Source organism: Tetrao urogallus (genome assembly GCF_951394365.1).
Source record: "Tetrao urogallus genome assembly, chromosome: 7".
Taxonomy (NCBI): Eukaryota; Metazoa; Chordata; class Aves; order Galliformes; family Phasianidae; genus Tetrao; species Tetrao urogallus.
The window spans coordinates 41,915,768-41,981,914 of NC_136820.1; the positions used below are offsets into that span (position 1 = coordinate 41,915,768).

The window sequence follows — 66,147 nt, forward strand, 5'->3', positions numbered from 1 at the left end:
ACAAAAATCTGACTCTGGACAATCTTCTGATAGAACAGACACAAGTTTCAAAACTTCTTTGCTAATTCCACAACATGTGTGTTGCCTTATACCCAAAATACAAATTTCTGTCATTCCACAAAAGGAATAACAATGACAATTTCCAAGAATGTTTCTACACAAAATGTTAACACTAATTTGTTAATTGGTTTTCCCAGGAATCTCAGCTGCAGCAGACTAATGAATCATTTGCTGAAAGAACTGAACGCTGGGTTTCAGTGTCTGGCATCTCTTGTATCAGCTGCTGAGGCAGTTCTGCTGATGGACAGTCTGCAAGACAGCTCCTCTACATAAGGGTCTGCTGTCCAGTTTACTGCTGAAGTATCTGAAGAGCCCTGAGATTTTGAAATTTCACTCAGAAACTGTATTTAATGACTATTTTCTTAGCAGGGAGTCATTCATTACGAAGTGCAGTAACTTCTAAAGAAGTAAGGATTTTCCAAAGACTAGAAATAACAGTAAGACATCAAATTCTGTAATAGAGGGGAAAAGGTATTGAGATTGTTATTTTGGAATCCCTGATGGCTCTGAAGAAAGAACAGTCCTAGTTAGCAGGTGTCAACAACCAGGAGACCAAAGAGGAACCTCAGACTAGTCTCGGGAATCACACAATCACAGAATGGGTTGGGTTGAAGGAGACCTCAAAGATCATCTAGTTCCCAGCCCTTGCAATGTGCAGTTCCTCATTTCCAAGATGTTTGACCTGTGGGTCTGCCCCAGAGGCTGAGAGGTATGGGCACAGGAAGGTTCCCCTCCACAGCAGCTGTTTTTGGAGTGGATACAATCTGACATTTCAGTTCACCTGTCATGTACAGATCAAATTCAATCCAAAGGAGGTACAATTTTCTTTTACAGTGAAAATACTTCCACTGCTTGCTGATACGCCATCCTACGAAAAGTCTTTATTTCTACATTAATATTTCCCTCTACTCTCAGCACGCAGGTCATAACTCTGCTCAGTACAGCACGTAGTGTTTCTTCTTAATGGTATCACAGAGGTGATAATCAGATCTTTGTTATTAACATTTTTGCAAATGGATTTTAAAAATACGAATGCTCTCTTCAGCTTTGTCTCAGAAGTGTCCTTGGTTCTGCTTATAGCTGATTATTTTGGGTGGCCTAAGACTGTGCAGGAGTCTTACTTAGCACGCTCAGTCCCTTTTAATATATACCACTAAAATTACAGCACATATAAAGACAGCAGAAAAAGAAACCTAATTTATTCTCATTCTCATCCCAAAGCCAGCTCGTGAACTCTGTTTTTCTGTGGCAGCATGCATGGGCTCACAGGAATCTCACTGAAATAAATATTCTACATGTCTTGGGAGGCGATAAGGCTGCCCTGCCCCGTCTCTTGGCACATCCTACACCCGTTCGTGGGTTCGTGCTTTTACCTGTGCCCGCTGCCGGCACTCCGTGCGCCTGGGACAGCCACGAGGGCTGCTCTCTACGAGCAGAAGGGCTCCTCTGGCAGCAGGAGGCTGGCAGAGAGCGGGAACGCTGCCAGGAGCCCCAGGGAGCACCTGAAGGGCGCCGGGGGGACGTCCCGTCGAAGGGCAGCGGCTCGCACTTCTGGGAGGGAGCGGGAGCGGCGAGAAGAGGGAGGAGGAGAAAAGCGGAGGAGAGGGGTTGAGGAGTAAGCGGGAGGAAAGCGAGCCGGAGTGCAGAGGAGGAGCTGAACGCAGCGAGGCTGCGGGCAGCGCACAGTCGGGCCGGGAGCTGCCAGCCGGAGCGGGCGGCCGGCGGGGGCAGGCGCGGGAGCCGCCTACAGCCGCAGGGCGGCGGCCGCCCGAGGGGCAGGGGCTCGGCCGGGCGCCCCTCGGGCCCTATGGTGCGGCGGCGGGACCCGGCTGCTGCTCGCCGCCTTCCGAGGGGGCCCGCGGAGCGGCGCGGGGCAGCGCGGCCCGCCGGCACTCGGCTGGCATGAGGAACCTGCCGATCCTCCTCCTCCTCTCCCTCAGCTGGAACCTGCGGCGGGTAAGTCGGCGGGCGCTCAGGCGGAGCGGAGCAGAGCAGGTGCGGGAGAGCGCCTCGTGAGAGGGAGTGCGGGCGCCGCGGACGGAGCCGAAGGCGCTGCTCTGCCCCGCCGGGACCGAGGTGTTTCTCGGGCGCTGCTGTAAAAATCAGCCCGAGTATGAAAACCTTTAAGGTGCCTTCTGTTCATATCTGCGTTTTTAAGCATTGATCCGTCTAATCCCTGCTTACAAACAACCTGCTGTTGGGAAAGCAGGGCGATACACTTAGGTGACCGGCCCTGAACGAGTGCCCTCGGCATTCCTTCTGGGGTCCTGGATGTAACAGGGCGCTGTCAGGCTGGAGCTCCCCATCTCCTCAGCCTGGAGAGGTACGTCTGGAGGGCTGTGTGCTGGGGCAGCTGTACGGTTTGGCACACGTTCTGTGTTTGAAAAGTGATGTTGCATTGCCTTCAAGTGCAACCAAATTGATGTTCTCAAAGTAATCTTCACTATAGATCACCGATAGCGGGAAGCCTGCACTTACTCCACAAGTGCCGGAGGTCGAAGATTTGCAAGTTTTCTTCATCTCAGTAGCTGATTTGATTTGCTCTTCAACTATTTAACGTTTCTGTGCAGTGGAACTCACCCTCCTCAGACTTGCTAATCATAACACTTTTTGATGCGTAAGAGATCTACTGAATGTTTGCAATCGGGAAAGCATTTTCTTTTTCTTTCCAAAATCTGTTACGTGAAAGGAAAATCTAGATAAGTCACTACGTTTACTCAAGGCTTCATTAGAAATAGGAGCTATTTGGAGAGCAGACAGTACATAGCAAAGTGATATCTTCAGTTTAACTCTGAACTTCCTGTGATAACTGCTGGAAATCCTAATTTAAGAATCTGGACTCCCTAGAAGAAATCTACTTGAAAGTGTAGAATAAAAATAGTCATAATATGATAAAAGGAGGTAAGACTCTGATGTGAAATGATTAGTTTGGAGGAGAAGAGACATTCACATGAGTTTTATAGCAGCCCCTGCTGTGCTTATGGCCACCACACTGCATTCTAAATAGCTGTGCACCTGGCTACCAGGAGGTAGGACAACAGGTTCTCAGTCCTAACTCTGGCTCCAAGGTTCTTGGATCTACAATCACATATTAATTAATTATTGCCATTATGAAAAGTTGTGTGTGATGAACCATAGGCTATTACCAGACTCTGCTATTGTCTCCTAGAAAAAGGAGGAAAGATACCTCGCTTTTACTGTGGGGATATGTGTCTTTTCTTTCTACTGGATGACTGAAGTACACGTACCAATGTTTTATTTCATTATGATCTCTGAGAATCCAACTGATATCAGCACAGTTTCCGGTGCCTTTTTTCTGTCTCCCATCTCCATCCCTGTCTCTTCCCATCAACATAAATAAGCAGAGCCAGAGCCATAAGTGAATGAAGAGAATACAATTTTAAAAATAGGATTTTAAAAGGAAGGCTTTTTTTCCTGTGTAGCACTTGCTTGAATCAAACAATCATGCTCTGAGACCTTCAGAGATAAAGTATACATGGTGGAAAAAGGAAGAAGAAAATCAAAATTTACCATGTCAAAGATAATACAGGCTGACCAGTTTTCATGTTCTGTCACTCATATTAAAACTTTCAGCTTCCTGACTTAATAGAAGAGCATATGCTTAAAGAAAGATGGGGGGGAGGGGAGGAAGCAGCAAATGTGTTATTTTCCTGCTTCAGTTTAACCAATTGCTTCTCTGGAAAAAGGGAAGCAACAGCATTAGTGAATTCACTAGATAGTTAAGTATTTTTGTGTAAATGACAATTGGCTTTGGAATGCTACATGGAGAATCATTAAATGCTCTGGTGCATTACTTCAATATTTTGTTCTGAGAAGTCCTTATGTGAGAAGCCAAAATGGGCACTGACTGTGTGTGTAAAATGCCCAGCACATACTTGGTAAAAATAGCATCAGTTCAGGTTGTGGTTTTCACTATCAGTAGTTGCACCCTTCATAAAGCATTTTGATTTGTGTTTCAAGACCCTGGCTTCTTTGTTAATTTGACACAGGTGATTGGTGTCCATCCAGAATGCAGATTTCAGCTGGAGATTCACAAGGAGGAAACAAAATGCATGGAACTTTTAAAGCATGCAAAACCAGTGGACTACAAAGGTAAGAAAAGATGAACTATAATGTAGAGAAAACTGGAGTATCACATTTTTCTCTTTACCTTTTTTGCTCGCTCAGTTACGGTTGCCACATTTCTCTGTATTGTGCATATAATTTCTATGTATTCTGGATCACATGCAGCTTTAGCCTTCAAATTGCAACTGGAGTTAGCATATGGTGAGAATTGTGCCAGGCTGGGCATGCACTGGGTGTGATGCTAGATGAGAGAAAGTGTATGCTCGTGCTATGTTGCACGGGCAGAGGAGCTGCGTGCTGGTGGTGACAGGGAAGAACAAGGAACTGAGAACTGAGGAAAAGCTAAAAGCCTTGGTACAAAAGTCTCTCTCTGGAACTTGTTAAAAGTAAAATACTAGTGGTAGAATCACTGGGTTTAGCAGGCAGAAGATGATGTAGGCAAAAGATAACATTCACCCCAAGAAGACCACAGTCATGCAAAGGAAAAATTGGACAATAGTGTGACATTCAGAAAATTAATATCCTATGTTACTGTAGTGCTTTTACTTTCTTTGCAAATATACCCAATGGTAATTTGAAATTGAAAGGAAGAATTTATCTTTTATGTATTTTTTTTATGTTTGCATTTTATTTGAAAGGCAGAACTTTGTTAAAAATTTGAGCTTTATAGGAAAGTTGGAAGTCAGTATTGAATTTCTGTGTTGCTTTTGTTTGCTTGTTTTGTTTTTTAAACTAGCAAAAGTATAAGTGTTTTATAATTAGTTATCTTTTGTAAACAGTATGCCAGAACACGTGAGCAGGGTGAAGTTCTTCTTGGAATGCTTTATTTGCATGCATTACATGCCCAATGCTCTTCTGGTAACATGTAAAATATTGAAGGGAAGGGTGGGTTTTCAGCAAGGTGCCGGAAAAGAAGTGGGAGACTTTAGGTCTAAGAGCAACTGCATGCTTTTAAGTCCAAAAGAAGATCTTGATTTTTGCAAAGTGGTGATGCATCATTAAATTTCTGTTGTCAAACGCTTTTCAGGTGGTTGTAAGTATGTAGTTTCAAATTAGTTTGATTGAATTGGTCATTGATGTCCTGCCTTTTTCTCTTGTAGTCCAGGTGCATGTCATCTCAGAATAACTGGGCTCCTTGGAAGATTGCAGCTCTTGTAGTGCAGTAGTTTTCCCTTGGTACTGTTAGATGATACGTGGTGTATTTGTTTTTTCACAATCTGTTTTGAATTCTGTCTGAAGATGGTACCTTAAGGATCTGCCACCAGCAATGTCCTATGAGCATAAACACCAATCTCAAATCAGGATCCCTTCTCCACTCCACTTTTTGATTTGGGAGAATAAATTCCTCAGTGTATGCTCTAATACCAATTTATATACAATAAAATAATTATAAGGATCATCAGTAGTTTGTGTTTTAGTACAAGCTATTTTTGATTAATCTAGATCAGTAATTAAAACTATTATAATAAAAATACATCATTTACATTTTATTTATATGAGTGATAAGATAGACGGCTGTTACACAAATAATGTGAGTGTGAAGCCAGATGGATAAATAATTATTGGCCTGCTTAATGAATGAAATGATGAATTAATAAACACATTATTAGCTATTATAAGGCTTTGAAAGTCAGGCTTTCTTGAAGATCTGTTTTTGTGATCCAGATACTAGGCTGCTCCAAGGGAATCCTTGTCATACACAACAGTTTTATTTTGGGCTTCCCAGGGGAAGAAGTTTTTTCTGGCAATGTTTCTGCCAGAGTGGGGAAGATGGGGGCTTCCTGACAGCAAACTGCTGTGTAAGATCTTTGTATCTTGGAAGACTGTATGTCTGATGCTGTTGATTCAGCCCTGCAGGTAGAGATAATACAGTAGTGGAAGGATTTATACATTTAATTGAATGCCTGGCTTAAACAAATGGAATATTCCACTTCAGAGGAGATTGGAACGTAGCCCCAATGGTAACAAGCCCTTAGAAACTGTATGTTTGATATAATAGAACATACCCTGTGCTTCATGTTATAGATATCTTCACTACGAACTTGACCAGAAGAGTCTATGTCAGAAACATCCATTTCCTAAAATATTAATTCTCTCTGTGTCCTTATTTTCCTAATAAACTCTGTATTCATGGAGAGATGTAAGGAATATTAAAACAGAGACATGCTGATTGTTGCAGTGATGCTCTGACTGCTGATAAAGAAGAGTTACTAATGAAAATTGGCAAGCTGGAACTGGTCCAAGCTCTAACTCTGCCCCCAAAACTTGTATTGCACTTGAAATCGATTCATTACAATAAATCCACAAAACCCACTTCGGTTTTTCCTGAATGAGAAAGATAACTGTACAGTCCTTGTCACACTTTTCTGACATCAGTAAATGCTACCTGCCTCACAAAAGTTGCAGTGAAACCCAAGGTTCTCTCTAGGATTTGGAAACGAAGGCTCAGTGGGAGGCTTGAGCCCCAGTTCAAATTATCAATTATTAAAATGTTTCTTTTAACTTTCGGAACAGCTGGGTGGCCTTCACAGCTCTGTGTAATACGCTCCAGAATTTGACCAGCATATACCACTAATGAATTTTGGAACTGCTGAGTTTTATGGGACAGGCAGTTTTTTCTTTGGTCTGGACAGTAATTACATTAGGAATACTGTATATATGTTGACTATTCTCAACTGTGTGGTAGGGACACATTGAGGAAAGATTTAATGATAATGGGTATTTTTTTTACATCATAAAATGATGTTATAGTCATCTACCTTATGACATGCAGTAGAATTTAACTGAGTAAATCATTAGCTATGAAGTCCACAAAGACCTTGCTTCATGGTTTAAGAAGGCATCAGTGGGTTTTGCATGGAAACACTGTATAAATGCTCTGTAAATATCCTTTGAACAATGTTAATGATACATTAAAAGCACATAACTTTCTACTTCGCACCCTTTGGGGGAATTTCAGGCATTAGCCTCTCTTCTGTTAGTGGAGAGCATTGCACTCCTTGTAGGGGAAAAAAGCCACTCTCCAGAGGTCTGTGTTGGGGCCTTTGCCTGTGTGGTGATCTCTAGCAAATCTAGTTGTTTATTCAATAAAGACAGCCTCCATCCTCATTTGTTTATTCCCAAGGTACAGATGCACCTAAGCTGGAAGCCTGAGAGGTGGGGTGAGGTTTTTTGTCATCTTGTTTTCAGAGGGCAGGTGATTTCCATTCTAAATTGCTCAGAAGTTGCAGACCTTGAGGTCTGTATGAGAAAACAGTATTTCATCTTTTACCTTCTACCCATGGCTTGTGTTTTCACAATAAAATAGAAAGCTCCTATTATATAAATTGTACACATGTAAAAATTGGCTGATTGCAAATTTTGGCATTTCCTCTGTATTTAGAATTTTACCTTACAGAACAATTGATTCATTTCTGTTCCTTTAAGTGAAAAGTGAAGTCTTAGAATCCAAATGTTAAAACTAAATCAACAGACTTTGTAACAGGATTCTAGAACAAGAAGAATATATATATATATATTATTATTATTATAATTATTATAATATATATATATTTTAATTCATTTTGGACTGAATAGGTATATAATTAAATGAGTCTTTTTGGATCTTGCTCTCCAAAATGCATTTTTGTGAGACCTGTCTGCCAGACAACATATCTACTTTAAATATGACATCTTAACACTGAGGAAAGAATACAGGTGGAAAGAGAAATGGCTTTGGAAAAAGAAGTTAGACCCTAATATAATCACTGGAATTACAGTCAGTAGAATTTCACGCGGTGATTCCAACACCAAATTTCTCTGAAAGCTCTTCAGAACGGTGGGGTAAATATTCTAATGGACCAAAAGCTAGTTTGTCTAACTAACCTCTGCTATTAAGGTTATTTCTCCAGTAAGGAAGGGTGTCTGTTTTGCATTCCAGACTCACACGCACACGTATAGAACTCTAGGCAGGGGGGTTGGAACTACATGATCCTTGAGGTCCCTTCCAACCTGGGTGATTCTGTGATTCTGTGACTGACTGTGAGTGTAACTATGCCAACCTGAAGATCGCTCTCTTCTCTTGCTTATGTTGGAGATTTACACAAAGCTGGATGAGGTCTTTCTCCTGATGGGTCCCCTCTTTCTTAATCCTTGCAGTCTTTTCAGGGTCCTCTGTCAGTTCCTGTTTGTTTTTGCACTTGTTTGCTCTGTAAGGTGTGTTCTGTAGAATCATGGACTGGCATAGATAGGAATGGACCTTAAAGATCCTCAAGCTCCAAACCTGCTGCTGTGGGCAAGGCTGTCAGCTCAGTAGTCAGGGCTATGTTTTGGTTAGACTGCTTAGATTTATCTGAGGTAGCATTAAATATAGAATTTAATGATAACTGGACCATGGAACTTCTTTCACACAGCACCAGTGGGTTGTTAAGGAACACTTTGGCTTTTTCAGATCTGAATTGCTGCCTTTCTTGCTGTAGTACAAGCATGCTGCTTTTTGGTTCACACAATTTTAAAAAATATTTAAGGAGCTGAGGGGTCTGCTTTGAATGTTTGGTTACTCATGGTTTTAATTAGTTGAGCTGTCATTGTTAATGGAACCGTGTAAAACTGTCTATAGTGAAAGTTATACTTAATTATTTCAGAGCAGAAAATAGCTGGCTAGTCTTATGAGGAGCCGGACCATAGGTGAGAAAGTACTTTGAATGAAAGAAGGTATGGGAAGTGCAGTTTCCTACTGAAAACTAACTAATGTGTAATAAATAGCAAAAATCAAGAAAATATCCTGGTCAGCCTCATTCCAAATTCCACATCATGGAGTTACTAAGAGTGACAGTAAGAAATGTATTTTTCAAAGAAAGGAGGCATTGAGTGGCCACAGGTATATTCCGCAATTTTGAAGGTCTAAAATTCCTGTGCCCCCAAAAGGTAAGTAGAAAGTGAGCAATGGATATTAATAATTGGAGCCTGAAAAAATAAGCTGTACATCTGTAAGAGAATTAATTTTGCTGTCTGGAAGATTCTTAAAGAAACATCTGCCCTGTGTAGTTTTGAATTTGAGTCCTGGTAGAGACATCTTTTGCCATGGCAGGCATCCATGTCATCCATGAAGAAGCAATTCTGAATACCAAAGCTCTAAAAAATTACTGGTTAATACAACAAATAGCTCGTAGATGAGAATCTCTTCAATACTTTACTTTTAATATTTTCTGGTGAATTCTCTATGAAAACAAGATTGATATTTAATGGTATTAGCAGCTTTGACCAAATTATACCATAATTGACTATATGATAATTATTTTATTTTATTATATATACAGAATATTAAAAATTTTTGTGTAGTGAGATGGGAATGCAGTCTACTTACACAAAACATATGCTGTTGTAAGTAATTGGAAAGTGAGATATACTTTGTAGAAAGTTTGAATGGAAAAACTTGCATATTTCATTACATTACTCTAAGAATATATGAATTACCTCAAAAAATAAAATCGACCTGTTGATTTTTGGTTTTCTGGTGGGCAGCTGTTCTTCAGAAAGGAAATAATGTTCTTTTAAATGTTTTGTTAAGTGAAAACTTGAGTAATCCTCCAGGAAGCATCGAGAACACAATTTTTAACACTCCTACTAATAGGACTGGCTTTTAAAAATCTGTAAATAGCAAACATCTTAGGTCAATAGGAGATTAAAATCTATTGTTTTGATGTTTATTTTTATTAGTTCAATCTGGTATAGTGTGTGTAAACTTCCAAAATTCTGCTTGCTGTGCGTGATTCCTTTCTGTTGATCAGTAATTTAAAAAGTTTGTATTTCCATTTCCTCTGTTTCTGACTAATCAGAGCTTGTATACACTGTGCACAGTTTCACAAGAGTGTTTTGTTAAAGACAGGCGTATTGGAGGTGCTCCTGGACAGCGTTGCAGCCTATCTTCTCACATACACAGGAGCATGTTTCTGCCAGCTCGTGGACCTGTTCCACCCATAGGCATGGAGCAGAGCAGAGTGCAGGCATCAGGCACCTCTTGGGAGGCATCGGGCCGTGGGTGGGAGTAATGATCAAACCTGATGCAGGGAAAAAGGGTTAGAAAGCCCTAGAATGGCCAGGTAGGGCCACAGCAGTGAGTCAGGGCCCAGGTGGAAGCAGGCATGGGCATGGCTGTGGGGAGGCTGAAGATGTGCACCAGCAGCACAGCTGAAGACCCAGGCCTGAGCTGGGATGGGACCATGGTCAGAAGACTGGGACATCCCCAGCTGAGGCTGCACAGGAACACTGTGATGTATTCAGGATCCGGGCAAAGGTACATGGAAGATAATTTTAGCAAAGTAACTTCAAACAGCAAAGGCTTTTGCCACTGTCTTCTTCCTGCTACCTCTTTGAGCTGTTCTGTGTCTTTTTTGCTTCCAATTTGCTAGCTCATTGTTTCTGGACCCCCTCCTTTTCCTTTCTTTCTTATTACTCGTATTAAAATGTAGAAAGAATTTCATTCCGTATATGTTCATAAATTCCCATGTAGCCTAAATTACACGCAGTGGTGTTCAGACCTACAGTCTGGAAAACATTGCCCATAAGAGGTGAGGTTGCTTCTGCTTTGTCAAGTTAAGTACAAAAATCAAAATGTTTCCCTGCTTGAAAAACAAACCATAGAGTAGTTGACAACTTCCTGGCGGATTTTCAAAGGAATTTCACTTTGTTTCATGTATCATGAACATTTAGTTTAAAAAAATGTTAAACCTCTCTCTGAATTGGCAATTTTAAAATCCAAATGCAAAGTGCCACCTAGTGGTTATTATATGTGTGTGTGTATATATATATATATATATATATATATATATATGCAGCATTTTCAAGTGGTAACCCAGTGTTATACTGTAAGAGGTGAAGAAGCATGTTTATAAGCAAGCTTATTTCTCAGAGACCAAGTGTCAGGTAGAAGGATGATGAATATGCCTATATGGAAACTACAAAAAATGAGAAACAAAATTTAGGTTATAGTCTTTTAAAATTCCTTTCATTATGAGGTATCTGCAGGTATATCACAAGCATTACAGACCAAACATTCAAATCAAGTAAATTATATGTTTTCCACTAGGTAAGAATATTAGCATATGACCCTCTGACAATATTGCATGTATCTCAGTGTTGACTGTAAAATGAGACAACAGTAAAGAGCAGTATCTGCTTGAAGTCCTGCAAATCCCATCTAGGTCTCCGTTTTGAATTTCCAAGATTGGCAGGAAACTAATTGCAGTTTTCAGTCGTGCATGATGAAACTTACGCTGTACTGTGAGGGAAAGCTGACATGGAAAAGGCAGGCTTACGGAAGTTTATGGACTTGTTCAACAAGTCCATAACAAAACAGTTTTGGTAAAAAAAATGATATATGACTGCAATATTGTTAAAAGTATGTAGTCATTGGAGTGGGAATGGGAAAAGGTGAGCTGAGAGCCCAGAAATGTGAGTATTGTTTCGCAGTTACTCTTCCAGAAGCCTAGCAATACAGTGTGCAATAACAGGCACATTTCAGCTGTTAGCTGTAGACCAGTTTTCAGAATCACACTGTAGTTGTTCAGTGAATATAAATGCTCCTAGGACATCTTAGCAGTTTCCTCAGATTTCCTGTACAATAGTAAATACACTTATAGGTATATGTAAATTGAGGCGTGATGCTCATAGAATTCTGATGACAAACACTCAAACTTCTCTCTGATGATTGTTGATACATTTGAGAGTGTTCTTCTGTAGAAATGCATCTTTTGTGCTATTTCATCTGCTTGATTGAAGGAGTACAAAAAACTATCGTTCTTTTCTCTACAGTAAATGCCTCTAAAATCCTAAAATACCGAGGAAGATCTGAGGTAAAACATCTATTCCATGCAAATTGTTTGTGACTTGCAATGTTTTGAACATCAAAAATTTGCATACTGTTTTACTTCCTACCAAGCTATCTTCAAGATGTGAAGCAAATTGTGTTGATAGATAGTGATGAGAATTATACTTGGACCACTGTATTTCTGTGTGAGATTTTATGTTAAGCAAAGCTTGAATAAGAGTTTGGGAATTCCGTGATTTGGTTGTTAGGATTTTTGTTTTTGTGTGTGTGTTACTGATGACACTCCAAGGTCTACACTGTTCAGCTGCCTTTTTAGCAAAAGCTTTGCTTAGTCCATATAGTAGCGCGATACTAATTGATAAAGGCTTCTGAGTTGTGTGCAGATTACGATAGCAAATCCACCGTCTTACAGAGTGCTTATTAAACAGAAGAGAAAATCTGTGCAAGTAGTCAGTTTTCGTGGATGTGCATGAATGCTTTGATATCTCATCTCAGCTCTCAATTGTTAGTGAAAATTGGGGTGAAATAAAAAGGTCTGAAGTCACACAAGCTGCTGATTATTACTGTGCACTCCAGAACTTGTTCATGCTGGCTCAGGCAGTACGTCTATCCAAGCCAAAAGAATTTCATTTTGCCACTATAGTTATGAGTGGTGGCAGATGAAGAAAACAGTTTCTTTGTCTCTGTGATTACTTGTATGTGATGTTGTTGATGTTGTTTCTGGCTTTAAATCAATTGGAAAGGAAGCATGACCTGATTTGTCTGGGGTTTGCGTTCTTCTGTTTTGCATAAAACCTACTGTTAGATCACGGGAGTAAGGCTTAATTTTAATCCAGTACTGCAACTCAGGAAGCACCCAAACATGTTTAAGTTCTGTTCACTTCAAAGGGTATAAAGATATAAACCTTATTTTTTAAATTATGTATAAAAGGATAAATATCAGAGGCCGCAAATATCAGAGGGAGCATAAGATAAACAGGTAAAACACAGGTTAGAAAAAACTCACAAGCCAGTTCTGAAAGAAAGGTGTGAACCAACTGTAGGGGTAGATACACTGGAAAGGACAAACTGTGGGATTATCAGGAAAAAGGAGTGATTATGAAGATCAAGGAGCCTTTACACTCTACATCAGTCGCTAAAAAAACTCATTCAAAAGGTAAGGACCAGAAACCTGGAAAGAGTTATCAACAGGATCTTCTCATCTGGTTGTAGAATACAGCTGGAAAGAGTGCCACTTTCATAGTTCCTAGTCCTAAGTTTCCCTTACCATAAGGTAAAGCTGAAAGAAGTCAGATATATTGATCTAGGAGTTAAGAGTTATTAAATGAACCAGAATAAATAGTCCCCTTCAAAGTAATTGGAAATCTTGACAAACCAATGTTTATCAGCTTTAAGCAAATGAGAGTGGGATTGATTAGAATACAAGTACATACTGTCTAGATTCTGCAACTAAATTAATAACTTCAGACTCTCTTGGGAAGAAATGCATGTTTTGAGAATGAAATTCCTCTGAACATTATTAGGAGTCTGCTTTAGAAATGTATGAATTTAAACAAGTGAGCAGTGCATTCTATGGAGATGAGGTCCTTGAAGTCTTAAAGGCCAGTCAAGAATACTTACAGGTCAGATTTGCTCTCAGTACACTGGATGAACCTCTCTTCTCAGACCCACGTACTTCTGGAGGACATCCTGGATACTGAGTGCCACCTTGCAGCCTACTTTGCAAGAAAAAAAAACATGTTGTAAAGATGCCCACAAACAATTTGTAGCAGTGGGTAAATTGTCCATAAGGTAGTACAGAAGATGGGAGATGGAATAATTGGGAAATAACTTCTTTGCCCCTTTCCTACCTTCCCATCAGCTGCCATTAGAGACAAAGTGATATAAAGGGACTTGCCATGGAAAGCATTATTGTTTTATAATGCTTTCCATGGCAAAAAAGTAGGTTCGTTATTACAAATGAAGTAGGATGTGGTGATGGCACAGGACGTAGGAGTGGATCTAGCTTATGATGGAAATTTATTTGAGTTGCTTGACCAGGTTCCATTTTACATTGTGTTACGCACCCTATTAATTGAAATGAGTATGGGAAGGTATGCAATGTAGGGAATATAATAAATTTGTTGCATATCTTTTGGGATTGAAATGTTGATGCAGTATACAAAGCAGTGGAGGATAAGGCATTACATGTAACATACCCACACAGTAAACTTTGTGAAGTATTCCTCCTAGTAATCTCTTACTTTTGACATCGTCTTTCTGAATTCATTTGGAGCTGTGTTCTTCTAAAAGGAATGAAGAAGGACTCAGTCTCCATGAGCAACTGATTCCTCTGGAGAACATTTATGCAGACGTCAGCACGGGCAAAGCCTTAACGAACGCAATCTATCAGTAACAAGTTGTTACTAGTATTACCATCAAATGTTCCTATGAAGTTTTATGACCTCCTTCCTGAAATCAACATACAGAAGCATTCTTTGTTTGAATCTCCATTACTTAATTTAGGAGAGAAGATTCTGTAAGTCCATACCTATTATTCCAAGAATTTTCCAGTCACAATGTATTTCCATCATATAGGCATTGCTGAGACCAATGAATTACTTAAATATTTCTTTGTGACGTTCAGTTTGCCAATTACTGCACATTAAAAGTTTCATTTAATTGTGATTAAGAGATTCTCAAAATTTTGAAGTTGCTCCTAGATTATATTAATACTCAGAAGTTACTTATTACATTCTTTATCATTCCTTAGCGTGACGTGGTTTTGATGAGACATTTTGAAAACAAGTATATTGACTGACTTAAAAGAAGCTGATTAATCATTAGACTTTTGTGATTCCCCAAATATTTTCAAAGAAAATATAATCTCTGTGGCTTTCTTTCAAGTTTAATCTGTCTTGAAGTACTAATCCAAAGCTTCCACTGAGTCTTAGATACTTATTAATGAGGTAAAGACAGTGGATGGCTAGTCCCAGGCAGAGCTTTCATGTCTCTTACTGTTGTTTTTCTTTAAGGATGTGTTGGAGTTTGGGATAACATCACCTGTTGGCGTCCTGCAAAGGTTGGAGAGACTGTCACTGTCCCTTGCCCAAAAATATTTAGCCTTTTTTCTGGAAAACCAGGTATTTAACTTCAAAGTGTATTTTTTTCCTATTTCTTTTTAGTGTTTGATAAAATAATGTGTTAAAAATGTTGACTTGGAGCCTAAGGTTTTAGTTTTTTTAAGAGCTGAAATAACAGATTTTCTACAGAGCTGTTCATGATACATCATGGAAGGACCAAATAATTGTCTTTGTGGTCCATCTGGTATTCTTTGATTTAGGTACTAAATGTGCATAAATTCTGTTACAGTGCAGCTCATCAAAGCTGTAGATGTTGCTTACTCTTCTGGGCCTGTCTGCATTAATAATTAATGCAGCTGAACTGGACTGACATCTCTAACATCTGCCATCAGATTACATACAGGTTGTTCCTTCTGTGCTTAGGAGAGGTGCTCTGCCTTGCCTTCATGAGAGTTACGAGCCAACATTAACACATAATAGCAAAAAATTACTGCTATTAAAATTTAAGGGAATTATTATGAAACCTTTCATGCTGCTTTTAAATAGAAGCTTAAATGAACTCCTCAGTGACTAAATTCCTAAGACCTGTTCATAGGATCATAGAATTGCTCATAGAATGACCTTAAAGATCATTGAATCCAACCACTATCAAACCATACTACCCCACCTCTAACAACCCTCCACTAAATCACGTCCCTGAGCACCACAGCCAAACGGTTTTTAAACACATCCAGGGATGGGGAGCCTATTACAGTGTTTAACAACCCTTTCTGTAAAGAAGTTTTCCCTGATATCCAACCCAAACTTGCCCTGGTGTAAGTTAAGGCCATTTCCCCTCGTCCTGTCACCTGCCACTAGTGAGAAAAGACCAGACCGCTCTCACTGTAAGCACCTTTCAGGTATTCTTTTAACATGCTCCTCTGCTCTGCCTAATCAAAGAATCTTTATCTACTTATAAAGTGAAGGCATTTTAGAATGTATAAATAGGTTAGAGAGGTTTTGTGGTTTGCCAGTCGACCCCTCGTAGTGTATGTACAACTTTCTGCTGAAGACATTGTGCAGAGAAGTAACTGAGGAACAAGATAAAAATCAGAAAAGTTTTAGTTTGGAATTTATACGAATATGTTTGGTTATTCTTGGTTTAAGCTGATCTGTGACACATTTATTTGCCCCTGGGTGATGGAAAGCAGGCATCTTCAAGTTAGTTAAAGACCAGTAAAAAACTCCAAACCATAACAATATGTTATTAGAAAGACAAGCATCGTGAATATTTAAATTGCTGTAAGAAAGATGAAAGGTAGTTGCTCATGATTTAACATTTTAAGAGTAAATTATAATAATTTTAATGACTTTTGTTTATTCTAACATCAGATTTTCTCAAGCTGTTTCATATTGTATGAATATTAGTGCATATTCATTAGATTAAGGAGTACTATTATAGATTGCCCCAATCTCATTTGAGCAACTTCACATGGGAGAGAAATCAACTTATTTTCTCAATTCCAATCAAAAAATCTTTTATGAAACAGTTCAGAATTCCTTTTCCATTTTCTGTACCTTCTGTAAGAACATCAGTGACTGGTTCAAAGGGTAAGATTCAGCATGTGTATTTATGTCATCATTCCTCAACCTTTCACAGAGTTCAACCTTTAAAATCCATTACAAACTCTACTGATATTTGCTGTAGCAGTAATTTACCACCATAATATCTAAGAGCTTTAATAACTCTTCAGGAGATCATGTGGTATTGCCTTCTAGGAAAAAGTTAAAGTCAGAATACTCTCACTGAAATTACTTTTCTGTCAGATTAGCTTATCTACAAGTTATCCTCTTCATAAAATGAACTGAAAGCCTCCTTCTAGAATACTTCAGACAGTACAACAAAATATTTCAGGCTTTTGTAGATGTAACAGGAATAGCTGTTGTACCAGAGCAGAAGCCTACCATCACAACTTGGAATATTTCTTTACTGTAGAGACTACTCGGAGCAGTAGTAAAAGTCAAAGTAAAGTTAATGAAGAGCATATGAGAGGAAACAGATGAGTTGATTTAACAGGAGAGTTAGGAAATAGAGTATATTAACAGCATGTTTCCAGAGGATAACAAAATTAGATTGGCTACATTCATTGTTGAGTAGCCTTTTGAATCCTTCTGATTTAAACTCTCAAATTTTGCTTTACAGGAAATATTAGCAAAAATTGTACCAGTAATGGATGGTCAGATATTTTTCCTGACATCTTAAGTACTTGTGGATATAATGACTATGAGGATGATTATAAGGTAGGAAGAACATTTTTTCAACTCATTTAAATGCTGATGTTCAAAATAGCTATGAGACATAATGTGCTTCCAAATAATCCTATTTTATTCAATCAGAATTAGTAACAAACTGTAGACATTTTTGGTAGCATTGCTTGCCACGCGCTTAGATTGCAAATGTCATGTAAGACAAAAACAAATATAGAATTTTGTAATTGTTTGAAACATAAGGCTATGATCAGTTGTTAAGTGCAGCAATGCATCCACATTTCTAATACTGACTGAGCTTGTGCACTTGTTTTGCATGGTGTTATTTCCAAATGTTTCTATTATAACAAATCCTAATAATGTAATAAATCTGTTAATAATGTATGCACCATTTGATTGCTGATATGTCTAAGTTATCATGAGTAAAATAGAATTAACATAGGTCACTGGAATTATTGCAGATTTATGTTAGACTTAAAATTGGATTAGCCATTAGAAATGATTCAAAAAGCTATCAAGACATCATAAACATAGTACAAATGGAAAATGAATTTGTTCAGTTTGTAGAAACTGTTTCTTGTTCTTTGTTATTTAGAGAAATACTCTTTCCATGATGTTTTGCCTATTTTCTACCAGCTTTTCTGCTCACTCTAGCGGCACAAGATTTTGTTTACAAAAAATGGTTTTCAGATCACAGTGTCAGTACTTTTGTTATTGTGAGCACATGAAGTAATCTCGTGGATAAACATTCTTAACCCTTTGGGTTTTCCTGAATTGTATTATATATGTGGAACAGCTCTAGCAGACGTATTCCAGCCTACTGCAGAGATGTGCTAGCTTTCTAGCTAAGACATGGTTCTTGCCATTTCTTTCTGTATTTTAAAGCCCTGCCTGTAGATGAGCATGAGCAATAAAGAATTTTTAGAATATATTACCTTCCTATCTTTCTGAAGACACATTTCAAAACATTGGTGCAATCTGACTCCTTGGGAACAATCCCATGTTACTGGTAAACCAGCCCTTTAAAACACTGTCATCAACCCAGACTTTGTCACAGAGAGTCAAAATAGGTTAAGACTTAAAAAAAATCAAATGAGCAAATGACAAAATTTCAGGTAGTGAGATGTACTCAATTAGTAGAAGTAGCAGTAGAAATAGAAAAGCAGATCTTGTTTGAAGTAGCTACTACTAACTTAAAGGAGCAATTTGAAATGCAAGTTGATTGTACTTACAGGAATGAAGCTAGAGAGGCTGGAAATGGGTAGTAGTAGTGACATTTGAACAAGCCTGATAAAGCTTAAATAAGAAACAAGGGAAGACAAAAATTAGAAGAGAAGTAGAGAGCAGATGTGGGAGAAAATGATTAACAGAAGCACGATTGAGAGAATATTCTAGGCATCTGCCATAGATAGTATACAACATAAATGCATACCATGTTGCAGGGACGGAAAGTGGAAGTGCAAGCACTGATTGTGTTTCAAGCAACATGGCCTGACATCCACTGTCCTCTTTTCTCAAGCATCACTGTCATTGGTCAGAGGATATTCTTTGCCTGAAGATCGTAACTGGTTAATTCAATGAAACATAACAATAATTCTTTTTTAACCTTAAAACTGACAAGTCAAAAAAAAAGTCAATACAAGAGTACATATCGGATGGCAAACTGATCCTGTGCGAATAATAAGAATATGCAGTTGTTTTAGGGTTTTTGTTTGGTTTGTGGGTTTTGTTGTAGTTTTTCTTTGTAATTAAGAAAGGATAGAATCATAGAATCATAGAATCACCAAGGTTGGAAAAGACCTAAGAGATCATCCAGTCCAACCATAACCAGATGGAATTATCAGAATGAAATCTGAAAAGGAAAACAGGAAAGGAAGTGTTTAAATGCATCTCTTCATGGGAAAAATTATAGAAAATGCAAATATCACTCAGTATTGAGATTTCAGGAGGCATTTAAATGCCAGCTGTTACACAGAAAGCAGATGATTTCTTGAATTCAAATCTTACCAGTTAGTGGTAGCATCTTTAAGCAAAAAGCCGTTCCTCAATATTAATCAGTATATTTCAACTGTATTTGACCCAGATTTTCAACAAAAAGAATTAAAAATGAAATCGTAGCTCTTCAAATAACAAAATGTTTTGGACATAAAAATTACATGTGACTATATTTTTCAGGCAACGTATGAGGTTATTCTCAGAGTTAAAGTAAATACAGAGATAATATTTTAGGAAAAGTGACAAAATACTTTTCCTATGGTAAGTCTTACATGTTTTTCCATACTCTTTCCCTGAAGAAAATGTTTGCAGAAGAGGTAGAAACTGTCTTTGTTACAGATTGATGCCTGTATCTTCCCTACTGAATAAATTTCCGTTATAGACCCATTTATATAATGGGTCTGTATTTATAGGTAACCACCTTGAAGAGTAGGACTCTGAACAAAAAATGATGTTTTCATCACATCACATCAAATTGTGTATTTAAATCTTTATTATATACTTCCAATCTCTTTCCTATAAGAAAATTGGTTGCTGCTGACCTTCAAGATCAACTTTCAGATTCATCTTGTTCGTTCTAATAAGTATCTTCTTTTTTCTTGTATATTTCCTTTGAGCTTGTGGCACCACAGTGGCAAAATGGGTGACTTGATTTGACCATACGGGAAAAACATGTCAAGGTCTGTTAACCCCAAACAAACTTCACTGCAACCTTTTCTTTCGTGTCAACAATTCTGACCTTTTAGTTGGACGCACGAGTCCAGATGTCCTCAGAGGGTATCACACTCTTTATCAGCATTACTAACACAAGTCAAGCTGCCTCATGAATGTAAAGGACTGAAATGTGGCCACTTTATTTAAAAAAAAAAAAAAAAAAAGACGACTACAAGTCAGCTAATACAGTATTATCTAATCTTAGCTTGAATTGACCTGACATTTATTATATCACAGGCTATATAGTTCAAACACTTCAGTAATACAAAGATAAATTCATGGAGAGGAAAATTCTCAGTGCTATTACACATGATGAAACTGTTGCAGCACGTGCCCATATGGAACATCATCAGTGAAAGGATTATCCGTGGTTTGGCAACTTTCCACAAGCATCCATTCTTAGGTTTCTGCCATAGATAACACCCTGAGTGTGCTGCCTTGGGTACTTCCCAAAACAGTTGCAGTCAAGGTAGCAAAGTCAGGACTGACTCAGACAAACACTGTCCTGAATGTCTGTAATTGCCTTTAGAAAACAGGTGCATTACTACTGTCTGTGAAGTGGACCATTGCCTTGGACTAATGGATTGTTTGTCCTGAGTCTAAATTGAATGTGTCCCTTTCAAGAAAATGTATTGCATAGTTGCTGTCTGCCAGTGTTTTTCTGCCTGCCTGTGAGTCATGCTATTTTTGTTTACATTACATTCTGCATTTTTCATTACTTTTTCACAATATGTGATTAGAGACCACTATTTCTGAAAGAGAATACAAAATTTTTCTGTCATGCTCAAGTGAGAAGGATGGGGCATGAGTATAAGAGCATAAGCTAATGTACTCTCCTTTGGGAGCACAGTGGGAATTTTTTTAATTTCATATAGATTGTCCACAGATTAAAGTGAACTGAAAGAGAACCATGTTGGAAAAGGGTTTACATTAATCTGTTATTTAAAGATTATTAAATACCAAGGAATACATATTTTATGAGATATATATTTTTGTAAATTCAGTTCTGCACTGTGCCGTCCAAAAATATGAAGAAATAAGTGCATTGTCCCCATCATATGATCAATCTCTTTATTCCAGCTTGTATTTAAGATTTTACAAGACTTCAGAAACAGCTGCCACTTTGTTGAAGTTAATGCTGTAAAAGGAAGGAACTAGGATTTGTATTATATTTCCACCTACATTTGCAAGTACCACTATTTCTAATGCTCTCAGCCAACTTGCTAGGCCCAAACAACCTTATATTCATTGTGCAGTTTAAAGTTTTCTGATGTGTTCTTTCATATCAGTATTCAGACATTATGGAATGTATTCTGAAACGTGTTCTAAAAATTTAAGAGCTTCTATTTCAATATAATTGTAAATAATCGCATTTGTGAATATGAAATTTACATATAGCATTCCAAAAATATACTGGGCCCTAGAATAAACAAAGCAGTCATTTGTGATGATCATGATCATACTTTAGAAGTAATCAGTTATATCTTTTGGTTAAATAAATAAAGAGCTGTTCATTTTTCTTTTACATGGAGGATAACATCCTGTCAGTAGTGATACTCCCTTGAACAAACACTCAATTCAGTTTTGCTCTTGAGCACAGAATTACCCTCCTACCCCTAGAGGTCCTTCCAAACCGAGGCTGAGGATGAAAGATCCCCTGGGTAACTGTCACCTTTCCTAGGGAGCTTCTGAGCCGTTTCTGCTGTGTAAACAAACAAAAGACTTCAGTCTCTTAAACTTAGTAAAAGAAACATGAAACTATCTGTAGAGAAAATGTTAGCAGAAAGAAGTGTTCTAAGAAAACAAAACTGTACATAGGAATAGATTTTATGAAAAAATCTCTTGAGCATAACAGTAATTACACAAACTTGTAATCAAATCTCTTCTTCGTATGTGTAATGTCTTCAAATCCATGGAATTAGTTAGCCATAAGAAGCGTTAGGTCTTTATAGTCTACAAAAAAGTGTGCAAGTCATCACCCACTGATTTTGTAGTACCCAATCACCAGTTGACTTGGTTATTGGTTGCAATTTGAATACTTGCCTTAAAACATTAAAAATAAATTGTTGAATTTCTTCCAAAATTGTTGAATTTTGGAATCAGTATTTCTCAGACAACCACGTGAGTATTCTGCAAGGCCACATATTTTACTCCTGTGGCAAAAATACTAGCAGAAATTTTCAAGTCATTCAGTTTCAAAATATCATTTTAACTTCATATGCATGGCTTGAATCAACTTATACTTTGAAAACAGTTACAAAATCTAAGCTTTGATATTTTCCTTTATGAAAATCTTTCAAAACTCTGCGTGCAGTTTAGTTTTAAATCCTGTTTTGGAGTCTCCATACCTTGTTTACACTTCTGTTGGTCTTATTCTTTCTAATTTAATCTGGAGGTAAAAGCTAAATTAGTTAACTAAGCCCTGACTGGTAATGGCTCACACAGAATAGTAAGGAATAGAATGTGCTCAAATTACGTGAAAGAGGTTGGTTTTCACGTGCTGTTGATTTTTGGATTATTTTGCTGTTAGTTTTGCAGCAGTACCAATATGAAGACTCAAAGTGGTGCTGTGTAAAATATAGTAACTGTATCTAGGTCAATGATAATCTGATTTCTTTTTCTGGATTTTGACTGCCACAACACAGTGCAGAATTTTGTCCTTTGTCTGTCTGCTTTTCTTTGTGTAGTTATTAAATACATAATTTCAGAACTTCATTTGCCAGTTTTTTTGCCGAATCATTAGGAGTGTCATAGTTCTAATAATCTAAATATTTTACTTAGTTTTGCAAATCATAACACATACATTCAAACAATCATAATTTTTGATGCTGTGGATTCAAAATCTAGTAGTGTTTATTTAGCCTTGCAGTAGTTTGAGGAACAGGTTTATTTGATGGTGTAGCCAGTTGAAAGTAGACCTGAAAGGAAAAATTTATCTTCTTAACTAAAAAATAAGCACTGAGAGCTTATGAATTCGATACCAAATCTCCAGGAAATTACGGAGGCAGTATTGTGGACAGCTCAGTCAAGAACTCCATGTAGAGTATTTTATTGGTTAAAAAAAAAAAATACAGAATTTTATTATTAAGGGAAGGAATAAAAATAAAATATAACTGTACACCAAATAAAAAATACCTCTCTGTGATACTGTTCTCTCACCATCTACCTATTTCAATTTTACACTCACATCTGGGGAAGTAGAGGACACAAGTCTGAAAGCAAAAGTAGACTGAGATTCTAAGAGGCAATGTAGCTGTAAGGCACTGGTTATAAGAAGTTACAGAATTGATTATAAGTTGTTACGGAACGGCTTTTAACTCTTAAGGCTTTTTATCAAAGCTTTTCCTTGAATACATGCAACGTGCTATTAAGAAAAAAAACACCTGGAAATATATATCTCAGTCTTTTTAACAGTGCTATAAATTCATTCTGCAGTACTGTCTTCTGCAAGATACCTTGTAAGAGTAAAACAAAGGGTATTTTAAACAAAAACAACATCTGCAGATTACACCATCTAGAATTGGAGCTGTGCCCATGACATGCTCTGTGCTCACTTTAGATCTAATGAGAACGATAAGTCCTTTTACCAGTGTCTTACTTGGAAGACCCCTCTACTCTGTGCTGGTGAGACCTCAGTTGTGGTACTGTGTCCAGATTTGGAGTCCTCAGACATTCAAGGCTGGTCCAGGCTCTGAGCACCCTGATCTAGCTGTAGAAGTCTCTGTTCATTGCAAGGGTATTGGACTAGCTGATATTTAAAGGTCCCTTCCGATTCAAGAAATTCTGTGATTCATTAAATTTCCTTTAAAAAATGCCTCCTCCGTCACTTCCATGTAATTTCTTTGTACCAAACAGTAGCATTTTCTTTTTCATTAATCTTTTGCAACTTTGAGATACATGCTCATTCTATTATATGCTGGCATCACTACAGTGCTGTGAGTAGTTATCAATAATAATAATAAGACAGTTGGTAACATATGGACACACTGCCAAACTGAGGTTTTTTAATAGTAAGTAAAAACTACGCATTTTATGTGACTAACAGTCAAAATTCAGACAGACTTTATCTGACTGCAATGGACTGCATTTAAGCAGACAGCCCTTGTCTTCTGTAGTATCAAAAGAGATGTAGTCTTTGCAGCCTGGCTGCAGGTCATCCTAATTTCTTTGAATCATCATAAGCACAATGAAGCACATGAATCATAGCATAGAAGAGTCTCTTCTCTTCCATTAATTCCTTTGAGAGAGAGAGAATGACTAGTTCTGTTGAGCTTCATACCTTTTAGAAGGATTATATACCATTATTATATTAATTATTATATTATACATTATTAAGCTAAAGGAAGCCTTACTCGCTTCTCCTTATCTCTTGTAGCTATTTGAAAAAATTTTTTTACAAATACATTAGGGTTGTTTTTTTCATGATATTATTACTAAGGCAACAGAACTGTGGTATCTGAAATTCTGTGGGAGTTGGACCTCAGTTGAAAAAATTCCAAACAAAAGTGAGAAAAAATGCTAAACTTCAAATGCTGGCCTTTAAAACTAGTTTGAAAATAAAAAATTCTTATTAGAAATGGAATCCAAGAATGTGTAATGCTTTTATTGTCTGATGGAAAGCTAACCAAGTCAGTGGAGAAAAGCCTGAGACAGAGCAATACTGCCCAACTTCAGACTCCCACGATCTTCATCTGCTCTGAACTTTCTTGGTTTCCTTTGCATTTAATGAAGATAAACTAGGTCTTTTTGCTTTATTATCCTTCTAAATTATTTTAGATTTTTCTTGTAGGACAAGATGAATAACACTGCTGCTTTTGTTCCATGGTTATAAAGAAACCTTGCTGAGATGAATTCACCACTGCAAAATTCAAAGGCTTAGTGCATCTCTTGCTTTACTGTACTGTCCTGCACTTGTTTCTAACTTTTTCTGAGGAAGAAAACAGGAACTCTGCATTCCTGGACATTAAGAACGTTTACAGGACAGTAAAATTACTTATCCAAAGATCAACTTTATTCAGCTCTGCAAAAATTTGTTCCATTAAAAAAATAGCAGATGAATTTCACCAAGCAGATAAATTTCAAAGTTGTTACTCTGTGTAATGGAATCCCTTGTGATTCCAAGAAAAGAGAAAGGAAAATATATGATGAGTTCAAGTTGTTCTTGATATGAAGAAATGCAGAACATGTAAGCAGAATTGAGGTTTTCCTGTGGGAACATTGTCTGGCTGCAGTTTCTCAATAATGAATTCTGATCCAGAATCATTCTTATGATCTTACTGGTGCAGGCCATCTAACAAGTACAGTGACCGTGGGTCATTACAGTCTGTAAATCAGTTGATCTCTGTTCTTTATTTATGCAAATACAGTGTGTTCTGTGTCTAGGGTAGGAATGAGGGGAAAAATGTAGGACCAAAGCAAGTCATTCTGGAATGAAGATGGGCAAAGATAGGGGAAAAAATGAGCAAAGGCAATGCAGTCTAAACATAGTTATATATGTTATATACTTGGCACCAAACGCATTTCCTAAACAAATACTTCCAAGTCAAGACAAAAATTAAGGAGAAGATACAGTCTCTCTGTAGATATGGTGTACTTGGACCTTTTAAAGGAATAGGCACATCATAACAATACAATACATAGATGAGAATTAGAAGATGATACAAGTAGCATGTTTTATAAGCAATGGACTTGTTGAGTTGCTAGTAATTGCATCAGAAGTGATTAAAAAAATTAAGAGATTTCTTCTTATCCATTCACAATAGAAGACAAGTGTGAAAACTTTCACTTTGCAGAGTAGGCTTTCTTACCTGATTGGATCTGACTGAGTTCAGAATGTCAGAGACAGAGCTAGAACAAATTTCTTGGAACTTAGAATTTGTCCATACCAGCACAGTTAACAACACTGCATTCTTCAAGTTATTTGCATAAACTTACTTATCACATACTCTAAAAACTGGAAAGGTGAAATTCAACTTGCAAATCAAAATTCCTGAAGGAAGATGCATGCTTGAGACGTGTATGACTAATCACTAGTATGTGGAAATGGCATTAATGTGATTGCATAAACACAGATATCCAGCAGCATTTAGCATCACTGCCAACATTACAGTAAAGAGATCCTATGTCATATCTGCCATGCAGATGTCTTAGAAGCCCTGGGGCTTCTCAAATAGGACTAGTTCACCATTTAGGGTAATGGATATAGTTTGTTAATTATGTCAGTGGAATTGACCAGGAAGTGATCTACTTAGGGTGAACTGAATGACTCTTGACTTACGGTTCTTTTTTCTGCAATCAGTATGTCTGGATGTGGAAGGAGAGCTAATATGTTGCCATGAGAATCAGAAAAGTTGGGTAAAGTAAAATACTAAACATGGGATTGTGGCGGATGAGAAGACATCTTCATCCAGTCTCACTTGGTAAATTATCATCTGTGATTGCCAACAAAGTCGTTCTCATCTCATACACTGATCTGAAACCAGCTGGTGCTAAATTTGGCGTGCTCACTGCAGTGTAATGAGTTTGTAGCTGCACTTTAGATTGTCTAACCAGCAGAAAAGTGATTTAATATCAGGTTTTCTTACTGCTTATTTTGTAGCTAGAATGTTATTATTCTCTGCTTGGCTTTCCTTTATGTATTAGAAGGGAGATTATATTAATTAACAGAGGTATTCTGTACTGATCAGTAAAAGCACACTTTTGACTGACTACGATTTAAGACATTTAAGACATTAAACATGAAGGTGCTAATATAGCTTGCCTGAATTTACTTTGGTATATGTGATAGTAAGTCATGTAGTAATGCTTGCATCTGTGTGTGTTACACAGCTTGGATTAGTCAGTCAGAAGAATAAAGACACGTACTCATAGAAATTCACTCCCTGCAGAAGTGGAAAACCTTTGGGTGATGTAATAGTAAAGGAAATTATGACTCTTTTTTGTGAAACTAAATTCAGTGTCAGGTAAAAGCCAAATACCAGATTAACAGTTCTCAAAGTGTCAAGCATTGAAGAATGGCTAGTATATTGTTGAAAGGAAACGTGCAAGTTGAAATTACTTCTTGTAGCTACTGGATTCTGATCTGTCATGTAAATCTGGGATAAGTAGTCACTAGCAACAGAACTACATAAACAAAATTGCTAGTATCTTTAGTGTAAGCAAACATATTTCAGTAATTCAAATATTTTTATGGATTCTTGCTTCAAAATAGCAATATTTCTATTCCTGTCAGCTTCTAATACTTCCCGTGTATCATGTGTGTGCGGAGTTGTTTACAGGATTCTCAGAAAAAGTATTTCAAAGCCTAATAAAAATGTCAACATGAGAATTTTTGAATGCAGAAGGGAGGTGATTCACCTAGGAAGAGGGAACTGTCTGCAGTGTAGAGACCGCGGTACTTGGAGATGCGTACAGTTTGATCTGTGTAGTCATTTGTTTAACAGCAGATGCATGAGCTTACATGTGCCAAACTTACACACATCTTGGAGTTATTTCTGCTGCTTGGCAGAAGGAGACTGTCTTTGGGGATTGTATAACCGACTCATAAAACATTTCTGCCACTGTGCAGCAGAAAGGGACCATACAGCTTTTTAAGGTTTTCTAGCACAGTGAGAAACCCAAATGAGAAGGAAGAAGTCATTTCTACCAGGGGCTCTGAAGGACACACCTTGCATCAGAAGGCCTGGTTTATGTGATTACCTTTTGAAGAGTACTAGCAAATACAAGTTACAAAGGGATGATGGTTGCTTTAACATTGCAGGATTTGTTAAGCTACTTTGTGGTTCTCAAGACAAGAAGACAAGAGCATTGTAAAGTATTCCCTGTGTTGTCTCCATAATCTTACCAGGTTTTACGTGTATGGCTTTATCATACTAGTAGACAGCTCACTGCTGCTCTTCTGCAGTGTGCTGACTTCTGTTTAGCTGAGCATCAGTGTTACTATTTACAGGGCATCTCTGCTGATCATTTTTGTCGGAGAAACTGAATGTGAAAACTTCCACTCAGTATTTAAACAACGCAGATTTGCTGTCACTGCAGCTTCTTTTGCAAGTGACATTTATCTCCTTCAAATTTACAATATTTACATGGTGGATGTTAAGAAGCTTTGATTTAGAGACCCTCCAGATTTCTGTTTGCATGTTCTGTAGAAAAGCATTTTAATGGGGCCTGGAACTGCCAACAAGATGATAACAAATAGAACAACATATTATGGAACTGCTGTGCATTGTTTCCAGGCTTTGAGTGTGTTCTTGCTACACTTGATAGGCACAAGGTCGGGGAATAAAATTCTTCTCCTCCTAGAATGCTGATGATAGATCATGAGGCTGCCAAATTGTTAAGTCATTTATTGGAGCATCCTTCTTCCATGATTTTGCAGGGCAGGGCAGGCTGAATAAAAAAAGTGTCCAGTGTATTTGCAGCATTTTGAGTGAGTTACTCTTCTGTTTTCTAACAGTTTACTTAAAGGTATTGCTTTATTACTGCTTTTACAGATGCAGCTGTAAGATCTGAGTGCTATTAATATGTGCAGTACGTATAGAAATTCTGTCAGTTTTATTTAACATATTCTATATTGCTGTTAAAAACTTTTATTTCACATAGCAAAAAATTCTATAATTTTAGTATTTTATCTAGCTTTGTGCAATCACTTTGCTGTAGGCACAAACGAACAAGCAGTTTAATTCTGAGAGCATTATCATCGTTGTTCAGAATGGGTTTTAATGTAATATGTTCTGGCAAATTTACATATAACTGTAGTTAATGATCAGACTGTACACTTCAGTCTGCTTTTTCTCTGCTGATATAATTCCTTTCCAAGTTTTAGCAACTAACTTTACAAAATAAGGAATGGGAAAGGGTTGTTTGGGTGACAAGTATTTGAACATACAGATTAGGAAATGAATGGAATTTAAAGATGTCCTTAAAATTAATGGGACGTAAATGTCCTTAAAATTAAATTCATGTATAAATGCATGACTAAGTACACTGGAGCAGAAGGACTGAGAGATTGCCTCGTTCAGTGACAATCTATTCTTTCAAACTGCATCTCATTCTTACTTTTCAGATGTCTATGAACATTTTTTGACCAGATACTTTTTTTTTTTTACCTCATAGACATGGATAATCAGCTAAAATTGCAACTTGTGTGACTGAATTTCTTAGGCTGTATTTTCTACTGATGTCTGTTGGTTTGATACGCTGCATTGCAAAAATATGTTGGAATAAAGGTATAATACATTCTCATCATGTAATATAGAGCAAAGCGTGAAAATAATGCTATTTATTTGGTCTTGAGAACTATTTAATGGAAAACTGTATCACTTCAATCAATTCAAATATCAGTAAGTGGTTTCAGCATGTGTATATTTTTGTGCAGGTCAACTTCTATGTAAGAGTGAAGGCAATTTATACCCTTGGTCACAGCGTATCTCTGATTGCTCTCACAACAGGAAGTATAATTCTTTGCCTTTTCAGGTACGTATTTTTCACTAGTAAATATGCGCAATAATAAAACAGTTTTAATTATTGTCTTATTACTGATTGCCCAGATTTAAAAAAAAAAGTATCATTTTTGCATTTTCTCAGACAGCTGACAGTAATGTAATGCCTACAGGACTTTTGCCAGCACCAGTCATTACAAAAAAATTCAAAGCACTTTACAAATGTATAGACATTACAGCCTACCTAGGAATGAATCTATAAAGTAATTTTTGTTTCATTTTAAAAATCAATACATTGAATTGTTCTTGAAAATAAGTAGAATGCTGGTCTCAACACCAGACAACTGGTGCTGTTCAGAAACTTCTGAGTAGTCTCCAGGCATCACAAGTAATCCAAGAGGGTTTGTAAGGGTGTGGGTAACTGTGCTGAAGGACAGTACTTGGTGTGCAGTGTTTTACTTAGGCAGTGTTGGGAAAAGCAGTACTGTCTGCTGTTTTTGGCTCATTTCTGGGCATTTTCTGAGACAGAAAGTTATCCCCATCTGTCAAAAGAAAGAGCAAAATCTTATTATTGATTTCCTCATTTTCTCAACTTTCATGCCGTTATGCTTCATTTCTGTCTAATTGAATGGCTTTTATATTCTCCAGTATTAACCTTACACAACTTTTCATTTCCACTCTAAGAACAAGAAAATGCATCTCTCAAATTAGTAGAAAAAAATTACATGTAATATTAGATGTAGAGGGCTGCATAGTGTCAGTCCTCTGATTAGCTTGTTACTGTGGCATGCTATAAATTTTGTAGACTACTGTAAGATTTTGTCAATATTTAAATATTTAGAGGCAGTTCAGAGTGGATAAATGACACATGATACTATTTTGGAATATCTTTGAAAAAAATGGAGTCACTTATGGGTATAATGTGCCCACTACCAAACACTGAAAGCAGATCATGCATTTCAAAACTGCTAATACCCAGTAACACATTTCAGACATTATATCATAGACATCTGAATGTAGCAAAGAGACACTTCTTGTGTCATACTGCAGCTGATGCAATTGTAAAGTGTCAGTGAGAAAAGTGAATGTGAAGGGCTGTATGTCTCTGCATATCTCTGAGTCGTATGCCATCCTGTACATTTTGGTCTGTTTTTAAGGACGGAGTTTGAAAATAAGATTCTGTAAAGTTTAGCTTTCTGCTACTTACCTGTTTACACCTGCTGTCCAAAAAGTACACTTTGCCCTGAAAGGGTCCAGAGGTTCTTTATAGGTAATTTCAATATAGTATTTGTGAAGATAGTTTACTCACCCCTGAACTGCGTTCTCCTTTGCATGTAATCAGCAAACTGTCTTTGTTGTATTTAAAAAAGACATTAAACAACTTTTCAGATCACACTGACTACAGGAGATTGGGTAGTTAAGAAGATAGCTAAAAATCACTGGAGTCACTAAAGCAGGAGGGTTGTGAAAATTCTGACTTCACCCAGCAGGATTGGGATTTAAACTTGCATATTACTAAAGCCAGACATTATGAAAATTATGCCTTGCTGGATTTGTATATGTATGCTACGAATTATACTGTGTTTAATCGTGAATATATTCAGTATCACGTGATAAACGAAAACATGGACATGAAAAAGAAGTGGAAATTCTTTTTCAGGTACTACTGTTTAACTTCCACACTCCATTGTATATTGTATCTGGCAGAACAGATACAGCCTCAAGCCTTTCCAGTTGTTTAAAATATCAGCTATAAGCACAAAAAAGGCAGAACCGTTGGATGATAGAAGGTGATTTTGCCTGAAAGTTTCCATGCAGTTGAAGTTCGTTTCCATGCAGTTGCAGTTCTGTGCGTCTCTGTTATGTTTCTTCCGAAGATGATTCCCACTTTACTTGACCCTACAAAACTGTTAGATAGCCTTCCATTGTTAATACGTGCAAACGACAGGTTTAGAAGCGTTGCAAAACAAAAGGATTTCATCTCTGAATAATCTTCTATGATTCTGTGATCTTCTAAGCTCAGAATAGAGACATATGAAGGTCTGTAATATCATTCTATATTAAGATGGCAACGTTTTTCAAGTTGCCGTGGTGTCACTCCCCACGTAATTCTCTGTGTACTTACTATGAGTAAACTAAATTGGAAACTCTCTGGCACTATACTTTTCTGTTGGACACTGCCACATTGTCAGGGCTAGTCTTGTTTCTGTAAACATTTTATAAACATTGAAAGTAATGATTTTGACTTAGTCAAAAGTAGTATTTTTACCCTACATACAATGTAAATTTCTACTCCTTCATTTTGAATGTCTGAATTTTAGTATATCATGAAGTTTTAGAAAATTGAAAACTGATTTGAAATAATTAATATTTTTCTCATACTTTAAAACATTTTTTTTTTTCCAACTCAGAGTGAAAATGAATTGTAGAACAGCATGTCTTTGTGTAACACTTAGATTCAAGTTGGAGCTCTTAGAATACTTCCTTCAAGATAACTCCTGTATTGCAAAACCAAAGAAGTCAGATTCTGTACCTCACACTAATATGTGTATCTTACCAAGAAGAAAAGTATGACTGAATCATTTTTATAAGATGTGTTTTCATGTGTATCAACTATCTGTCAAGATTCAAGATAGTTTTCTATCATGACTCACGGTGAATAGAATAGCAGCTTTTGTTTTGCTGCTAAAAAACAGCATTTCTTTGTTACTCTGAATCATCGTACCTAGCCCTAAATAAAAAGATTTTTGACCACCTACTCTGAAAGGTTGATTTGACAGCCTTTTGCAGATGTAATGTTATAATTTCATACACTGAAGGGGATGAAAAGCTAGTAATCTACGTTGGTCACGAAAATATTTTCTTCCACTCCAATCTTGGTATGTATTTCGCATGTATTGAGTTCCATAGAAAAGTCTGTTGCTGTCCAAAATAATAGTAGTATTTCAGCTTTTCTCAGAACCATTTTCAGTGAAGGACACATACAGCCACAGTAATTAGTGTTTTTTTTAACAGCTGCTCTAAGTTCAGCCTGGTATTATGTCCTTGGCCAAACTGCAGGCTAACGAGATGGATTTGTCATTTCGCAATGCTCTCTCTAACTGTGCTTGTGCTAGTCATTTCAGAACGTGCTATTTGGTGTTCTGCAGAAATGTTATTTAATGATAAAAACATGAAGATGACTTAGAAGCTGGCATTGCATACCAAAGTGCTAGCTGTAACATCCTATTTCATCTTCATTCTTTCATTGCTCAGCTTGCTAAAATGTCCTGGCTTCTGGCTATTATTCAGATACAGTTCACAGTTCTGATTTTGACCAAAAAAAAACCCTTTCAGTAGCTTGGTTTCTGGGGATTGGCTAAAACAAATTTCTGTTGCATAGGATGATCTTGGAAAGAATGTGTCTTAACTGAAAAGCCTTCGACTTAGAACTAACTTCTCCTGAACACTCAACACTCAATTGGAATATTTAATTTGTCATTTGTGTGTGAGTCTTTCACGTGGGTTCTAAAGAATGCTGAACATGCCTAAAGAAGGGAATTTTTACATCTCATTGGACAGAAAGGCAATTTAATGCTTTACATGCATTTTTAATTGTTCTGGCATTGACATACATCATAAGATAAAAAGCCATTATATAGAGAAATTAAAAATAAAACCAGGGAAAAAAAATTGATGAGAGTGTATCTGAAATTTATGCAGAATAAAATAATAATAAAAGTTTTATTTGCATAAAAAATGAGTGCAGACACAGAATGATAATCAGTGTTTACTGTCCATTTACATTAAAGTGGGAGAGAAACATTTTGGGATCTTTTGGTCTGCATTGCTGAAAAGGAGTAAGAGATCATTTATTTATATATCTTGGACAGTATATAATGATGACGATGCTGAGATGATGTTAAAGGAACATGAGGCAGCACTGAAATATGACGGAGGAGGAAAGGGTAGGTCTTACTTAAGGTTCCTATTACTAAGAAACAAGCAGAGATGAATAGAAGCCTGTTCAAGAGGTTTTCTGTCTTGAAATCTAAAATGACTGTTTTTAAATCTCTCCTTAGAAAACTTCATTGCACTCGGAACTACATCCATCTGAACCTGTTCCTCTCCTTCATTCTAAGAGCAATCTCTGTTTTAGTCAAGGATGATATTCTCTACTCCAGCTCCAACACAGCTCACTGTCCAGAGGACCAAACATCATGGGTAATAAACCTCATTTACAACCTGATGTAATACTCTTGTGTCACTAAATTGTCCTCCTGATGCTTGTAAATATTTGGGTATACCAACCTGCCAGTGTAGGCAAGTGTATAGAGAATATAATGACTGGCCAAGTGATCTGTTAGAAGTAGACAGAAGTAGGAGAAGCAGAAGAAAGAGAAGTTGTTGTTGGTTTGTTTGTCCATGTACAGACAGACAGCAGGTCACCTGCCAAAACAAATTACAGCCAGTTATAGCTAAGTAGAGCCACAGAATTAATACAGGGAGATTTTAAGGCAAACAGGAGTGCCATCAGCCAAGAAGGGTGAAAGGCACCTTCCCTGGAAGCGTTCCAGCTGCTCTGTCAGGGGTCCAGGAATGAAACGAGTCAGTGATACAGATATTTGCAGGAGTTGTCTTTATCGATTTATTTTCTGGATATGAAAGAAGCATTGTTACCTGAATTCTTGGCAAGTGTGCTAAGTCTGGGTGGTGCAGACTTAACTTTCCCTCCCAAGGTGCTATACTTTGCACCTGTAGCTACAATAGTGTTGATATCACACCAGTGCTTTGGCTGTAACAGAGCAGTGCTGACACAGCATCAGGGCTGTCTCTCTGCAACCAGCCCACAAGACCAGTAGGCTGTGTATGGGCAGGAGGTATGGAGGGAATATCCCTCGGACAGCTGATTTCACCTGGTCAGAGGAACATTCCTTATGTTGTCATGCTGAGCAAAAAAAACCAAACTGGGGTAGGAGGAAAGTGGGAAACTCCTGTACAGATGTGTGATGCTTAGCTGCTTGTGTTAAACCGCAATCTAATATGTTTACTGCATTTTCATACACAAAGTTTAGAAATATATATTGTCCTACTGCAAAAATGCTAACTATGTAATATTCCCCATTCTTTACCTCCTTTGTTTCAGCCAGAAGTGCTGCAAAAGAACTATAAATATAACTGAATACAGAATTAATTTTGTAAAGTTTAAGCTTGCGGAAATAAAATGGAAAGAAGGTATTTTTATATTGATGGATCCACATTACCCCAAAGTGTAAAATCTTAGCAGTGACTTCCAAGCTGTATGTATGAATTAGCAATCTGGGTCCTTTCTAATGAACATGTAACAGCTTTGGGTTAGTAGGGCCAATCCAGGCCGAAATTAGGAAAAGTAGTTAGGCAGACTAACAGGAGTAATCAGGTTAGGTCCTTCAAAGATTGGTCAGTGGACCCTGGAATGCTCTTTGTTTTCTGCAATTTCTTCTACTCTCCAGTTATTCTTTGTAGGAAAACCTCTTACTTTCTGATGGAATTTGTCCATTTTTGCGGACTGCTGAATAATTTCTTTTGTATTATATGCGGGATGATCTGATACCACATGGCTGTGGCTGTTTTGCCTTACATTGTCTCACATTCATCACGTGTGTGATGTTCCGCAGTTCCACATGCACATTTAAAGGCAAACAATTCAAAATGCAGTGTAATTAGGTCCTGGATCTGAATAACACTGATAGATAATTCATGGGGCATTTGGAGAATGCTCTCAGACATATGGTTTGAATTTTGGGTGGTTCCTGTGTGGAGACAGGAACTGGACTCAATGATCCTTGGGAATCCTTTCCAACTCAAGTTTTTCTATCATTCTGTGATGTATAATTTTGGCTGACTCTTTAGTGATGGATGCTTTCATTGTTCAGCATCTGAAAAGATGTCTAATACAGGATTTGCTGCAGGAGGAAGGGAAAGTATTTTGTTGTAAGTTTCTGGTACGTAAGTCAAGAATGCAATTACACAGGTAAATATGGATTGGAATTTTAAGGAGAGAAAATTTTTAGACATTGACTGCTAATTTGGTTGTGAGCAGCCATAAACATCAAAGCAAATTTTAGCTTGCATTTTGAAATATGTAATGTTCTCCATGTTAAATTTTCTAACCCATTACTGATCTGCAGTTTATAATCTTTCCATGGATACAAAGTCCAGAGGTAAGATTGATTCTACCAAACAAGATCACTGAACTAAGCTGTTTCTCAAGGCTTCTATCTTTCTGACTGGGCAGCTTATCTCATCTGATCCAAGACTTTTCTCTGCGCATGCCTGTCTCTCTTCATGAGCTGTAGAAGTATCAAATAGGTGTTTGTCTTACATCAAAAACCTTACTTTTATATCAAGAGTTAAGTGAAATTAATTCAAGACTTTGTGCTTCTATTTAGATTTCTGAATGTATACAGGCAGGCAGTGTTACTCAAGATGCTGTGAGTTATCCAGGACACCATGTAGGGCTGATGGACACTAAAACGTTCTGGACCAGCACCTGGAGTCTAGGTTAACTTAGGGTATGTCACATAACAGACACTTGTGTAGACAGAGGTATCAACCAATAAATAAGTAAATTACCTGCCTAGGTATGTCATGTACTTGGAATTTTAACAGAAGCTGTGGACGTACAAAGAGAAGGGAAAAAAGTAAAGCAGACAGAAGCTGTAAGCTTTGTTTAGTCCATTTTGTTTAGTCTGTTACATTCGCCATATCATCACATTTCTCAGCTCAGTCTCAGCAGGAATGTTTTGATGTTCAATTCACACATCCCAGATTCCTGCTGAGAAAGGCTGAAGTAGCAGCAGCTAGCACTGTGAAACATCAGCAGAGCAGAGCTCTGAAAATTAATTCTGAAGATTAGCACAGAGACTGTAAGTATTTTGCGACTTCATTTTATGTGTCTTTTTGATTAAGAAACCATAACATTTTCTAAATGGAAAACATTTCTTACAAATCCATTCAGCTTTTTCCTCTATTTCTGCTTAGAAGATTCAGCATATAAAGTTATAATTTTCACTCCATTTCCAGTTTAGCCTTTAAAAACTCATAAAGCAATTTCATTATTACCTTTTACTGTGTTAGGAAGACAGATGAAATTTGAATATATTTATTAGCCACCTAGTAGACAATCACTTAACCTAATAGCCATTCATTTACTACTGAAAATGTATGCATTTATTGATAACCACCTTCTTTTACAGAATTTGTATTACGATATTTTCAAAATTTCTGAGTGCATTTGCTATGATTATGATAGAGGCAAAAAAAATCTACTGAATCTGGGAGTAACATACGTAAGGTGCTTCTCCCAGAGAGAGTTAAGATGCATAACATGTAATAGCAGAATAACACAGCATCTTTCCTGCAACAACTCTGACTCCTGTTCTCACATTTCAGGTGGGCTGCAAAGCTATTCTAGTGTTTTTCCAGTATGGTGTTATGGCGAACTTTTACTGGCTATTGGTTGAAGGGCTTTACCTCCACATCCTCCTTGTGTTAATATTCTCCCCCAACAGACACTTCACAGTCTATCTGCTGATTGGATGGGGTAAGAAAATTACAATAAGCCATGTATGGAGTTGGATCCTTATGAAATGACTTACTCTTCATTTTTATATTGTAGTCCTTGCAAATACATTGGGAATGCTTAAGTTGTATCTGTGTCCCTACAGGTCCCTCAGACAGCTTGAAAGACACATAAGAAAGGCTTGTGCTTTGTGTATTAGCAATTAAAACTATGTAAGAAATGCAACCACTTTTCTGCAGACTTTGTAACACGTGAGCTTACGTCCTAGCTCATCAGATGGGTCTCACACCCTTACTAAACTGTTTAGCATATGCTGAATATTTGGGAAATAAATGGTTACTACTAGTCTGAACTAACTTTCTGATGATTGTTCTCTTTGCTTCAATTTCAGGAATTCCTACCATATTCATTATTACATGGACAGTGACACGGATTATTTTAGAGGACACTGGGTAAGTATGCTGGGGAGAAAAGCTTAAAGCCTACAACTGTGCCACTACTAGTCATGTTTTGTATGTGGTGGTTTTCATACAAAAGTAGTTTGCTTTTCTGAAGGAGACAAAATTTCAGTAAAGATTTAGATGTTCAGAAGCTCTTCAGAACGCAGCTTATGCTGCCAGTTTACTTTGAAATGCAAAGTGCAAGAGTGGTTAGAGAGAGGTTATAACTGATGTTACCCTTTGAGACCTGCATGTAGAGCTGTCTGATTCAAAAGTCAGAACAATACTTAAAGTAGCAGTGGGGGTCCTCGGATTGTGTGCTGCCATGCAGTACTGGGCATCCTAATTTCAAAGAGTCATAGACTCGTTAAGGTTGGAAAGACCACTAAGATCATCTAGTCCAACCATCAGCCCATCACCACCGTACTACTAAACCGTGTCACTCAATGTGACATCCACCTTTTTCTGGAAAATCTCCAGGGATGGTGACTCCACCACCTCGTTGGGCAGCTTGTTCCAATACTTCACCACTTCTCAGAAGAAATTTTCCCAACCTGAACCTCCCCTGCCACAACTTAAAGCCGTTACCTGAGACAAACAGTTATCGCACTCCACTTTCATGGATCTGGCTGATATTTTTTGTTCAGTACTGCTTTTAAACTGAAAAATCATACTGCACATAAATTCTGCTTTCTTTGCAAGACCTCCAACTTGTAAACTGAAGGGTAGCTCCTTTCTCCTTCATCATTACTATCTCAGAGGAACTCTGTAGGGTATTACTGTTGCTTAAAATTACTCTTTCAGAGTGTTCATGCTTAGAGTATTTATACCAGAATTGCTGAGCTGACAGTGAAAATTAATTTTTCAGTTTTTCAGACAAAGTTTCAGGTTCAGTCTCATATTTTCCTAAGCCAGTTCTAGCCATCCATAACCTAAATATCCCACAGGGAAATGATGACATTTAAATTGTAGCTGTCAGTTGTGTTAGATCTTCCTGCTACCTAGAGGCTGTTGTTGAGTGCCTGCTGCAAAAGTATCCTGTCATAAAGTGAAACTTAACGTGGTTTTCCTAAAGGTCATCATCTTCCACAACTTCTAATGTTACGGTCGGGTGCCTAGTATTAGAGCTCATTTGAATATATGTATTGAAAACAGAGAAACAAAAATAAAAAGCAGAAAAAGATTAAATTCCAAATTCTAGGATTTGTGATTTTAATGTTCTTGGACTTGCATATAGCAAACACTTCTCTTCATAGATCTTGCTTGCCAGATGGTATTAGTGTCAACACAATTTTCCCTCTTTTTTTTTATAGTTGCTGGGATACAAATGAGCATGGTGGTCCTTGGTGGGTTATACGAATACCAATTTTAATTTCTATTATAGTAAGTAAACTTTAAAGCATGAATTATATATCAGTTCAGCACTGTGCAGTGCATGTAGCCATTATTCTTTGCTGCTAGTTACAGACAAGCAAGAATTCTGTTTTAATGAGAAGAAATTCACGGTCAAAGACGTAACATAAGATACTGAGCACATTAAGATTTGTTGCCTTCAAAATTTATCTGTCTCCTATTAAATGAATAGTTGCTTTTATTTGTGTTTCGTTCTTTCTTTAACATCCCTCCTCCTTATGAGCCTGGGGGAAGCAAAAATCTAATTATGCTTTTCAATGAATTGAAGATTTGATTTTGCTTGTAAATAGATAGCTCTGCAACTGAGAATCTAATATTATTGCAGCCATAAAAAAATATAGCTGTGTATATCTTTCTTTAATTGGGAGCCTAATGCAAAAGAATACTGTTTGAGAACGCTTCGTGGGGCTTTATGTGGAGCTCATTAGAATTACTGGAGTAGCATAATAAAATTCCTGTTCATTGTGATGACTGTGTAATTAAATTTGTGCATTATAATTTATTGTTTATGTCAATTTCTGAAAATAGTCACAAGGAAAATTAATTCCTTTCAGATACACGTGCTTTAGTTTTAAAATTTTAGTCAGAGAAGGTAGGTCATTGTTAGATTATACAAAATCCCAAAAGCCTAAATTAGCCCAGAATTGACATTTGGGCTTCCCTTTCAGTTTGTGCCTGCTGAAAATCATTTTGAGAAAACTTGCTATCATTTCTGTAGTGTTTAAAGAGTAAGCAGCATAGTGTGGAATGAGATGAAGCAAGGGCTCCAAAAAATCTTCTAGTATACAAAGAAATAGATGTGCAACAGGGCTACAACAGGAAGAATATGTACCTCAGGTGAGCAGGAGAATGGGAGATGGTCCAGAGTAAACAAAATACACTGAAAAATGAAAGCAAAACAAACCACTTGGTATTTCCAGAAACATGAAAAAGCCTATGGAGGTCCTATGGAGCCTATTGAGGTTCTGTTTAAACAGCTGCCTGAGCTGAGACTTTATGTGCCAGATAGCAGTACTTCTCCAAAGAAGTCCTAGGTGAGGAGATGAAAGTTACCTATGTGTTCACTGGCAGACTTGAATTCCAGCTGAATCTTAGCATAGAGTAGGAAATGTATTGAGGGGTAAGAAAATGGAGTACTGGTTGGTTAGTGAGTAGAAGTCCAATTTATTGTAACATATGGACCAGAATCATGAAGGCAAAGAAACAGCCATGCTCGTTTTTTACTGGTTCAGTTGCTTGCATGGTAAGTGGGACTGTAAGCCATATAGAGACATTTTGTTGATGATCTTTTCTGGCTTGCCAGGCGTGCACATTTGGAATCCACTGTTACCTTCTAGAGATGTCTCTTGTCTGAGGCAGCATGTTTTAGGGATGAGAGCAACTATAGATGACCAAGTGATTCTTCTTTGTGTAAAACCACTTCCTCCGTGCTCTAATTAGATGATTCTCTACCAGTTTGTTCATTTTGCATTTGGGGAGCTGTGAAAGGAGATTTCAGAAGTACAGGCAGCTATTCAAGGCAGTGATACTCACCCTTTCTTGACAGATAAGTAACACATATTGTTGGAGCATCAGCCCACAGTCATCACAGCCACTGTGGCATCTAGAACGCCATTCAAGTTTACTGCTGTACAGAGTGCATGCATGGAGTAGAAGTAGCTAATGAAATGCCATGTAAAATTGGTCACTGATGCATAAAAATACTGCATTCATGGAAAAGCATTTTCAGTGTACATACATACGTATTTCCATTTACCTTCAAGAAAAAGTAAAACTGAAGCCACAAGTCTTTGAATAATGAGTTCAGGGCTGCCTGCCATTCATCAGTGAAAGTAGATCACTACAAATCCTTTGAAAAGGGGTTGTGAAAGTTGTGGCATTTCTGAATTGAAGGTATGATTTCCTGCATCATACTCACACAGAGTCTTCAGTCTGTTCTTGAGGACTGTAAAACTTAGAATGATTAAAAGTATGATCAGCAGTAACAAATGATTTCAGCGTTAGGAAGGACAAAGACATGTAATTAGTGAGATGGGTACAGGAAGATTCTGAAAGAAGCTGGATTTTGGTAAAATAAAGGATAGTAAAACACCAGAGTTCAAAACTGTTATTGACTGTCTTACATGATAGCATGGAGGAAAAGCACAGATGACAGGTGATACTGAAAATCTTCACTGTTTTCCATTGATTTCTGTGCTACATCCAAACACATTTCACTGGTCAGAGGTTGTATTATCTATATTCTCATTATCCAGAACTAAATAGCTTTGTGAAAGCAAGTTCTGAAGTCACTTCCCTAAGTGGGAATAGCTGCAATTAATGCATTATGTCAGAAGCCTTCTCTGGCATCGCCTCCTGACAATTTTGGCTTTAAAAAAGTTAACTGGCAGGTTGCCATACTTGATGCTGTACCCATTTCAGAGTTGTTTAATTAGAGATTCCTATTCCAGACAGATAATTTGAAGTACCACGCATTTGGCAAATTGCTTCCACAACTGCCTTCTTCATATTTTCACCGTAGTGAACTCCTTTCGTTCGAGAAAGAGCACTTTTCATGTGGAAGCTGTACTTCTTTTAACTACAAAGCAGATGAAAATCATTCATCATGTTATCTCATATGGCAACTAGTGTAGCAAACTAAATAGCAGAAAGAAGTAACATGAAGGCAGTTTAAATGATCACTCAAGCAATGTGTGTAGACTCAAAAACTGACAGCAAGTCAGCCAGTAACAAAGGGTATCAGCAACATCTTGCTATTACTCCAGTAAAGAGGCATCAGTTGTTTTTGTCTTACAGTTCGTCTGCAATCATATTATATTCTCATTTTACTGTTCTTAGATTTTCATTCAGCAATGTACAAATTGTATCCTGTATAAAGACATCACACTCAAAGGATTTTTGTAGAATCTCAAACTGGTTAAGGCTGGCAGGGACCTGCGGAGGACACTTTGTTCCCTCTGACTGGGTTTACAAACTCAGCAGCGTCAAGGAATGTTACAAACCCCAAACAAGAATGCATGTTTTTCACTAATCCGAGATTGTGCTTACAGAGTGAAAGTGACACATTTGAAAACAGACTTAAAGGTAATATGTGTATGACAGGCAAGAACGTGAGTCACCTTTTTGTAGTTTTGCAGATGATTTGATACCTCGGGAACCAAAAGGATGACAGTTCATTCTGTTGTGGTAGAAATTAATGCGGTCTGTCAAGAAAAAGAAGTAGTTCTGCTTTTGTGCAAATGTAAATAGTTTTCCTGTTTTCTCCTGTTTTGTGGATAGCAAATATACAAGGAAGTGGAGGCTCTCTCCTTGTTCACAAATAATAGCTCCACTGCACATATGTGTACTTAATGTATATCCTTCGGTCTGTAAGCTATACTGTGGTATTTAATTCCATAGATTGGATCAGCAAGAATACTGTCTGCTACCTATTACTTTTACAGAATTAATCAAGTCAAACTTCAAACTCATCATGCATGAAAAATATGTGTTTACTTCATTAAAGGCCTGTGTTTTCTAATGTACCAGAATATCCAGGAACAGAACAGCTAGGGAATGCAAGATACCAGAAGCCAATGAAGAAACTATAAGTGAGATTCATAGTCCTGCTGAGTGTTAGTCTTGGATGTTCTAGACTGATCAAGGTCTGATGATAACTTTTTTTTATCCAAGTGCTTCCATTCTCCTTCCATGAAATGAGGTAGTCCTAGTGTTCTATTCTAGAATGCTGTTACCAGGATAAAATGTTATACTGCAAGAGTCCAGTTTCTTCAGTCATAATGTATTCATCAGTACCCAGGGCAGACAGGAAACTCTCCATGCTTGTGGAAGTGAACAGATTGCCCATTCAGCAATCTTCTATTCTCCCTATCCAGACAGAAAATAATGTGAAGATGAGAGGCAAGGGAGGATCAAAATTGTAAGCAGGACTTAGATTGTCCTTTTGCTTCCAATCATGGATCCAAACAACAATTCAGGGCAATCATTGATTGCACTGGATCCTATCCAGTGTCCAATCCTGCCAAAAAAAACTGTCTTCAGTTGAGATTTCAGATGCAGAGCATTGCTGACAAGTGGGACATTCAAAGGCTTTTCCAGACAAAGAGTAGTAGCCATGTAGAGGTGCACTGGACATAAGAGACAAACAATAGATTTAACTGTGTAGAGCTAAACATGTTCTGGCAGGAGGTACACAGTGCTGACTGCTGAGTTGATTACTCTGATTTGATAAGCATTTCTTGGTGCTGCATCTTGAATGGAGAAGTCTGAAATCACCATTGTATTTGTTTTCTTTGCAGGTGAATTTTATACTTTTCATCAGTATTATAAGAATCTTACTCCAGAAGTTAAGATCACCAGATGTTGGAGGGAATGACCAGTCACAGTACAAGTGAGTCATATTTTTAGGCTTTATATATGGAATTAAACTAATCTCTGTAAGATTTACTGGGCTGAAACCTGCTACTAGTGGTTGCTGTGACAGTATAATTACATTTAATTCAAAAGCTCCTAATTTTAGGCGATTAAATAAAGGTTGTAACATTATGTTTATGCAGAGATTAGCATAATTTTTTCGAACACCAAATTCAACAAAAAACAGACAATTTCATAAAGACCAACAAACTGCTCTTGAATTTGAGCTTAATTCCATGAAAGAATATGCTTATGCATATTATGAGAAATAGTATTTTTCTTTTAATGTACAGGTATTTCATTTCGACATAAAAATAGCAAAATGTATGGCTTCAACCTATTTGAAAACTTCTTTTTTCATTTACAAAACATTTTTGTTTTAATATTTTAATGTATTTTAAGAGGAAATAGGAAAGAAATTGTTTCCATAAGTTGTTAGGAGGAAATATAATGTGCTGCATAGAATACTCAGTTCCTTTTTGTTTTTGTGTTATTGAATTAATTGAATACGTGAGAGAACTAAATCAACCTAGATGAAATTACACAGTCACCACAGTATTATGTAGCACACTGACATACACAAGTATATATGGCAGGAAATCTATATGTATATATACACATATATATTTATACAGGCAGGAAATCTGCATGTTTATTTCTTATGAGAGAACATTTTGTTTCCCTGTGATATTTATGCATTTTTGTGAAAACAAAGCATTCCCTTCCTGTCTGTCCCATCATTTTCCATAGTTTACTGCATGTTATTAGTTCTGTTACAGCAACCTTGTCCTTCATTGTTCAGCCATGTGAATTTTTTGCTTTTAGCAATTGATTGCCTGCTTAAGTTTGGACTGGGTAGTCTTTAGCAGATACTCATGGGAACAGCAGGTTAACCATCTCAAGAAATACTGTTTCTCCAGATCAAATTAAAGGTTTGGAAGGCTCATTTTTCAAAATGCAAATGTGCTTTCTAAAATACAGTGCAGAATTTTCTGTGTCTTTCCTTCACTAAAACAGAAAGTATTATCAGCTGGACAAAATATCGCTACAGGAATGGAGTGAAAGTATGAGTATAAAACAAACACTACCCATTTCGAATCATAATTTTTCTTCCCTTCCTGTGTCCCATCTTTACCTGGTTTCATCCTTTTTGATGCTCATTTTACTTTTGCAGTAGGAAAGGTTAAGTTGAAATAAAATCAGTTTTCCACTTCACTTGGGAAACCAGAAATTTGCTGCCCTCATCATCTCCTTCAGTTGTAAATTAATTTCTTCTGCCAGAGAAACCCTGTTGCTAACAGTTACTGATATCACTTTTAAGTATGAGGTTTTTACTATTCTCGAGAAATTCTGCTGTCAGAACTGATTATTTCCACATAAACAGATGTAGCCTCTGGGACACTATAAGTGAAGGAAGGCCTTGAAGACTGACACAGAAAAAATAAAACTGCTTGTAATACATCGACTATTCTAATAAAGTAGGGAAGTCACAGCAGCTTCCTTTCATTGTTGAATCCAGTTAGATTCACCAAGAGAGTGATGAATTACGGTACTCAATATTACAACTTCTTGAATTTTACCTGATAGCAGACATCCATAATCATGCATGACTGGTCCTCCATAATACATAAAAGTGATGTCGTTGGAGTGAAATGGGTGACAGATAAGGGATAATTAACAATTCATCATTTCACTGGTTTCAGAGGCAGTTTGTCAAAACTGTCCTGCTTAATAATGAAAAGTTGACATTCTTAACTTCAGTAGTGTCTCATGATAAATTGCACTACGTAATTTATAACATGAAATAAAATTTCTCATGGTATATATTTCATACTATCATTATAGTAGTGAATTTGGGGGTAAATCTGAAATTTCTGATTTAAACATCACATCTGAGTTTATTCTGGATTGCATTTCCTTGCCTACTTTGCAGAGAAATTGTACGAGCATCCTTACAGGTGGCAATTTAAAAGAAATGAACCTGAAAATACTAATTTAGGACATAGAATTCACCTTTACACAAGAACTGTAAAGTTTTGCAGGAAGTCAGTATTCCTCCCCATTCTCAACAATTCATGGTGGTGCTCAGGGACGTGATTTAGTTGTTAGAGTTAGGGAAGTATGGTTAGGCTGCAGATGGCCTTGATGATCTTTAAGGTCTTTTCAAACCTGAGTGACTCTATGATTCATGCTATGTAAAAAACGCCCTGAGTGGCCTGATAGCCTCTTGTGAGATAGGCTGGGAACTTGTAAAGAGTCACAAAACTTGGAACTTGTCAAAGAGGCACAGCAGAGGACAGGTCCTACATCCTACTGTTGTCCAGAGGTCAGTGGAAAAAATGTCTTTTGATTTAGAGGGACCCTGGAGCCTTCATCAGATTTTGGAAGAGCACAGGGTCAGCCAGATCAAGTAGAGCTGCACACATTAATTTACAAAGGTTACTGTGAGGATAATCTTACAGCAAGCTTGAAAGGAAAACAGTTTTTATTAAATGTCTCCTTTAACTATTCATAAAATGCAATTAATACAAGGTTTATCTAAATGAAATTGCATTAGATTCTTACCTTAGTAAAGCAAGAGTTTATCATTAAAATATGGCTTTTTCTGCTTCGTCTATCCAGGAGACTTGCAAAATCCACGTTGTTGCTTATTCCATTATTTGGAGTTCACTACACAGTGTTTGCTCTGTTTCCTGACCGCAGTTCCAACAATTACAAAATAATTTTTGAGTTGTGTTTGGGATCTTTTCAGGTAAATTTTCAAGTTTTTATTCAAGTTTTATTGACTTAGATTAGTGCTGCATACCAAGTAATGCGCATTTTCTGTTTCTAGGGATTGATTGTTGCAGTCCTGTATTGTTTTTTGAACAGTGAGGTAAGTCTTGTTTGTGTATCGAGGATATTAATTGCTGTTTTCAGTAAATGTATAAATAAGCACCTCTATAATTTCACTCTATGTAATATGTAGCTGTTTTAGAAAACGTTTGCATTCCTGCTTATAGAATATACACATTTCTGTGCAGCAGGATAAATCAGTGTATTTGGGTGAAGAGCTAAGAGCCTTTTGAAATCTAATTCCTTGCAAATGGCAGTGCATCTTTACTTACTGTGATCTGATTCTGACCCTGGTACAAGTTATGTGAACTGTCCAAGTGAGGTGCAGCAAGCTCAGAAAGTCATGCAAAACTTGGAACAGAATTTAGTAAGTATTTAGGGTATGAGGTTAGCACGTCAGCTACTTTTTAAGGTGTGATATTTGTTAAATAGCATTCAGTGTGATTCAGGAGGAATCTGTCTGAAGAAGACGCTTGCACTGGGAACTGACATTCTAGTCTACTGTTGTTCTGGTCTTTGATATTCGTAAGATGACTGATTTGAGGCTAATCACTTCATTAAGTACAAGTGATTAATACTAGTGACTATTTTAATAAAAGCCACTTGTGGCAACACAAGTGATACAAATCTGAATTTAGAAGTGGCTGTGGGGTTTCTCTTCACAAACAACTGTAGGTGCAGTTTTCACCTCAATTTTGTGAAAACTGGTTAGAATTTGTTCCCAGAAGTCCCACTTAGTAGCCAGTAAATGTGGAAAAGTTTCTCAGATAAAAAGAATGTTTTCATTCTGTGCATTTTCTTTTTAACACAGGTACAAGGAGAGCTGAAAAGAAAATGGCGGAGTTTGTGCTGGAAGCAGACAGCTGGCAGAGACTACAGACTGCACAGCTCCATTTCTCGAAATGGATCAGAAAGTGTTTCTCAGCTCCATCGGAATTCAAGGGCTCAGTCATTCATGCAGACAGAGACCACCATGATATAAATCAGTTAGGTTCCCAAAACGTGCAAAAACTCTGGGATACATTTGTTATATGCAGCTTGATGTGGTATTTTTAAAAATGTACAGTTTATTGCTTGGCTTTTCTATATGTTGGTACTTGGGAAATTGATTTGTGCAGTCAACCAGATAATAACAAAGACACCTGCCCCATGGATGCTTTCTGTTCTGTTCTTTAGTGCCGTTCATACTAGTTTTTATGTTATCTTGCAATGTATTAGCCATAACTATTCAAAAACTCATTTACTATGAAGGTCCCTTTTGCCTCCAGCCTGTCTGTGAAACAGATATGTGGGATCCCATTTAATGTAGGCTGCTTTGTTACCTGATGAAAAGGTTATGACGGGAAGCAGAAAAAATTCTTAAACTATATTTATAGGTAATACTTCTTTCCTGAAGGATTAGGAAATTCATTTCTAATTACGGAAAACAAATGAAAAATAAAGAAATGTGAGGTTATAATTAACCACACTGGGAGCTTAGTGTGCTAATCCAGGAAATTATTAACTTTTCACAGAGAGGAAAAAAAAAGAAGTAAGGCTTATTAGCTAATCATATGAATTGCTAAGGCTAATTTCTACAATTTGATCCCTATCCTGTTGTCCCCTTTGAAAGTGTATGTTTTTTTATGTTTTGGTGCCTTTGCAGTCCAAGGCTTTTGTAATTGTTTTGATTAAAACATCAGCATTTGCCAGTAGTGCCGTTCTAATCACCAGTTGTACTTTTCTGTTTAAAATCAAAGAGATTTGTGTTGATATTTTATTAAACAATTTTCTGAAGAGGTGCTTTATTGCTAGAGCAGTCTATCATAAGATAAACAGCCTTGGAGAGCGTTACCCATTGAAAATATCATTTTTATTTAATATTTTCATTGAATTATATCTCTAGAACTACATACTTGGCAGCTGAAACAAAAAATACTGCAATAACGTTAGAACGCCCATTTAAGAAATAATGTAAGTTCTCCTAGTTTGATTCTACTCTGTACCAATCTGAGCTGATTTAAAATTCAGTTGGGGCCATGATTAAAAAAAAAAAAAAAAAATTTAAATGCAATCCCTAAAAATGACCATAAAAGGCATAAATGGAAGGAATTCTCAGCAACACCAAGCCTCCTGTGCAGCCACTTTGTAAAAAAAAAAGATCTGACAAGTTCTTATAAATACACATGGAACATTTGCAGTTTTAAAAGAAATAAACCCAGTGATGCTTATTTCTCATGTTATGTTTAACCACGTCCACTGTAAATGACACGTTTTGCATGAGTGTTGTTGACTCATAACAGCAATTGCCCTGATATCTCAGATGATCCATCATATTAAGCCAGCAGAAAACAAGGTCAGTAATATTGCCAGGGAAAGGGAAGAATAGTGGCAAGGGCATGTCTTGGCAGGCTTTCATGTACACTCCTGGAAATATTAGTGGGAATACTGTTGGCAGTCATCAGAGTGCCTGTACACCTCTTGTTCTGATTTAATTTAGCTATCTATTGGTCAAACACAATGTATTGTAATGGAATTACCCTGGAGTGATACATAGTTCTGTCAGATCAAAGACAGGAATGTCCCAAGACTGCCCCATGGGCAGCACTCATCAGTGTTGCATGACAGCAACCTTCACTGTGCTTTGTGCAACCATTTTCATGTCCGTAAAGACCCAGAGGGCACTGTTCTTACTTATTTCTACTTCCAGAAAATTCCCATATCCAAATAATTTTATACAAATTTTGAGCATCATTCCATCAGCGTGGAACTTGACTTCCATCTGCCTTTTCACACAAAAGTGCACAGTATGCTAAAATGTATTCAAAAACTGAAAATCAGTTTGACGAATCTAGTACTTGCTCAATGTTTCACATCCCTACAATGCACTGAAATAGCTTTGTCTTGCATTAGATTTTACACAGCTGTGGAGTCAAATGGTCCTGCTGGTGACTCTTCAGAGCCAAAAGGACAATGCAAGAAAACATTTGACTCTGTCATCCCTGAATGTAGTTTGTATTCAGTCTTAGCAGCTTCAGGGGAGGAGGTGGATGAAGCAATGCAGGTGTATGCTCTGCCCATGTGGCCTTGTGACTTAGCTCTCCTCCTCTTCATTCCTTTACTGCCTTTCTTACTTTGGTTGCATCAGGATCCAAACTGAGTCATAAAGGCTTCAAAGCAGGAAACCTGCTGGATTATATTCCCACTGAAAAGCCAGTAGCACACCATGTTAACTAAACAAGAATGCTGACAAGATTCTCTCTTGTACTGTACTCAGTGGCTGTGCTTTATTGCCTTGGAGCCAGATAGGCAACGCCATTCATTTTGAGTGATTTTTGCCACATTACCTGCTGATGATGCCTGAGGGACACATGGACAAATTACTTTCTAGTTGCCGATGGTGATGAGAATCTAAATATATAAAGTTAACTTACATTTTCCTCTTCAGAGATGATGATTTTAGCTAGGCGCTTGATAAATTTAGGTGAAATTTATCTACCCTTATTTATCCCTCAAAAGCCAAATGCCTGTTCTTCAGCTAAAGACTCGTTTTAAGTGCCTTCCATATTGGCCATAAAGAAGTAGGTGCTAGTTGTAGACGATTCATCCCATGTTCTGCTGTACATCTAGGGCACACAAACTGAATCATGGTTTTTTTTTTCTGTATTTACTATAAAATGAGCTGAGGGTAGGTTAGAGCTCAGTAGAGTAGAATACAAACGAAATGAACAGAAACTTAAGATTTCTCACCCTATGTCTGCAATTCTCTTCTCCAGAAGAGTCTGTTCAGTTGTGTTGCCAACAAATAACTAAATACTCTCTTTTAAGCCACGTAAGCTGATTGACAAAACTTATCCTCCCATAAATGCTCACATGAAGGCAAGGAAGGATCCCTACCTAGTCCATTCAGTGGGATGTCCCTGTGGTTGACTGCCCTCCACGATAAACCCAACAGCCTCATGACCGATACTGATTTGCCTGGGATCAACTTTCAGCAGTTTTTTTTTTAGGTGTTTGCCTTTTTATATTTGTAGATGGGTCATACAATAAAACAAAGTGCTCGTGGCTATAAGAAATTTTCTTTAAGTGAAATCTTTTGAATCACACTTAAAAACCATCTTAATTTCCTGAGAAACTAAAAATGTCAGATCTCTAAAACTCTGAGTACAACTCTGAGCATTTTCTCAAATGAATTTTCCTGTTTCTCTTCTGTGCCTCATTCAAATTTAGGATATTTTCATTCACAGAAGATGGAACATTGCAGTGTATCCCTTCAGGAAGGTGTAGAGCATTGACCACATTTCTCACTCCCACTCAGAATTGACATGGCCATTCCGTTATCTGTGCAGTCATTTCAGCTGCTGACCAGGAGCTGATTAATGACATGAAATGATAATACTACTGGCCACTGAGAGCAGTGCTAGTTTCCATGTAATGCTGTGTTTGACGTGTTTAAGTAGCTTCTCCATGCATACCATGCTGGAGTGCACTAGAGCCCAACAGACTGCACCAAAGTGGTGATGTGTGCTGCATGTAGCACCTGAGGAACTACCCAATTTAAGCACATGCTGGGACTGTACTGTAGTGTTAATAACTTGCTAGCCACAAAAAGTGACAGTTTAAAAAGCCTTCTAAAGCCAAGTCAGAGGCAGCTTGCCCCATTGTGTAGCACTTGACATCCTGACACACCCCAGACAGGTTTCCCTCTGCCTTTAACATGATGAAGGGGAAAGCTGAGTGCCTCAGCAAACTGTGCAGTCTGCCTGACGGCGTGTGAAATAAGTCATTGCTGAGTGCACACACCTCACACACCAAGCATGAGGACCGAGATAAGTCATTGCCATTATTTGTCTCTTGTTCTTGTGAGTGCTAAAAAACTTATCCTGTTGATACTGAATTTGTCCATTTCAGCAAAGTGATTGTGCATAAAGCCCAAACTCATTACTGCAGGTTTTTTTTGTTTTTTTTTTTAGACAATTTTAATGAAAATTAAACATTAAATATGTCTGATAAAAAAGTACAACCAGAAAGTAGCCTGTAGAGAAAGCTAATATGTGTGTTAGGGTTGTTGTCTGTGCAAAGTAATACAGGAAATACTTTTACAAGCAAAAGTTCCTTCACATTGCCATGAGTGCCTAGATAAGTTGTGGGCTGCCAGTACTACCACTGTGACATAACCAAATAGCAGCAGGTAGTATTGAGCAGTACTGTTCTGCTCAAATGAAGAGTACTTAAACTGTAATTTTTGACATCTATATTATAGGAGTATATCAACACATATCAGTAAACCAGTGTGTCAGCTACTTAAAAAAGCATTTTTTGATATGATTCTGTGTTTAACCTGGCTAATGATGACAGTATGTTCATACCATTTCTGCTGTCAGCTAAAACAGTGGCTGAAAAGTCCCCAAATCCTTTATTCTCCAAAGCACTGAAGTAAATTTCTCAACCTGCAGCTTTCCCCCCTCCCCTTTCCTGGAGCATTAGTATGAGTATTGCTTTGAAATTCTCTTTTCTTCTCTTTATAACTTTTTATCTGTTGAGTACAGTAATAATTAACGATGATGTAAATGAATGTGATTATTTTTTACAAAATGTACAGAATATGACAATGTATAGATTAATGCATGTAAATAGATTTCCTTTTCATACTTTAATTCACTATACATTTCCTCTGGTTTTACTTTCTTGTTTTCAGTGTCACATACCTAACAGCCTTCTCTGTGATGTTGTATATAAAGCTGTGAACAAACAAGTGTTTACATCTTTATGCTATCAGTGATAATAGTAATTAATAACACCATGATGAACTGAAGAGGAGTTAGAATAAAAATTTTAAAGATTTTGCACAGAACTTCTATATGTCAATACCTGTGTGGCTGGCAGCTATTTTCCAAATTGCTCCATCTTGCTTAATTGTGTTGTCTAGGTGTCTTCGAGAAGCACCACGTAACAGACCTACAACAAAAATAAAGATTATGTAGAGGGAATACTATATATCTTATCTCCTTAAGGGAAGAATCTATTATACATCTACAGCGTGTATTCTTTAGAAAACCAAGTGCACTCAGAAACTAGGTCTTAAAACTAGAAATGGTTCTCTGGCCTTGGCAGCTAGAGGTTCCTCAGCAGTAGGAGTGAAACTGAACCTTACTGCAGGAAATGAAAAGCCAAGCCTGCCCCTGCCATGGGACTGACTCATGGAGAGGGACAAGCAGGAGCAGGACTCGGTGCCAGTGAAAGAGGTGAGCTTGCCTAACAGCCACCCCAACAAAGCATGGAGCTCAGCAGGCAAAAACACCCCACAGGGGTATATGGGACAAATGATAGAGAGCTGTTTTGCCTCATGGTCCAGGGAGTCTGTGTGGCATCACAGCAGTTACCGTCACCAGGAGGGGTCTTCTGACCCTTGAGGGGCTGAGCTCTCATCCTCTCCCAGCTCACTGGTACTGTGGTCAGCATATCAGTCTGAACCCCTTTGCATTCAACTATGCTGTGGAGGAATCAAGCCCAACTTTTGCTCAGGAAAGGCAGCAGCCTGAGCCCAAAGCTGCAGGTTGCTGCATAAAGGCAGAGTCTGTGTATAGCTCCCCACAATGCTGTGCTTTTAGTAGTGTTTGGGCAGTAACTTAAAGGGAAAATCCTGGCTTTCAGGGCAAACTCCTGTGCTGCACGTGCTATTGTGTGAATGGGAAGGTCCCTACATGTCCAACCAAAGAAAATAAAAATTCTTAATAATAGAACATAATAGTATTTATAACTGACTACATTGGAATATTTTCATCTTTTCCTAATAACATAGGCTGGGATATATAGTGATCTATTTGACATGAAGTTTAAGTTGAAATACTGTATCAAAGCATTTAATAAGTAAATATATATTGAATCAAACTAGCTATATATTTTTAACAGTCAAAATAAAGATTTTTCTAGATATATGTTACAAAATACAGTCAATGCCCTGGGTTATGCAATTAAATATTCATATTAGCTTTGGAAAATAAAATCAGTGTCAAGCTCTATGTTGAAGTCCTTCATTTCTAAGCTAGTGGTTTTGTAATTGGGACTGCTTTTCAATACAAGCCTATTGAGCTGTGAGATTCTCTGTTCTGAAAGGCTTCATTTAGCAACACCCACCGGCTCATCCCTGGTTCCCTACTTACATTCTTCACCTGCTCCTAATTAGGCAGAAAAAGCCCAAGGTGTTATCTCTGTAGGATATGAAAAATGCTTTGCAATAATGAATGAATCAACAGGCAAGTTTATAACAATGTAATTAATAATGGATCCTGACTACAGGGAAATATTTTGTTATGCAGAACTGTATTCATGAGAAGAAAATTGAAATATAATCTAAATACTATAGAAAATTGTGTTTAAAGAACGGTTGTATATTAGGCAGTTGGTGAGTTAGACAATTAAGTCGTTCTTGCTGATTCTAGCTTCTGACATTCAGAGAAGTATCCCAACCATATTGCCTCTGCTAGAGAACAATTAACTTGGCCTTACTCAATAAGAACATGACAGAAAATATTGCTTCCCTCACATACACATCATCTTTGAAGAACCATTGTAATGATTTTGCCTATAAAACCATAATACCTTGTCCTGTGACCCACAAGACAGAAATTAATAAGTCTAGATACTTGGAAGGACTGTTCTGACTTGTAACATGTGGAACTAATATATTGTTAATGAGTTTTAAAAATCCTTTGGAAGCCCAGCATGTACCTGGCACAGTCTGTAGCTCTGGTTACTTGCCTGATGCCCTGAAGAGGAGATGACCCCAGCTTGAAAGACAGAGGCAATACTGACTTTATTATGTAGGCCCAATTTTCTTTTATCTAACTTTAAACATCTCAGTTAAGCTTTCTATTTATAAATCCCATTTTGGGCTGATTACAAAGCCAGAAATCCAGTCTGAGCAGGGATGCTGCTTCTGGGAAAGCCCATCCTGTCCCAGGGCACTGAGATCTGAAAGGGCTACAGCAAGAAAAACCACGTCCCTGTGCTGGGGTGAGCAAGCCCTGCAGTGCCACTGCCCTTAACCTGAACGTATCTATGCTCAGTGTTTCTCACACATTATTTGTGACTTAATTTAAACTAAATAATTACTACTTGGTTCCAATCCTGTGACATATGGTAGGAAGCTACTTAACAATTCCCACAGAAAAGTCAGGTATTGGTTGGCATCTCATGAATTGAGGCTGGAAACTAGAGAGATATTTCAGCAGAGGACTGAAGTTTTGAAAAAGCCTAATGGCATCTTGAAAAAAAAATTTTCTTTATATGACTTAAAGGAAATAATGTGGTATAAGTCTAAAACTCCAGGGCATTAGACCTCATGGCCCTTGCATGTCTCTGCACTCCCATGTGGCTAGAGGCTACAACTGTGTTATGTGTTGGGGGAAAAAATAAATAAATACAATAAAAAATTAGAAGGAACTTACAAACTTTTCCAAATCAGAATTTTAAACATAAGTGAATCACAGAAATCCTTGAATTTTGATACTTTGCCAGTTGTTACAAGATACTCCATTAATGCCATTTCAGACACTTGTTTCAGCTGTAGATTCAGTCTGACATGGCTCCATCGTGTCTGACCGAACAGACAGTACTGGTGGCATAAATACTATGGAAGAAAATTTGAGTCCTACAAACAGATCTTTGGTGTTAGCTTAGCTATCTTCTCCCTTTATTGTGCTCTATATTCAACACTAGCCTAGAAAAATTCTTCCAATTACCTTTTCATATACTGGTCCATGAATAGGACAATTCTACTTCTATATATGTCCCCAAAATGTCTTTGATGAATGGTTTGTTTCCTCTGAGTAATAATTATTCATCTCAGCATTTGGCAATAGTTTTGAGTGGTTTTTAACTTTCCTCATGCAATAAATGTGTCATCGGGCTTAAAAAATAGTGATTTATTTGGATAATCTGGATACTCAAGTGTTTGCTTGGCTCACAGGGTGGAAAGTGGCTTCTGACACTGCTTACTGACTTACAGTTGACTGCTTTAGTGCATTTTTCTTAAATTCAGATCAACTAAAAACTGTAAATTATAGGAAAAATGTACAGAATGATTTTTGAGAGTTTGGAGGAAAAAAAGAATGTGAGTTTAGGGAATAAATGGGTTCAAAGCTAGGGTCTAAGGCAATAAGATTTTATGGTAGGAAAATGGAAGAGCTAAGGGAAGGCTGGTTTGGGGGATCACATGCAGCAGGAGGTGGGAAAAAGAGGGGTGTGACAGCTTTGCTGAAGAGCCCATTTGAGTCAATCAATGATGAGGCCAGTCTTCATGGGGAACTCTGAATAAGCACTTCCCACCTGCATATGGCACGAAGCTAAATTAGAAGCTAAACTGTCACAAATGTACCCTGCATATAGAATCTGAACAGTTTTGCTCAAGTTTACAGTGAGTTATACAGGCCGAACAGTGCAGATTTTTAGGCATAATCCACCTATAAACTGATCATCTGTATTTCTCTCCTTCAAAATTGAAGTGTTAACATTTTAGGTGACACACAGGCTATTTTTTGACTCTCTGCACAAAAGGAAACAAAATCTTTTCTGAGAGAAGAATAAAGTTGGGGAACACTAAGATAGAAAAGGCAAGAGCCTTTCACATCACCAGACCAAGAAAGCATTTTTACAGCAATTATCAGACAAGGTAAGTTTAGCTGGGAGGCATATCATATAAACTCCGGTCTTATCACCTAACTTAAACACTGTGACATAACTATGGCAGCTGAAGGATTATGTTTACCACCTCCAGTCAATTTGGTCAACATAAAGACTTTTTGACAAAAGTTGCATACAGGAATAGAACCATAAGAACATGAACCTCGTGACCACCAATCCTACTAATTTAAGCCTCACTGATCCCAGGCTAGCCTGTCATTCATCACAAACAATTTGACTCTGAAGCCAAAAATCACTCGTGAAAAAATAAAATTCTGAAGACTTTCATGTGGCTTGAGGTCTTTCCACTGTGTAAGAGTTTTGTTTTGTCTGGACCTTCTATGTCTTCAACCATCCTCCCGAACTAAAACACAGTAATCTTGGCTTTGCTTTTTCAGGATACTCCAGTTTGCACCTGTTTAGTTGCAAGTGGTTCAGTAATGGTGCAATTTTGGTAGTCAGCAGGCTACAGCTCAAAACCAGCTAAGCAAAACAACAGATTCTATGACAACTCATTAATTTACCCCTCAATTTTTTTTTACTTTTGAATAGTAAAAGTGTTGTTTCTTTACTAAAAGAGCTCAGTTTCCTCTCTGGCTTTTTAGGGCCATGAATTTCAGATGGGCAGAGTCAAATTCCTGCAAGGTAACTTACTGCCTACCCCAACCTCAACTATGTCTTATTTAATGTATTCTTCACATCCCTTGGCAACAAACAGCATTCCCAGGACAGAAGCCTCAGCAGGGGTGGTTTTACCACAGTCTGACAATGATGAAAGACTTATGCTTCATGTGCATTCCTTCCACAAGTGAAACACAGAGGTGTTCTGATATCCTAGGAGTTCTTCGTGGGAAAATAAATGAATGAAAGAAAAAAGAAAAAAAAATGAACAGCAAGAAGCATCTGGATATTTGCTTACCATAAAGCTTTATGACTATAAACACTCAAATATTGAACTACTTCTCTGTTGTACTTGCTGGAGCCATACAGGTGATGGTATGGTACCAGCAAGGGATTTGTGCCTCACTCCTACAAAGGAGCTTAATCTGAGACCCACTCGAATTTCTAGCTTTACATCTACATTTAAGTAGGTGTTATTAGATAATAAAAACATTCCTGTGCTCCCTTCATCCCACATTCAACAGAAGTGGAATAAAACCTGTTATGTTCATATGAAGTTTTTCTTGCTCTTTCTGTTCAAACCTGCTTCCTGCCTTCCCTTGCTTTTGTCCCTCTGTGAGGACAGAACACTGCAGCAATTGCTCTCCTCCTTTGCCCACTCAAGCTAGAATACCTTGTTACATTCATTTATCTGCTACAGAACCTTGCTTTTGTGTTTGGTGCTCCTGAAGAGGAACACCTTACAACACTTCCTTTTCCAAAAAGGAGAATTTTCTCCATGAAGTTGTGTGATATTGCCTATTTTGTCATTTTACTCACATATTTCTGCTTTCCTCTGTCATGTCCCTCTGAATAAGCACTATTAAAACCTCATGAATCATGATGTGAACAATTTTAAAAGCAATTATTTTTTGCCAGACCCAAAGCTCTTCTCTCCCCGTGAGTCTATAAAAAGATCTAAAGACAAAGTCACAACTGGTGAAACTGGAACAAAGCTACTTGAGTTGACCAATATCCCTTTCCCTAACACATGGTGTTTAGGACTTGATTCAATCCATGCCCTGTTCCACTGATGAGTAAATGGTAGAGAATATTGGTGGTACTTGTAAGATTCAACATGCAGTATTCATTACTGCAAGCAAAGTTAACTGCAGCAAACTCACGTTTGATTTCCTGGTATTATCTGTTTAGTACTCTCTTTCATTCTCTTTTACTAAAATAAAATAGAAATATTTTTAAGTGTTTTAAAGCTTATCATCTTGTTTATGTAATACTACTCTTGTAGCTGCTGCTTTTCCTTCCATATATACAATTACTACCCCCGCTGCTCTCCAGACATACGAAAGAAAGCCTACTGGGCAACTGATTTAATTCAGTTGTTCAACCATATTTCTGTATAACCTGTATGTCTGTATGCTCTCATCGGGATGAGTCCTATTGGCTGCAGCAGGTTCATTTCCATCCATAAGCCGTTCGATTTATCTACCAGCCCTCCTGGCAGTTTTACAGGGCTTTTTTTCATATGGAAGCACGTTCAAATGTTCTGCTGGATGGCTTCAGGACAGCCCAACGTCAGATAGTATGAACCTCCTTCACCTTTCTGGACTTGGTACATTTTTTCTGTTGCTCACAGCTGACCTTCCCAGTCGTGCTGCACTGGAAGTACAGCGCAGAAGACTTGACAAGCTGTTCGTGATAGCAGTGCCTTACAGCCTAGGGAAAGCAGGAGTTCATCATTAAATATCTGGTCAATAATGACCAATTCATAAAGAACAAGAAAGAAAGTAGAAGAGCTTGAAAAGTCACAAGCACTTTGAAATAGCAGGAGCCAGGCTACCCAGCATCTGAAGTACATTTAAATTCCTATAAATGTTATGGATCGATAATAACTACACTGACTGCATCCTGGAAGGAAGCTGGAGCTATAAAAAGTAATGAGAAAAGTCAGAACCAAACATTAGTAATTTTCTTTGTAAAAAGTAAATTTCCATGACTCATACACATGCTATCAATTGCGTGTGTTTAGAGGCTGAATTTTAAGATTAAAATAGTCAACTAAATTTAACCATGCCATTATCTTTATGTTCTTACAGAGATGCTTTGCCCCGGCAATTGCAGCAAACAGCAAACTGATTGTAAGTATAGGCTATGACAAAATCCACCCATAAATTCAATTTACTGCTGACATAAAAGTGTGGACAGAGTTGAGAATTTTTTTTCCTGTTCTTTTAAGAATTTGTTTCTTTGTTCTTGTCAAGGTGGCACTGCCTCATTCACATCTCACCAGAGCTTTGTTTTTACAGATACATTTAATTTATTCATAAAGGTGTTATGTATGTGCAGTGTAAACTATCCCTCCCCATATCCTGGAGCACAGTGTTCAGAAGTAGCTGCAGCCGTACCTGTTCATGTCAGGCCCAAGGATTTTCATCTCCTCAGCCTTAGCCTGTGTTCATTTGGAAATAATTTCTCTGAGAATAAGAACATAAATGCCATACTCTCTCAATCCAGATATAAGCCTGGCTGATTAATTAATTCTGGCAGGAATTTTTGGTGGATGCAGAAGGAAAAGTAGCAGGAAAAAAACTATAGATAAAATGATTCTCTCTTGCTTGTATTCTCCCAGTTTGCAGCCATTCATAGCCTGGGAATCTCCTGAGCCATAACTTAATATTAATTGGTACATTTGTTGTCCATGAATTGGAGTCAGCCAAATTATTCCCTTTTGATCTCCACAGCATCCTCAGAGTTCTAAATTTCTTTATATATCTGAAATTTTTATTTTGTTTTATTTTATTTTAACCTCACAATTTACTTATTGTAACCTAGTAATTTAATTCAGTATGCCCAAGTTTGTTATTATGAGAAATCGTGAATAATGTTTCCCCTGTTGCTCAACTTGTGAATCGATTCTGCGGTAACTCTCCACAGACATCTTCTAAACCAGAATGTGCTAGGCTATTTCATCTGTCCTAATGGGAAAGATATTCTGCCCCTCTGACTGTATTTTTCTTCTGTTTTTATCTTCTATCTATCTTCTCTCTTTGCTACACACAGCTGCTCCATTGATTTCTACAAATATGCTATTTGTTAAAAAATGCATACAAGTGGACTTCAATTAAAGATCCTTACTTAATATTGTCTTTGACTTTTGATCATCTTTGAGCACCAAGCCAACATTTCCAGGAAACTATATAAGGGCCCTTTCTGAGAGGCTATAAATAATTCTTATACATAAGGCAACAGCCACGTATATGTACTGCTGGGGTTTTATCCCCCATCTGCATTCTTTTGTCAGGCATAGCTGACAAAAATAACTTCCTGAATAAAACTGCCTACAAAGAAAATGAAGCTCATAAAAGAATACATAAGAAATTTCTGAATCCCATCCGTAATGTATTCAATTTCTTCTTTTCAGACTGCTCTGCTGGGAAAGATTCCTATCACAGAAGTCCTATGATTTTACATGAAATATTAGAGAAAAAAATAATTGTTGGACACAAATCTGATCCTTCTTCCCTGTAATTTTTAGTCGCTCTTTTCCACATATGGCAATACAAGCATATTTTGAGTTGATTGAAAAGTAATTTGTAATCAGTGGAAAGGAGAACATAAAGAAACAAAATATCCATTTCTCCTCACATTTATCCCAAGATAAGCTTCTCACTTTTTTCCTGCATGATCTTACCCTGTCTTAGGAAATACTACAATTACACTCAAGGAAAATCAGTGCAGCCCTTAATTAGCCTAATTTAATTCCTAGGGAAATGGAAAAAAAATGAAACTCCGTACCTGAGAGTTACCTTGGCTACAGATTTGTGGTATGGCTGTATTTGAAAAGCTCGTAACAGAATGCTTCTTTGTTCAATAGAAATGTTTTTTCTCTAAAGAAATAAAAACATACAGAAACAAATTCTTAAATATGAGCCATGCATTCTTTTCACTGCCAGTATCAGAAGTGGTTGAGAGGCAGTGAGAGGAATTTCAGTTAAAAGCAATTCCTTGTTAGCTTATAATGCATGTCTAAAATTCTTATTAAATAAAAAATGAAAAGTTGAATAACATCATGGAATTAAAATAAATTAAATTAGATGAGTAAAAATAATCTAATGAAGGAATTTGCTGGATGCAGATAAATGCTTAGGTACTTAAAGCCTAAAAGAAACACTGCTACTTTCCTCTTTGCAAATATTTGATTATTAGCAATAGGTAATAATATAAGGCTAATATCTGTCTTATCTTCAGGAAGGTCTGAGAGCCTCAGTCAAGGTTTCTCCATCTTAGCTTATCATGCTCAGCTTTCAAAATATTATAGCTCATGTTGCATTCTTTCTTTCTTTTCCAAGTTTTGGGGTATCCTTCAGAGCCACTGAACTGCAATGATGTGAGTAAGGAGACATCTCTTTAAGCAAGATTTTTGCTATCCATCTTGCCAAGTCCTCCCCAAGTTTGCTTTCATACTGAAAAGTTACTCTTTCCATTCTGTTTCTAAGAAGACTTTTTGCCCTTTCTTCCATGTTACAGATTCTTCCCTTGCTCATTTTTTTTCTTCCCCCTATATCTAATACTGATTTGATAGTCATTTCGATATGCAATTCATTTAGCTATTCTGAATTTGGCTTTTTCATAATTGATATATGCATAAAATTATGATACTTCATAATTTCAGAACTCATGAAAAAGAAACCTGGAAGGATGGAAATCACATTTTTCTGCAGTAGCACTGAAGAGAGAGAGAATACAAATGTTAATTTCACTTTCTATACAGTTGGTTTAGCTGTTCATAGAATTTTATTTGGGGGCACTTCCATCCTTTTTTCACTTGTCTTTAAATTTTTGCTCTTTATTTTGCCATCGCATCTAGGCCAATCTGACCATTAACAAGACAGGATTTTAACACCATATACTGAAATGACTACAGATTCTTTGAAATAAAACATTCTATTCCATCTTCTGTGTTTTTACAGTAAATATTTCTTACAAAACCCACATTTTAAGGAGATAATGGTTTATTTTTCTCTAGAGTATTCTCCAGGCCATATTCATGATGCTGTACATGCACAGATCTTGTCTTCCTGCCAGCCTTAAGAAAAAAGCTTCTTTTGCACATTCCCCAACCTAATCTGTTTTACATGTTTCATTATAATTCAGATCTTTAACTCAGTGCATTCCTTGTTTGTCAAACATTTACCCAAATTTGAGAGGGAAGAAGTTGTCTGCTCTGCATTGTGAGCAGCTGCACTGCTCTATTTCTACTGTCTTCACCAGCTTGTAACGGCTTCTTATGAGGAAGACTGAAATCAGGATAAAACTTTTATTAACACCAATGATGTATAGTAATGAGTTCATATGCTTCTTAAAAGTAATATGCATGGCATTTAGGCCAGCACCTCTCACAGCCAGTGCATTTTCCGTGCCCTGCCCTTCCTGAAGGATCTAACATTATATCACACCCCTTTCATGGAAATCTGTGGGATAAGAAGGTTGTTGTATTGCTAATGAGCGGTAAAGCTCAACAATAACTTGGGCCGGACGTAAACACCCACAAGGCGCCCGGCCCTGCGTGTAACCAGTCTTGGCTGCGCGGGAAAACCGCTAAGTTGCGCGGGTATAAAAGGCTCTGAGCACGCGCAATGAAGTCCTTTGTTCTGCACCAGCGACGGACTCCACAGCTCTGTCGCCATGCCTGCAAGGCAGCTTGGTGCCCTCCTGCAGCAGAAATCATTATCAAGTTCGTCTAAAAGGTAAATTATTTGTCGCTGTACATGAAGCAGATTTCTGATTTCTCCACGCTGGATGACTTTATTCTGCCTTTGCCGGTGTGACAGAAAGTCCTCAAAGCAAATGGCAGATTTAATTTCTCCTTTGGTTACTTGGCTTTCCAAGCCACTTCCATTTCTGTGGGATTTAGCAGTAGGTATTTGAGAAACAAATCTGATTGCTCAGATTTTGTAGATAAAATGCGATGGTCTAGAATATCTCTGTCAATCTGAACAGTCTTATTTATGTCTAATTCTTAAGAAAGATCCTTAAACTTGAAGAACCTCACCGAAAAATACTGCTCCCACCTGCTCCTGCAGGCTCCGTGCTGGGTGCTACAGAATGGCAGCTTCCTAGGGCGGGGCTCTGGGCTGTGAGGCGGCCTGCAGGGCAGCTGCGGGGCACCAAGGGCAGCCTCAGCCCGAGCATCAAGCACTTACCTGAGGATGGGACAGGAATGGGCTGTTATCAGACCATCTGTTATCACACCATCTCTGTTATCAGGGCTGTCCGCAGCATGAGGCTGCAGCAGCCCAGCCATCAGCGTGAGGATGCCCTCAGGGCCATGACAGCCTGGTTTCACAGGATTTAGTAAGAATTATTCTTGAACAATGTAATATGATAAATTTCCTTAATATCAATTATTCATTAAGAACCACTCACAGTATTCAAGGCCCATTCTTCTTGCCTGCTAATCATTCATTATGCGCAGAGTTCCCATGCATGTTTGCTTGATGAAAGTTTCTATCAAAAAGCAACAAGCTTGGGAACTTTTTCTCAGCAGAGGTCTGTCTATGGACATTAGTGCATGGCTATTCCTAAACAAATCTATGAAATGCCTCATCTGCTAAGTACTTCAGTGAGTCAAGGCATAAATCGTCACAGTAAATAAATCCATTCAGATAAATCCAAATCTGCGTGCTCAGACAGTTTTTACACAAAGCCTGTATTTGTCCAGTGTCTTGCAGTCTCTCATTTCACTTGGCATGCATGCACCATTTGTAGAGCAGGTAATCTAATTACTTCTTCAAGAGCCTCAAAGTTTGTCCAGTGAGTTTCAAACAAAGCTTAGTTTTATAATTGTATCTTATCTCAGCATTAATAAGATTACTGTGAGTTCAAACATTAAAGGAAGAAAAAGTATAATTAATTTTTCAAAATTATTTAATTAGATGCCTGAGGAAAACATTTGGATTATTAATCTCATTCAGTATGTCAGACTGATGCATCCTCATAAATAAAAGTCCAGGTGAAACGTTCCAGTCTGCAGGGCCACCAGTGATATCTGAAGATGACAGGTCTATGCAGTGCCAGCTGAATTGCTGCTGGCTTGATACAGAGCTATTTAATATTAATCCACAGCTCAGTGAATTGGCATTGAACTAGTTTAAGTTACAAGGAAGTACGCTAGAAACCAAACCACGTATAACATTTACCATTCTGTGCTGACAGGATAGTCTTATTTTTTTTTTTTCAAAGACCTTGACTAAGCAAATCACTCTTTTGCCTGCTTCTCTGGCAAAACATTTATATTCAATTAAGAATCCTATACAGATGAAGCATGTCTCTGAAATGCAGTTTGACCAGTCATCACCTGCTTCTCATGAGATTTAAGTGGACTTTGGATCAAGTCCCAGACTGCAGTGGTATAGTTCCATACAACCCTCTCTTAACTGATCCTGAAATTTTATTTTATTTTAGAAGCACTACATTATTCAACAGAATGAAGGGAGGGCATACAACACTTCACAAGGTTAAGTGTTAGTGTGTTAATTACATCCTGGTGGTGTGATGTAGTGTTAAAAATATTGTCTTCTATTCGTTATGTTTTCTACTTCTTTGTGGTTGTGATATGATGCTAACAACAGTACTAAAGAAATGTGTGAAGGGCTCTCTGGGCAGAAAAATTCAGTGCATATTTCACTCAAGCTGGAATTTTTAAGCAGACAGTCAGCTCATAGCTGTAATACATACTTGTGTATGCTAGTGCACAGTTTACATAAGCAAATAGCCACTTGCATAATTGACATGACTCAAGGTCAAAGATGTTTGAAAATGTCACCTCAGGGGAGCCCAAAATGGAAAAAGAATCAGAGAGCTTCAGAGTGACATCTAGAACTTTTTGCTAGCAATAAATGCGCTATCATGTTCCTACCACAATTCAACAAATGCAAGAGTTATTTCCTCTGTTGCTCCCCGTAAGGGATATATTGCTAACACAGTACTGAATACACATGAAACAAACCAAGCCATTTCACACACAGCAGTCATTTAACTGTCTGTTTTTAAACTTGGTAAGAAATGCAACCCACACACATACACTGCTGAACTAAATTGATTTTATTTGTCTGCTCATCTCACTGCTTTTATGTTTGAGGTTTTTGACAGCAGAAATGAAGTGTGCCATTTAGTGTCTGTGGCAGTGTAGCACTGACCTATATATATATAAGAAGCTCATTTCCTCCAAGTTTTGTTTAATGGCCCGTTTGAAAATGTTTGGTGTATTGTTGGTAAGGGCTTATGTGCATGTAAAAGTAAAATAAGTTTTGTTACTTCTATATTATTAACTATATTTTATGAGAGCTGCTATGAAAATAATGCTTCCTGTTTTATGATGTTAATCCACTACTTCAGGGGTGGATGCTGGTGGTACAACATTAGAGGTTGAACCTTCCCACTAATATTGCATTACACTTTGTGGCCATGTGACAGATGGCAATACAAGGGCAATGGTCATGGAAATGCATCTGAAGCAGAGATATGGTAATGAATTCCTCCATGCAGAAAATGTTGCCCACAGTGACATTCATCGATACTTGCTGAACATTTATGGAGACTAAAGAGTGGATGTGAGCACAGTGAGGTGGTGGGTGGTGTGTTTCAGCAGTGATAAGAGCTGCCTTAGGTCACCTCTGCTCAAGCAGATTGTTACGAGCACACCATGCCGGCTCTTGTTCATCACTGGTGAAAATGCATAGCTAGCAGTGGTGACTGTGCTGAAAAAAACTGTTCGGTAGCTGAGAATTTGCAATATTAAATATAGTGTTATTGTGATATTTGTATCAGTTGTAGTTTCCATTGAAATAATTAGGAGGGATTACTTTCAGAGCAACCTTCATGGATGCATCCCCTAGAGAATTCCTCTTCATTCAGTGCTGCCCAGACAAGTCAAAAAGTTGGACACCCATACCTTAATCTAAATTACAGACTGGGATGAGAATCATCTTCTGAGCAACTGCTTTCAAAGAGCCAACTAGAGACAGGTAGAATTGCCTTTTCTCGCTCTCTACAAGGGAATTTTATCATTTCATTTTTCAAGGCTAAAGGCTAATAAATAAACTAAGATGGAGATCACTATCTTAGAAGTTACCAGGGCTCCAGTTCCCACTACTGCTCATTTTTCATTCTAAAGACAGCTGACTAGGTGGTTGATTGTCACCATGTCCCAAGGTCCTTTGAGAGGTTATTCATCAATAAGGAGCACTGGTTCATGATTCTGCTTTTCCATTTCAGTCTACTGGCTCAGCTTCGCTAGGAAGACAGAAAAGCCTGAATATGTAGTCTGGGTTAACTTTTAAGCGAGAGACTGACAATGTTTATGTATATATGTATGATTGAATTGACTAAATAATGAAAACAAGTATTAAACACAAAATATGTCCATAACATGCATGGTTGGTGCTCCTTTTGTAGTTGACCAGGGACATGAATGACCATAACATTACGACTAGTACTGTTTCGTTTTTTGCTGTCCTCATGAAAACAGATGGACCCATCTTTTTTCTCATGAAATACAGATCTTCAAAGAAATTCTACGTTTATCAGTGGACTGCTCCATTATGTACTTCTACTAGGTTCTTCTACACTGAGGACCAACATGTTCTTAAGCAATGACATATTCAGTTGGATAGAACAGCCAGTGATTGGAACAAGTCACTGGGCTTAGAGTAGATACTGACTTGACACGTTCTCTTCTAGAAACCTTTGACTATGGAGGGTTCAAAGCATAGGAAGAGGTCAGGGGTACCTATCCAAAAGGAGTGAGATG

At 37.6% G+C, this 66,147-nt stretch overlaps 1 protein-coding gene across 1 annotated transcript; it reads left to right on the top strand.

The window, feature by feature from the left end:
• Positions 1–1,848: 1,848 nt before the first annotated feature.
• VIPR2 (vasoactive intestinal peptide receptor 2) lies at positions 1,849–47,037 on the top strand (the record flags this gene model as incomplete). Its single annotated transcript, XM_079538709.1, has 13 exons — positions 1,849–2,016; positions 4,071–4,173; positions 14,968–15,075; positions 17,198–17,295; positions 29,348–29,445; positions 33,473–33,614; positions 36,825–36,975; positions 37,346–37,406; positions 38,708–38,777; positions 43,106–43,197; positions 45,843–45,972; positions 46,054–46,095; positions 46,867–47,037. Exons 1-13 carry the CDS (start codon positions 1,963–1,965, stop codon positions 47,035–47,037), a joined length of 1,320 nt encoding a protein of 439 aa, XP_079394835.1. The 5' UTR covers positions 1,849–1,962.
• Between the last annotated feature and the right edge of the window lie 19,110 nt (positions 47,038–66,147).